Source organism: Callionymus lyra, chromosome 15 (genome assembly GCF_982586985.1).
Source record: "Callionymus lyra chromosome 15, fCalLyr1.hap1.1, whole genome shotgun sequence".
Lineage (NCBI taxonomy): Eukaryota > Metazoa > Chordata > Actinopteri > Syngnathiformes > Callionymidae > Callionymus > Callionymus lyra.
The window spans coordinates 12,054,868-12,126,956 of NC_141832.1; the positions used below are offsets into that span (position 1 = coordinate 12,054,868).

The following is a 72,089-nucleotide window of genomic DNA, read 5'->3' on the forward strand; positions in this document are numbered from 1 at the left end:
GGTGGTGAAACTTCCCATAATCCGCGATGAAGCGAAGCATTCGCAAAAAATCGAAGACACACCCATAAAAATAATAAAATGAAAAAAAAAAAAAACATGATGTGGCAAAGCTGCACAATATCAACTGCGACAATAGTAGGGATCACTCGGTAAAAAGAAAATTGGTAATCGTGAAAGAATGTTTGAGATTGCGGTAACACTACTCTGGCACTAGGGGGAGCCAGAAACACTCACTTAAATCCAACCGATTGGGTATTTAATAAAGAACTGAACAAGACGTTGGACTTTTAAATACCTAAGAAAATGGGAAACTTAACGAGTAGCAGTATGACTTAAAAATCAAATTTAAAAAAGAGGCAAAGACTTCAATATACTGTTTATTCAAGGCCACAGACATCTTTCTAAAGTTGAATCCAATAAACAGCAACACTTCATAGACAAATAATTCACTTTTACAATAACACATTCGAGGTGCTCGGCGTCATAAGATCCACCTCACAAGCTCCTTCTTCGATTCTTGGATCTCCAAACAAATCATCAGATATTTCCTGAAATGTGTCCCTTAAAAATCGAACGTATCCGAGAGCAACTAGTTTGTCACAGTCTGGTTCAAACCTGAAAAGACGAGCCGTCTCTGATTAAATCGGTTGGTTTCGTACATAGTTAAGTAACACATTTTGATCTAAATAATTTCGTGTTTCTTCCCGTCACGTCTATGCCATATACAATAATGCGATCGGAACAAACATTGAAAAGGTTTCTCGACGTCTCCAGGCATAGATATGTTTGGTGTCCTCACAGCTCCACGGGTGATAGAAAACACGGACACAAGCATCTACGGTGAACTTACATCACGCTCAAAAAAAACGCTGTCGGTGACACAATACTTTTGGTGCTAAAAGTTTTTTTTCTTTGCTACAGTTTGTCTTCTCGGAACATCTCTCGTCAGTATAGTTATCAAAAATAAAAAGGACCACGTTCACATATAAAAGTACAACTTTCTAAACCCTCATCTTTTTGATATTAACAACCTTTTTTCAGCGCTTTTATCTCGTAATAACTACAATCTTTTTCCTCGTTTAATACTTTTAAATATATATTTCGTTACGGAGTTAATTGGCATCTTGTGATTTTATATGAAATGTTTCCCTAAAAAATACCTATGGAACCCGATTTATTCTGAAACATTCATATTTCCAAATGTATTGATTATCAATGTGTGTGTATTTAAAATGACGCAATATCGCATTATAATAATTAACTTATCTTTTCCTTACTATAATATATTTTAAGATTGTTATATATTCATCCTCTGAACCGGTTCGTCAACACGATGCCCGTTTTTTTCTTTCAGATAAATTCTACCAAATCAATATAAATTAAGAATTATCATTTAATAAATATAAAGCTCGACAATATTCAATGTTTAAAAAGGTGGGTAGAAATTTCCTGGAGGGATCACGGCTGCCAGATGGAGTCACTTTAGTTCCTAAAGGACACTGTCGCTGATGACGATAATAGAACTCGCAAACAAACAGACAAACAAACAGGAGCATCTGCTGGCTTAGTGACATCGCCATGGCAACCAGGACACATTGATTTCTCTCCAACTATTAGGTGGACAGGGTCATGGGCAGCTTGTTGCTGCACCTGACAGGTGAAGGCTTGACTCACACAAGAGAGACCCCCCCTGGTGTTTAAGTGGTATCTGGGTTTCCCCCCGAAAAATACTATTTTAGTTTTGTCATTTTTTTAACTTGTCGTTTAGAAGCTGAGTTTAAATTTTAATAGATGAAAAAATCCACAATTTTGGAAAACTCATCATCCTCAGCAATTAGCAACACAACGAAAATACAAAATAAAAAATACATGACTGTTCTTGTTGGCAGTTTCTTTCATCTAACCTTTTCACTTCAACGCTGTTCGGAGGGGAAAAAAAAGCATTTAATAATTTAAAGGAAAACAAACATTTCTGTTTAAATAATTCCCTTTGATGATCCAACCTTTACATTTATAGAAAGTTCTAATTGATATTTTTCCATTTACCTGGTGTGACTTATATTCAGGTGTACTCTGTAATAAATGAGGGTGATTTAAAAATACATGTTTGGGTTACTTTGATTGCAAACAGTTTTTAACGGGCAATCTTATCCCATTCTTCTTGATATACTATATAGTTCTGTTTTTCTGAACACCTAAAGGGATAGTTCACCTAAAAATTCCAACTTCACTTATTTTCTACTCACCCTCATGTCGACTAAGGGTTGGGATTCTTTTCAGACTCATCTCTTCTTTCTTAGAGTTATAGACAAAAATGTTTGTTCATTTTAATGTAGCGACTGGAGCTCAGTTGTCTTTGTCTTCGTCCATACCGCTCGTCTGTAACGTCCCTCTTGTATTTAAGCCTCGACGAGAGGAATTGTTAAAAAAAACAAACTTTAAAAAGTCTGTATTTTAAATAATTAAAAATATAGGTTTCTCAGCTACATGTTAATCTTCATTTGAACACATTACAAATACCAGTGAGACTGGGCAAGATTTATGCTTGTGGAAGATTCTGCTAAGAACAAGACTAATATAAAGACAATTTCCAATGTTGAGTTTTCAATACAAACGGGACATTGATTATCAATTTAGAATTTTGAGAAGTGTTTTTGGATGAAACTGGAAAAGACAAATGCAAAACTCTTTATAGATTAGCAATTAGCATCACAATTAGCAACGCAACAAAACCATCTCAAATAGAGTTTGAAAGTATGTATTTTTGTGTATTTATAGTTCAATGTGTCTGGGCTTGATCCGATTAAAGTCTGACTTTAGAGATGCTTGGATTGAGGCAGGGGTTGGGCAATACTACCAGGGGCCACATAATAAACCTTCAAAGGGCCTTCAAGCCAAAAAAGAGTAGTAAGTCAGCAAGTAAAATAAACCTAAATACGCCAATAGAAAGGTTTAAGTAGGAACCTTTTGTTAAAAAAAAGGATATTAAATAAAAGCATTTCTTAATCAACTTAATCTCAACATTAGTTACTTGCTTAAAATAAGTATTTACAAAAAGGACACAAAAAGGAAATAAAGACATATAAAAATAAATAAATAAAAAAAAAATTTAGCGGGAATATCTTCTACATCATCTACTCTGATCTCATGAGGGCCATACATATACAAATCAAACGGTTGCATGTGGCCCCCGTGCCTCACTTTTACAAGGTCTGGTCAAGTCAACTGCAGCATTAGTAGATACAAGTGGTTCCTTCACAACGTCAGACTGAGCTGAAGAGTCATTGATCTGCGTCAGTATCTTATCGGACACATTAACTCCTGCACAGAAGATCAAAAGCGCAGGTTCAGTGTCTGCAAACATCATTTTAAAAAACGCAGTCAAAACAGACCTTTTTTTTTTTTTTTTTTTTTCCCAGAGTGTGATCCTGGAGGTGAGATCTAAATGTCCGCTCCGGTGTCTGTTAGATATGCGAGCTAAAATAAGCCCAAAGAGAGAAAACATGTCCTGTTGCCTGGCAACCATGAGCTTTGGGACACGCTTGTATAAAAGTTGCGTTTCCTCGCACATCCGTCTTTTATTGCCTCATACGTTCTATTTGCAGAGTGAGGACGAAAACCTCCCTCTGTTGGGTCTGATGTGGGAAACAGTTCTACTGCCGATATTCTGATTCATGTTCGGAACATTAGTCGTTCAATGAATTGACTGAATTAAATAGAAATAATTATTGAATAAACATTTGTACAGTCTATATGTAGACAAGAGTAATATAATAATCACGTGACTAAATAATAAGAAAACAAATTAAAAGTTACAAATGAATAGGTTTAAATGAATTAAAATCATTATTAAGTATATAATGCTGTATACATAGATATTTTTACTAAGCCTTATAATAATATATGATGATTCTAACTTTAGACATTAAAACTTAATTAAAAAAAGAGGATCGCTGATGGTTAAAAAACGAGTTTGAAAATGATTACGTTTTACTAGTAACCGACAGATTTTCAAAATAAAAACATGAAGCATTATTTTTTTCCTTCATTTTACAGCCATAAACTACATTTATATATATAGGAAGTACAAGAGTTTTTGGAACAAACTCTTCCTTAGATCGAATGTCATCGTTTGAAGTTAGAATACGTTGAATTTTGGAAACACATTTGAAACAAATCATCACATTTTTGTGCATTAATGATACATAGCGTTAAATAAATAATCTTTTTTAAATGTTTAAAGGTGAAACAATGATGGAAACATAAAATGTCAACAGCTGGCAGCCATGATTTTAAACTAAATCACACCAAAATAAATGATCTAACTTGTCTAATATGAGAATAATCATGATTTAATTTCATCTTAAAACCACTTCCATAACACTGCACCATACTTTACGTACATCTTTTGAAATAAAGAATGTCTACATGACCTTGGATAACATTCTTCGTTCCTTTGAGCAAAGACTTCTCTAAATACTGCTACTTAGTCACGTCTCCTAGGTGATCGTCTCTAGCTAGAAATGATGTGATTAACTCTAGACTTCGATGTTTATTGTCATATGAATCATAGCTGCTGTGACTTTTATGAATTCACTGCCGTCTCGCTGCATAATCCTGGTTTAGGTTTGCCCTTCTCGCCATACAAAAGTGGTTCAAAGTGTGTATTTTAAGAAACATTTCTTCAACCAAGCTTGGGTCGATGGTCGGAAAGCCACAGTGTGATGCGTTTCTCGTCTCAAAAGCAGTTTCATCTGAGGTATAAACTCCAACTCTACCACGGAATCATATCAAGTACAATAACTTCAATAAAAAAATACTACTGACATTTAGGATTAACTACCCATTAAATCCTAAAATATGTTGAGGTGAGACAGGCTGCACAGTGACGGGATGTTGTTTTTTTTTCCTCTTGTATTTTGGTTTAAAAACTACTACTGAGTATGAGGGACATTGAGGATTAAAAATAAAATACAAGATTGCTGTATTTTGAATGAATAAAAATGAATAAATTGGCACATTAACTCCTGTGTTGTTCTCAGTTTTATCTTGATCTTTAAAGTATATACTTTTTTGAGTATTGTTTTGATTGTTAAAGCGCTTTGTGACCCTGGTCTGGAAAAACGCTATATAAATAAATATTACTTACTTACATTGAATCTAAATATGGCACCTAAGTCAAAATAATGAGGAATATGTGAATAGATAAAATATTCTATGCGTCTTATATAATGTCTTATTATGCAGTTCTACCTTTGATGTCTCTTCATGAGAGCAGGTCGGGATTCTTGAGATATTATCATTAAAGAATATACATCATTACATCCAACGTTATCAAGCACATTGGCTTGATTATAAAGTTACGATGGAAAGAAAAAAAAAAAGATCCTTAAAACAAGATGATGCCAAAACTTCAAAAATGTTGTTATTTAGTTCACTCTGATAAAAACTTAAGATCATAACATGGACTTGATATATAAATATTCAATATATATTCATATTAACTAAAGTTAGTTGGTTCTTTATTTACTAATTTTCAATTTGCTATTAAAAATAACAGGAAGTGAATAACGTTCCTTTTTGCAGCATTTATTTGTATTTTTACAAATAGAAGTTTCCAAAATGATTTAAAGTAAATATTTTTTGATGTTCTGTTTATTCTTACGACCAAATTGTACAACTGTAATCTTGTAAAAACATCAACAAAGTCTGTTTAAAGGGAAAAAATTCCCCAAATGTATCAGTAGATAAGCATGTCTACCCTTTTTAAAAACAGACATTATATTTGACTACAACTGTGATAGATCTCGGATAAAACTTGAAATGTTTAGTCAAATAATTGGTGTAAATGTGAGAAACAAGTTAAATATTGGATTTGAAAATTCTCCTTTTCTATTATCAGTTTTCTTAAAATCATTGAATGAGAATTTGAAATTTTTCTTTTTTTTAAATCGTCGATGTCCCTCATACGTCACCGAAAACCGATCCAACAATACAGTAAATATCATGAACGCTCCTCATCTTTTTGAGTGTGTAAACATTGTACCGGTACAAAAAAAAAGCACACGACAGGTGGGCGAGGAAAACGGCAAACGCTGGCGGCCGAAACCCCCCACTCTCACGCCGAACCCCCACACTCTCACTCTCACTCCTCCTCCATCGACTTCTCGATCTCCTTCAGCCTCCGGACGAACTCCTGAGCCTCTCGGTCTCCGACCCGGGCGTCCAGCATCCTCATGATTGGCTTCTCTGGTGGCGAGAGCAAACAGATGAGAGCGAGACCAACACCTGACATGACGACTGAAGATTGAAAAGGCTTTTTTCACGCTGAATTGGAGAAGTAATTGGAAAAGCCAGACCCCCCCCCGCCCCCTCAGGAGATGTCAGTATTACACTCGAGCGAGAGGAAGAAGTACCGCTGGGTTTGCTGCGAGAAAGATGGAGGATGAACGGCTGGACGCTCTTCCCCGCCGCCGTGGCGTTCGGTCGACCCGGCCAGCAGAAGTCGCTGAGCGGAGCCACGGCTTCCCCGGCGAAGTCGTTCGTGGACAACCAGTCGTAGTCCATGACGATGAAGTTCAGACAAGCGAATCTGTGCCGGTACTGTTCGGGACTCACGTGGCTGCAGACGGGATGTGTGTTACTAGCGTTGGGGAAAACACGATAAGAGCGATCGACGTTTACTTACAAGTAAAAAAGCTCGTCGAACACCGGGTGCAACGTTTTCAGCTTGACTTGTGTGCGTTGGCTCTTGGCAAGAGGGAAGAGGTGGTGAGGACAGAGCTCCACGATGATGAACGGGTCACTTAAACCTGCAGGTTTGGAAGGAAATATTAACACAACTTTTCCAAAGATACCTTCTCTGTATACTTTCCGTTACGTTTTCTGCTTATAAACGACACAAAAACAGCGAAAAAAGGAGATATTTGACATAATATTAATACATTTCAGACCATCATTAGTAAATTTTTATTTATTTACTGTAAGAAACAGCTCGGAATGGAATTATTATTATTTTTTCCAGATGTTTACCTCATGAATTTGGTATTGAAAGTTTAGTTCAGAAACTGGTATCGAAAAGTTTTCAATGGCTATGCATCTCTTGTGCTGTGTCTCAAATCGCATACTTCTCTTAGTATACTAGAAGTTAGTATGCATCAGGATAGTGTACATACTAACTAGTACGCAAATTCTCCACAGATAGTATGTCTCAAATCAAACACTGCTGCTACACACTAAAAGGAAATGACTCGACAGCTTCTTCTTCTACTACTATTTAACGATGTTTCAAGCAGCTGTTTGAACGCTATCGCCACCTGCTGGCAGCACGTTTTGCAACTTTGGAAAAAGAAATAAAGAAAAAATATGAGAATCAAAATATTCGCGAGATATTTAAGCTGGTATCAGCAGCGAAGACGTGTTTATCCTCCTACTGCTGCGGAAAATACACCTGTAAGTATATGAATATATATGCATTTATATATGACGTAACTTCCGTTTTAAACGTCGTTAAGATGGCGGCTGTTTAGGGTGGTTAGTGTCCATCGAACCATGCTCAGTTTTGTGAGTGTTAGTACGCCAATTTAGTGTGCATGGCGCAATAAATTTCGCATACTAAGAATTGAGACGCACTAACGCACTAAAAATACTAACTTTTAGTACGCTAGTATGTGATTTGAGACACAGCACAGGACTAAACACATATTGCAACAAAAAAAATCCATGGAGTTTTACTTGTTACAGCCTCCAGGAGGCGCTGTAGCAGGAACCAAACATGCGAGGAAAAAGGGTATAAAAGATAAAGTGCAGAGTAAGATGATAGTTTCCCAAACAAGAGATGGTGGCAATGCAGCAACAAACAAGAACAAAAGGGAAAAGATAGTTTCAAAACAAAAACACACACCGTCATGATGAAAATTGAATGTATACGATGTAGGTTTTAATGAAGGTGATCGATCCGTTTGGTGAAGAAGGAGGTGAGCTTAAGCTTGGAATCAATGATGACATGTTGGAGACGGCAGCGTAAAGCTCAACACAAAAAAGTTGATAAAAGCTTTCATAGATAAGGAAAGCAGATTAACTGCAGTTTTTTTCCATTTCATTTCATTTTTAATAATAAAACATATTTCTGTGTAAATATCGTATCTTACCGCTGATAAAAGTGGCCACTTTATTACCTTCTGTTGTTTGTGAAGTGCTTAACTCATTTCAAACATTTTTTTATATAATATCAGCCATAAAAACTATTTGAATTCTGTGGTTGAAAACAGCTGAAAATGCATTCATCAGCAGTTACAGTCGTTAGCTTGTTTCATCCAGCTCAAGAACCCAAACAACCAGGCTCCCGCTGAGTTTTTAATAGGACATAACAACCTTAAAAAACGGTGTTGCTCTCTGCAAGGTCACTCTGTATCTCGGTCTGTGTTTACGAGTGTTTTGCTTTTGGTCTTTGCAACTAAAGCTAAACTTAATTCATATCATGGAAAAAAATATATTTTGAATTCAAATACAAAGAACCTCAACACATGTCATGATAGAAAAAATACTGCAAAATATTTTTTTAAAAGGTTTTTATGTTGTGTAGAAATGATGATTAAACTGTATTCACTACTACTACAATTTACTCCTTTTTCACCTTTAAATGGTTTCATGTTAAGTCGCCCGTTTTACTTGTACAAGTGAGTAAGAAGAACATAGTTCACTTGTCTGTCTGAATCCTTTCTGAAGCACAGAGCTGTTAGTTCGCCACTATATTGTTCTTTTTATTTGCGTTTCGTTCTGGGTTTTATCACACTTGCTGCACCTTCTATCGTCTCCTCTGTACTGGAAATCTAATTTCCCGAAGGACATCTTCAGAGAGATTAATAAAGTCTATCTAATGACTTGATCCCAGGTTCACAAGCCATACATTTTCTTACTCCTAAAGTTGAATCAGTTGTTGTGCAAGGTCGGGGTTAGTGTTTGCTTCTTCAAAGATCATATAAAGCCACCTTTTGTCAGTGATAAAGTTATAATGATAAAAGTTATCGGCAAATACGATTCTTTAAATCTTCACTTTCAACGTTTACCGTTGGCGTCCAGAGCGATGATGTCGGCGGCGTGCAGGATCTCCACCGTCAGCCTCTGCTCCGGGGCGTCGTAGTAGCACTTGACGCTAACCCGACCGAAGCGGGTGTGTTTGAGTGTTTTCTGCGCAAAAGAAAGACACGTCTGTCTAGATGCCTCTTAATCTCGCGCACGTATAGCATCTCGCTGTAATTGTCAGCCATCGCTCCCGGCGACGACGGATGCCCGATCGGAGGTGAAGCTACCGGATCGATTCTACTCAACCCAATTAAAGGTAATCGGCTGTCAGGACTCGTGAACGGACCTGATGGGAAATCTTCTCCAGGTAGTACTGTTCGATCAGCTCGAAAGATGAGCACTTGTTCAGTCGGAGCTCCTCGTCCAGTCCCTGGGGGGAAATCCAAAGATACTTTAATAACTTCCCGTCAAAAATTGAAGTTTTTTTTTTATTTAATACCTTGAAGTCACCACTTTTCATATCCTCCACTAACAGTCCGTTTCCTTTGGCGTGGAAGAACTGCAACAGAGTCTGAAAAGACAAACGCGTGGATCTCATCCAAACCAGTTTCCAACTGGGTTCCAAAAGAAGATGCTAAGTGACAGCTAGGATAGCTCCTCACCTCCACCGTGTACTGGAAGCGGTTGTAAAACTCCACCTGAACACCGCGGTTATCCGTCACCGCGTCCATAATCATGCGTAGCAGCAGCTCCCACATGCTCTGCAGAACTCTGTTCGGTGACATATTCTGTTATGAACGCCGTCAGCGGACTCACAGTGTTGTATAGAGTTTCCTTTGCTTGAAGTACACTAACGTAAAACATGTGTGAGTTGTAATACTTTCTATAAAAAAAAAGACATCAGACATTACACACCCCTGCCAAGCAGCTCATTTCACATTACAAAACAGAATACAACCCCAAGTGTCTACTCTCACCATGATCACTTTACTAAAATATTATGACCATAGGTGGGATTTGGAACAAGGACTAAGATAGTCATGGTCTTTATCTTTTGCTTCAGCTCTTTTGGCAGACGACCATATATACGTTATTAACAATGTCACAACCTGAAGCTGCCATTACTCAGAGCAGTTTTATAAAGTGGGGGGTTTAACGCAGCGACATGTGACATGACTGATCAATACTCTGGCTCAAATCTGTCCAGGTCGTTCACAGGATTATCGCTATGGCAACGAAACAGGTCTTGACAAGGAAGGGGACACTTCCAGTTATTGACATCGGGGGGGGGGAGGAAATCAGCACCTCCAAATCTGAGTCCATTGTTCTCAGCCCTCTGCTTAGTAATGAGACCCTACCCAAAATCGAGTTATTGTCTCAGGGTGTTTTTTTGAAAACTAAATGGATCGTTAAATTGAGGCGGCGACTGCAGTAAAGTGGCCTTTTCATTGATCTGTGGTGGCGAAAAGAGAGTTAAAATGATATTTCACCCAAAGAAATCTGTTACTTTTTAGAGACAAGAATGTATGTCCATTTTATTGTAGTGACTGGAGCTCAGTTGTCTTTGTCTTTATCTTCCTCCAAAAAGAGACATAGTAGTACAGAGAGTAAACTGTATGCGCTCTGGAAGTGATTCTGATATCAACCCGGAGTACTTTTGGTGTATATCGCTTGTTATTCTTTAAACTTCTGCCACAAAAAAAGCTTAAAATATAGACCTAAGCCCGATTGGATAAGTATTACCTGTGGACCGAAGGTGATTTGTCAAATTGCGGAGATTGTCAGAGATTTAATTGCGTGCGAAAGCGCCATGTCTGTGATTTGTAATGTAGTAATTGAACCGCAAATTACCTACTGTAATTCGCCTAACAAGGGCGTCGGGTGATAATACTAGTCCGAATCTACCTCCGGGGCGTTTATTATAGTAATTGTGCACTTTTCCATCTTGTCACGTATATATGCTACTTTTCTCTTTCAGTAATTGCATGTCTTTTTAGATCTGTATCTCTACGTAACGTCAGTAAAACAGACTATTCTAGAGACGTCGCTTATCCCGTGTCGATGGACTTAAAATAACACAGAAGTGGAGGGTAATTTACAAATAACCAAAGGTCTACAGGTAGAACTAATCCTGTGCGAATAGGGCTTTATTTATTTTTTTACGGAACAATTCTTAATGTAGAGGCTTCAATACAAGATGGACGTTACAGACGATCAATATGGAGGTATGTGAATGTTTTTAAGTGTCTTTTTGGACGAAGATAAAGACGAAGACAACTCCACTCACTATATTAAAATGAACATACATTTTTTGCCTATAACTCTCAAAATAAACACATTACTCTCAACCCTTAGTCGACATGAGGATCAGTAGAAAATGAGTTTTGGGTGAACTATCACTTCAAGCCAAATGGCAAAGCTCTTGATATGACTGTTGATCTAGTCCTTACTATCACCGATTGTCATGAGCGGTCGGTAGTGACGGAAATAACAGAAATGTGGGCTTAAATGACCGGTGAGAAGCACAGTCATCTGGGAGAGGCTCGTTGTAGAACAGCTGCTACTTTGCATTAGAAGGATTGGGAATCTGATTGGGATGGTTCTTGGATGTATCGCCGGTGAGGTGGTAACTGGTAAAAGACCAAGGGAAGGACCAAGTCTACCAATTAGCCTGGGAATGGGTTGCCATGGGAATAATTTGAAGATGTCACTGGGAAGAAGAAAGTCTCTGTCCCTGGACAAGATCCTAGATAAGCGGAAGAATACAAAAGACACATTTCTGACCACGTTTTGTTCAGAAAACTACTTCCTGCTCTACACTTTTTCTCCACAAATTGTTTCACATTACGTCAAACCCCATCAGCCTCACAGGCACTGAGGTACCAAAATGAGCAATCTGGCAGAAAACCATCCCAGGAAACCATGCTGTAATTATGCTCTAGTTGAGCCACATTTTCCCCCCACCGCGCTGAAAGGGTAATTACCTTGTGAGATTTTCCTTTACAAGGTTGTCGGTGAGGATGACCATCGTGTCTTGTAAGTATTTCATGAGCGGAGCGGCGGCCTGGAGAAAAGGTTAGACCATTGGAGCAAAGAGAGAGAGCGAGAGAGACATGAAAGTGCCGAGGACATACGTCGTCGTTGTTGATGGAGTCCGGGGAGAGACTGATGTGCTGGATAGAACGCCGGAGTTCAGGCTGCATCTGCAGGGAGGTGAACAAAAGTCGGTCTAACTTGAGTGCTTGCAAGGTTGAAAAACATCTGACTGATTAGAGTTTTTTTTTTTTTCCATCTTTTATAAAAAAAATCTCTGCAGCGTTTCAGGACGACTGAGATTGGACGATCAAAACCAGGACAATTTACTGCGTATTTGGTTGAAGAAATGCTTCTGACAACTCAGTTTAAGCACCATAACCTGATGCAATTTGGTTTTAGAACATGATGAATGATTAACCTATTTTTTAATGTTGATTTAAAAGATTCTTGAGACATTTGTCTTCAGGTATAAGATTATAAACCAATATCACTTGACTAAGATGACAATATGATGATTTAATGATTGATTAAAAGTACAAAGTACAATTAAATTGTCATTATATTTTGTTGGAAATGTGTCCATATTTTCCATAACAGATGTGAGGCGGTTGTTGATCATAACTTGGTATAATTATTGATAAAAAACATTAGTCTGTCATCTTTGATAATGTCACATGTGCAACAAAGCGGAAATATGATGTTTGATTGATCGATTTCAGTAACATTGAAATGTTAATGATAATTTTAACTGGTATAGTAGTCATCCTCTAGACGAGATGATTGTAACTCATGGAAAGTATCTTAAATTGCCGTTTTAAATGATCTGATACCTATTGGGTGAATATCTGAATCTGTTTTAGACCATCAATATATATGGCGCACGATAATGAATAATAAAAAATAAATCAATTATTAACTAAAATGGATTTTAGACATTAGAGAGTAAAATATTAAGGGATCACATGGAAGACATTGCGTTGCGCTGATGCGCTTCTCTTAATTTGAAAGCCGGAAGTTTATTTTCAAACTTCTGAATACCGTTTGTGTTATTTAACATAACAAAACACATTTATTTGACTTTAATTTGACAGAAATAATAAAACTTGAAGAGTAATACTAAGGAGCCTTTTGGAACAGTACTACAAAGCCTCCCGGAGTAGTACTACGAGGCCTCGCAGGGTAGTGGTACGAGGCCTCGCATAGTAGTACTAAGGAGCCTTGCGGCGTAATACTACAAAGCCTTGCAGAGTAATACTACAAAGCCTTGCAGAGTAATACTACAAAGCTTCAATGAGTAATACTACGAAGCCTCGCAGAGTAGTACTAAGAGGCCTCGCAGAGTAATACTAAGAGGCCTCGCAGAGTAGTACTAAGAGGCCTCGCAGAGTAGTACTAAGAAGCCTTGCGGAGTAATACCACAAAGCCTTGCAGATTAGTACTACGTGGCCTTGCAGAGTAATACTACAAAGCCACGCAGAGTAACACTACAAAGCTTCAATGAGTAATACTACGAAGCCTTGCAGAGTAGTACTAAGAGGCCTCGCAGAGTAGTACTACGTGGCCTTTCAGAGTAATACCACAAAGCCTCGCAGAGTAGTACTACGAGGCCTCGCGGAGTAATACTATGAAGCCTTGCGGAGTAATACTACAAAGCCTTGCAGAGTAGTAATACGTGGCCTTGCAGAGTAATACTACAAAGCTTCGCAGAGAAGTACTAGGAGGCCACGCGGAGTAATACTATGAAGCCTCATGGAGTAATACTACAAAGCCTTGCAGAGAAGTACTACGAGGCCTCGTGGAGTAATACTATAAAACCTTATAGGAGTAATACTGCAAAGCCTTGCATAGTAGTGGTACGAGGCCTCGCAGAGTAGTACTACGAAGATTGTGGAGTAATATGATAACAAACTTTTGTATTGGGCCTTGGGTTCTGTATCTTTCAAAACATAAAAGTATGATGTGACCTCGACCACAGTGTGAGTAGATGTTTGGATAAAGAGTCCATTCATTAACGGAAATATATTCTAGTTTGTGCCGCACCTTGTCCGTGAGCACAGTGATCAGACGCTTTGCTTCTCTCTGCAGGTCCCGGTCCATGTTGAAGAGCTGCCCGTTCAGAGCCTTGTAGACCTGATCCTTCCCCTCCGAGCCGCACGACTCCTCCATGGCCCGCTCCACGCCGGACCAGTCCAGGTCGCGGGGCAGCTGACCCAGGAAGACGCGCACATGTTCCGTGTCGTTCAGCGCCACGCAGAGCTAGCGAGAGAGCGAGGAGGAGCAGAAAAAGAGGAGAAAAGAGGGCGAGAGGTTCGAGACAGGAAGAAGAAGGAGAAGAAGCAGGGCTACAGGGAGGTGGAGGAGTGGAGCGGCAAATGACTACGACACGAAGCTGGGCTTCAGAAAAACTGAACTCCTGCTGAGCACCGAGCGATGCCAGAGGAGGCTTTTGTTGACTGAGATTGACCTTCTCTGGTTCCATCCTGCATCGGGCAGTACCTGCACAATGAAGGTCTTCTGATCGCGACCCAGCTGGATCCTCTCGATCTTGCGTGTGAGCATCTCCGAGTAGCAGACGGCTTCGCTGCAGAAATTCTGACGGAAGGGAGAGCGTTTCAAAAAGGTGCACTTCGGGGGAGTGAGCGCGACCGAAGCACTTACGTCGGTCAACCGTGTGACGAAAATGAAAGCCCCCGCAGAGTCGGGCCAGGCCATCTGAAGCCAGATCTCTCGAACCTGGCCGAAGCACGTGGTCACCTCCACCGCTGAGGAGCTGTGTTTGGCGCTCGGGACGGACTCGAGCTGCGAACAAGAAACACGGACCATCAAACCAAAAAAGAAGAGACGGTAAAATAAGCAGTAAATTGACGAGAACATTTCCGACGCTGAGTGAAAACACTCTACGGCTAAATGTGGACCAAACTGAAACTCTGGTGATTGCTCCTGATGATAAGGTTCCAGGGTTGAGTCATTACTTGGGTGACTTAGGTCAGTCTGTCAAACTGAGCCTGAGAAACCTGGGTGTTGTATTTGATAAAGACATGTCTCTTGTTCGACACTGTAGGAAACTGACCAGAAACTGTTTCCTTCAACTGAGAAAAATCTCTAAACTTAGGAACATGTTGTCACAACATGATCTGGAGCTTGGAATCCATACGTTTGTTTCTTCTCGTCTGGACTATTGTAACAGTTTATTTTCACGTCTTAACAAGAAGGATCTGTCTCGAATGCAGTTGATTCAGAACTCTGCAGCGAGAATTCTGACCCGCTCTAGTAGAAGAACTCACATTTCTCCGATCCTTAAAACTCTCTCGCTGTTGCTCCTAAGCTTTGGAACGATCTTCCTCTTTCTTTGCGCTTGATGGATCTACTGACTCCTTCAAGAAACATCTTAAGACGTTTCTATTTGTTCAGGCTTTTCCTTGATTTTCTGGAACTACTGTTGTGTTCTCAGTTTTATCTTGATCTTTAAAGTATATACTTTATTGAATATTGTTTTGATTGTTTAAGCGCTTTGTGACCCTGGTCTGGAAAAGCTCTATACAAATAAAAATGACTTCCTTACTTACTATTTAGAACAACAATTTTCAACATACATCATTATATTTTCCCCATGTTTCTGTGAGAACAGCAGGAACCTACCTCGTCCATCTCCACCGCTTTACACATCCTGTCAGACGACCGGTCGTGAACAATCTGTAGATACTTTTGAATGGAGGATTTGAACCAGTTGTGAAAGCCGGTCAATGCCAACATTTTCGCGTCCCTGGAGGAGACACCAGATCATCTTTTTTTTAATAAACTCAAAGTTCGCTGACATTTAGAAAAAAAACAACAACTCAATTGTGATGTTGTGTTATTAGGGGTTAGGGGATGACGAACTTGAGGGGGAGAAAGTCGCGGAATCCTTTGAGGATTTTCAGCGATATGAAGAGTTCAAAGATGGTTTCTCCCATGGCTTGAGTGAGTCTGGAAGTCTCCTGCTCCAGAGTCCCACACACTCGCTCCATGGCCACGTTGACGTCATCCGCCACCTGATGAAACAGAAAACGGCTTAAAAACCTACCATAACACACGGATTAATAGACGCACCAGCTTCTCCAGCTGCCTGTACAATATGCTGAAATAATCCACCTTCACGGCACTGTGGGAACACAAGAAAAAAGGACATAGTAGTCTCCACAGAAACCATCTTGTCAGACTCCCTCGACCCATTTATTACCTGTAGAAGAGTTTGTTGTAGACGTTCTGGCCTCTCTGCAAATCCCCGCACACGGCATCGACTATAAGAACCAGCTTCTTTAGCTGCTCCTCCAGACTCTACACAAAGAAAAACAGCCTTAATAACGATCCCGACAACAAGAGGAAGGCAAAATTGCAGTTAATACGTACGCCGTCCTCTAGCTTGTGTCGTGCGATTAAGCTCTCGTACCACTCGGCTGTACCTTTCTGTGGAAAACGGCAAATTAGGTTTAACATTAGCAGGATTTCACTGAATGGAAACAAGAGTGTTGAGTATGTTTTAGTTATATATATATATATATATATATATATATATATATATATTACTTTATATATGAAGGATATTTTAAATGAATCTAATATTTTTGCAGCCAGCCTATAGTGGACACTCAATGAACTGCGTTTTTTAACCACTTGGTAATAACTTTGATTTTCTTTTTTTCATCTTGCAATTTACAAGTCATAAATAGTCATAAAATCTACTCTTTAAAGTTATGTGAACCCTTTGTAGTTATACTGTAACATTTGGATAAATAACAATAAATAAAACACACACACACGTTTGTATTTTTTGCGTTACACACTTATACACTGTTAGCTGGCTAAAGATTTGTGATAATGTATTTTTAAAATTAAATAATAACATTCAAAGAAAACGAAACATAAATTATTATCCAAGTTAGGTTACATAAAAAATAGCTAAATTAGAATTTAGATAAACTTTTGTTCAAGGGAACTTCAGTAAAAGTTAGAAATAATAATAAAAGCATGATATTTAAGTAAGTAAGTAAGTAAGTAATATTTATTTATATAGCGCTTTTCTAGACCAGGGTCACAAAGCGCTTAAACAATCAAAACAATACTCAAAAAAGTATATACTTTAAAGATCAAGATAAAACTGATAACACAACAGGAGTTCCAGAAAATCAAGGAAAAGCCTGAACAAATAGAAACGTCTTAAGATGTTTCTTAAAGGAGTCAGTAGATCCATCAAACACAAAGAGAGAGGAAGATCTTTCCAAAAGCTTAGGAGCAACAGCCTGAAAAGATTTCTCTCCTCTGGTCCTGAGTCGTGTGCGTGGAACCATCAGTAGATTCTGATCCACAGACCTCAGAGCCCGAGCTGGGGTGTAAGGCTGGATCAGATCACTGATGTAAGGCACTGTCTCAGAGAAATACTGTATATATTATTTCTTTGTTAATTTGTGTATATTTGCCTCATATCTATGTACTGGACTTAAATGTGTCAAAGTCAAAGTAAAAAAAACAACAAAAAAAAACAATTTTTTTAATTGAGTATAAGTTCCCAATATGAACCATCCATTTTTTTTTTTACCCATGAATCTAAACCTCTGTATTTTGAAAGAAATAAAGCTCAATCTACTACGTTTGGGCGTCAACAGCATAAAGAAAATACAGGTTATTCAGGGATTAATACATTTTATTTGTCCAATTTTACCTTAAGAGCCGTAACAATATCCAGATGCAGTTCATTTCGGAGAGGACACACGGTTTTAAACGCCCGCATGTTCTGCATGTAGCCAATCCCCCTGGTGCACAAGAGACAAGATAATTATGATACACAACTGCACTCAGACCGGTGGCTTCATATTGTGCACTTCTTCCTGAAGAGGCGATGAATAGTAAACAACAAGCAGCATCTCAGCAGTGGGGAGCATCGCTAACAATGTGTAGCATAAACGTGTGTTAATGAGGTCCATGTATGTTTTCGAAAAAAATCAGGCTTCAGGAATTCATTTAGCCCTTCTGCACGCGAGGCAAACCCGTGTCCGGATATCGAGGCAGACACTTCCTTAATGAATCATTTGCATATAGATTTGCCGCTCGCGCCGCGGCTCGTCGGATGTTGGGAAATGTCAAGAGAAAGATTTAAACAGGTTACATTTGACTTTCAGAAGTGAAATAACAAAATGCTAGAATTACCCCCCCCTGGAAAACAAGATTTTAGAATATTAGAAATGTTTCATAAACAGGATAACTTATTCTATCCTTAATCATAGCATCCCTAATCTTCTAATATATGCTCGGACTATTAATAGCACTGCAATTAAAAGATATCCGAGGCCAGGAAACGCACGCTTGATCACTGTCAAGGCAGGTCGTAAATATTCATTAAGCACACACACACACACACACGTAATATTATTTACTCATGCAATTTTTTTTAACTGCGTATTTGAGGTTTTTTTTATGTATACAAGAGTGGAGAGGAGCAGCAGGACATCTTGATAATGGTAAAGCGAGAAGACATTTTCGCCTCACTCGCACTTTCTGGCAAGCTAAGGCCTGTAGCAATGTGCACTCGGTACACGGTGTGAAGTCACCAATCAGGGCCGTCCAGACCATAGTCGATTTTGGCGACACGTTTTTACCCATGAGAAAAAAAACTGTAAATCCGCTAGGTCTAAAGTTAGTGTAAAGTCAGTTTCCAATTCGGAGGCACTATCAGTTATTTGAGTTTCATTCCATTCTGCTGCTGCTTCTTTTTCTTCGATCAGGGGTTTAAAACGAATAAGTGCAGGCAGAAGAAGCGACTATTATTACTATTTTTGCTTCACAGATGGTTACGAAATAAAGAGCATCACACCAAATGTCATCCTTTATGAAGCTTTGATTAAATAGTTGAGATGTCACATATGTCTTATATATAATAACGCATAAAATTTGACAAAAATGGCACAAATTCACAGAAAAACTGTATATATATTAAATTTGTCATTCAGTAAAAGTTGCTAGAAGACCCTCCCTGATCCCAGGAATGGACCTCCAATGCCCCCCCCCCAAGCCAGTCTAGTTTGAGATCCCCTGTTCTTGATGAATCTACGAATACAGAGGTTTATTGAACCTGCGACACAGGCGGACGAAATATGTTGCATCCCCTGTTTCCGTACACTCTATACTGACTCCACAATCACACTAAAAGACGGGTTGAATGCGACACTGAGAGAGATAAACACTAAAAGTATTGACCATAAAAAACATCAACATACAAAACTTTTATTGGCACATTTGTAAGGAAAGTAAATCAGTGATATCAGAATATTGAATGGTTGAATTTAAGTTTTTTTTCAAGTTAAAAAGCGTTTTTTTTTAAATAATTTAACATTGTCTTTATTGAAGGGTTGAATTATGTATTTTTTTTAACATTGTTTATTGAATAAAAAAAGGTATATCTGACCGTCGGACATCATTCCTGCATTCCTCACAAACCACAGGAAAAAAAGTGAGATCGAACGTAAACTTTTTTGAGGCGTCAATACGAACTTCACACACCGTCTGGAAAATACTTGGATGCAATAATGGATGCAGATTACAGTAGCGTTTTGATGACTTTTTTTTCCTCGCAAATGTGAATCAGCACAATTTGTTTTTTCTTTCCCGATTAAAAACAAGCATGTGCTTCTGCGGTTTAATTTGTTGTAGTTCATTTACAACAAAAACAATGTCCAGTCGGGTGTGAATTCTTGTGGATAATGAGTGACCGTTAGTATCGTTTCGATCGGTGAAAAAAAGGTCGTGTCATGCTGGCAGATGACACGGGTGAGTGCTCGATGCGATGTGATGGGGTGTGACTTTTACCTCAGCATGAGCTCGTAGCGTGTAATGGCGGCGGCGCTGGTGCAGGGGAAAACCTGCCGCATGTTCTTCATCAGGCACAGACAGTGCTCAGTGTACAGCCTGAAGCTGTCTGACAGCTGCCTCTCCTGGACACAGGAAGGGCCCCTCAGTTAGAGCTTCCACGGCACTCTCTCGCTGTGAGACATTTTTGGCTGAACCAAAAACCTTCATGAATGTCAGTGAAGAGCTGAGCTAATGAAGGTGATCGCTACCAGGTGAAGACAGGCCTTTTTTTTTTTACCCCCCACCGTCGCCCCCCCCTCATTCTCTTTCTCCACCTACCAGGTCTCCCCTCACAGCAGGGGGGTCCCAATCTGCATCGATGGTCCTCAGGAGGCGCAGCAGCAGGGAGTAGCACACTCTCTGTGTTCGATGATGGTTGCTGTAGCACTGCCAGCGGCTGAAAAAAACACAAAAAAAACAGTGACCTTTTACCTGATGATAATACATTCATATTTGGTCAATTTCCGCATTAACACTCACATAATGGCCTGCTGAAGGGGCGAGAGATCTGTTTGCACAGCGTGGTGGGTCAGGGCGGTCCAGGCCGGGGGGCTGACTTGACCGTTCCAGTTGTAGGGTTCCCTCTGTTGTGAGAATAAAAACTCAGGGACACGTCGAGACCATCATATCTGGAGCCGAGACTTCTTAGCTATAACCCGACCACTCTGTCATCTGAGCTTTGCCGCCCAGATCTTTTTTTTTTTAAGGTGGAACTTTTGCAGGACTTATGGGGTAGTATTCGCTTTTATGTCTTAGGTAAACAATGAACATTTCTTTGGTTATGATTATAGCCGTAAAATGTCAAGTAAATGTCGTATTAAAACTCTTCACTGGCTTCCAGTTTCTTTCAGGATCAACTTTAAAATTCTGGTTCTTACTTTCAGATCTATTCATGGTCAGACTCCTCCTTACATCACTGATCTGATCCCGACTTACACCCCAGCTCGGGCTCTGAGGTCTGTGGATCAGAATCTACTGATGGTTCCTGAACACGGTTCAGGACCAGAGGAGAGAAATCCTTCCAGACTGTTGCTCCTAAGCTTTGGAACGATCTTCCTCTCTCTCTGTGTTTGATGATCTAGTGACTCCTTTAAGAAACATCTTAAGACGTTTTTATTTGTTCAGGCTTTTCCTTGATTTTCTGGAACTCCTGTTGTGTTCTCAGTATTATCTTGATCTTTAAAGTATATACATTATTGAGTATTGTTTTGATTGTTTAAGCGCTTTGTGACCCTGGTCTGGAAAAGTGCTATACAAATAAAAAATACTTACTTACTTACTGACATTGTTTTTATTGTTGCTCTTGTACATCTTATATCATCATAGACACCTCTTAGACCCACAAACACACATGAGGATTCACCACTTTAAAAAAAAACAAAACAGAGCCAACAGGAAACAACCAGGTCACAGCCCTGAATCCAGTCTTTTACCATTTTTGTTTGTTACCATTCCACAAAAAAAAAGAAAAAGAAAAGGTTTTGTTAAGCAAATGTGACTTTAAATGCAAAACATCAAATCGAAAAATAAATCAAATAATCATGAATTAATTATGAATTAAGATTATGAATAATATTTCTGTCAGAAAAATGTGTTATGTTTGGAAAAAAGTAACTGATTTTCTTTGCTTTTCACATAAACACACTTATTTTGTTCAATTTGACTGGAAAATAACACAAAAAAAGGAGAAAAGCTAAAAAATCTATAAGGGACCATCTTGTTGCAGAGAAACCCCCTGATTATGTTGAGATGTAATTATTATGCACTTAACGTCTTTTTTTCCCCCAATCATGCCATTTTATTTCTATTGTTTTTATCTGAAGGTCAAACCATGCGGTTATCCACTGTGCTATCCACAATAAGCAAGTGGATGGCACAAAAAAAAGTTGGGAACCTCCCTCTTTAAACGATAAATGTCTTCAAGTGCAAATTAATTTTGATAGTAGAGCTGTGTAACTGCTAAAAGAAGAGTAAGTGCTTTTTGTCCTCTTTGCCAAAACGGTATTAATGTTCAGTCGTTGACGGTTCAACTCCAAAACTGTGTCAATGAAAAATCCCAGAAAATATTTAAACCACTTACATGCGTTTTTGTGAAAATAAAATCCCTTCTTAACCTTCTTTAATTAATTTTTTTTACCAGCAATTGATTGAAGCGCTTTGCAGTGGCGTTTATAGATAGCGTGGTAGAACCTTATAACGTACCTTTAATAGTAACTTGCATGGAAAAATCAATGCCCGAATTAAACTTCTTATTTAAATTAAACCTAGTTTCTACGATCTTCCTCTCTCTCTTAGCGCTTGATGTATCTACTGACTCCTTTAAGAAACATCTTAAGACGTTTCTATTTGTTCAGGCTTTTCCTTGATTTTTTGGAACTCCTGTTGTGTTATCAGTTTTATCTTGACCTTTAAAGTATATACTTTATTGAATATTGTTTTGATTGTTTAAGCGCTTTGTGACCCTGGTCTGGAAAAGCGCTATATAAATAAAAACGACTTACTTACTTACTATTTTGATAAGCGAAACACCATCTCACTCCCTCTCAGTGAACTCATTGCAGCAGCTTTGTGTGTTTAGACATTATGGAAAATCTCTAATTTCGATTTCAGAAACCGTTTGTAGCGATCTTTCAAGAGTTGATTATAAATAAAGATGAATCAATAATTAGTTAAACGTATAAGGTTATGGAATAGCCATATATAACCAGTAACCAGTCAGATTTTCAACTTGGAAAATCCAGGGATTACCTCACCTTGACATGGGCATGTTCGTACTCCACAATCTGACACAGCAGTTTCCTGTGGATGGAGGTGTTGGACTCTTTCTTCGAGTAAGCTGTATCTCTCTGCAGTTTTCGAAGAAAGCGTCACGGTCACACATCACTCCCGTAATCACATCTCAAATGTAAACCTCCACCTGATTGGTGAACAGCTTCAGGATCAGGTGACACTCCCCCTGGACTTTGGACGCGCTGGATCGGGGCTCCAGTTTGAACCAGGTATCGTAGCCGGCGACGGGGACCTCCTGCCGGAAAGAAAGCCGAAATTCAATCTTCTAAAAAGGCGTTTGGTCCCGTTTGAAGACTCACGCTCAGAGGGATGTTGAGGCAGCCGAGGAAGTCGTCGACGTTCTCTTCCGAGCAGGACGACGAGGAGCCGTTTGCTCGCACCGACTTGGCGATCTGCTTGAAATACCTGAAGGGAGGAACACTCGGGATCGTTAAAACTTGAAAAGATACCGAGTTCACGGTTCATTTATCTCTTCAGAAACATCAAGAGGGTTACTATAGAAACACGTGTTCTCTGATGTTGGAAAATGGTTGGATGGCCTTCGCATCACCGAAATCACGCTTTTGAAAAAAAAAAGTGGATTTCGTCCCCGAGTAGAAGGACCTTTTTGCTGGTCGACTTGTTATGTTTTGTTAAAATGAAATACTACTGTAGTCAAGAGACATCCTGCAGTACTGCGAGTTTTGCTTTACCTTGAAAAATTTCAGTTAAATAAAATTATTAAGACATGATAATGTTTTTTGGATAATAGTGGGATTTTTAGGACCTTAATTAATGTGTTGATTTAAATTTTTCTTAAATCTTAAGTTAGATCTTGGACCTCTATTGTACTCATCAGTATATCCAATACTAATAACTCTCTAATATTTACAATGTGCACAATTTCTCGAGAGGGTTTGTCACCGCGCATCATATATGGGTATCATAAGGGACTCGTTGTATAAACAAATCGGGGCGTGACTGCAGCTGGCTGGAGGAGTTAAGACCATTATTACGTCATAATGGACTCCGCTCTCGTAACCTCTCATTTGCCGAGATTTTCAGACGGGGGGAAGAACCTCACCAGGATGAGGACGACTTAAAAATTTGAAAAATATAAGTAAGTCAGGAGACTTGGGTTTTTCACATGAGTTGCCCTTTAAAGTGCACGTAGAAAATTAAATAAACAAATAAAATAAAAAAGGGAAACTAGTTAAAAGTTAACACAGTACAGTTATTATCTACTTATTTTATTTATTAAAATGAATAAATACTGAAACAGAAAATTGTGTCAAATGGCATGTCATTGACTCTGATTCTTTTTTAAGTAGTGATGAACAAACAAAGCTAAATGAATTGTCATTATTTTCGGAGCCCACAAGATGGCACTTTCTATTCTATAATTTATTATTTTGAAAAGAAACTCAGATTGTGTTTAAACAGAGGGCGCCACCTACTGGTCCCTTATAAATACGACACTGCTTCATGAAGCTTTACTCCACTCTCTACCATCTCTACTCATCATGGAGGCTGGAAACAATCCTAAAACTAATAGTTAAAAGAAAAATGGCTCCCATGAGGTGATTAAACTAATTAGTTCTCCATTTTATTCAAACAAATGTCTATTTTATGAAGTAAAATAATCTTGTGTGCTCGGTCCACAGGGTCAACGTTAAACTTGCAGTATCTCTGCTTGACTTTCAAACCCCAAAGGTTTTTCAGTTCTTAATTAAATGTTTGTTTTAGAGAAATTGAAAGAGACTCATTTAACTTTCGTTCAAGACACACACGGTGGTTATACTCCTGCTGTGGAGGCAGATCAGAATGTAGTGATGATATGGTAGTTAGGCAAGTATAGAAGTAGGTTGGTGAACAGCTGGAAGTAGATGCGGATCCATCTGTTGTCGTGTACGAAGGTATGGATCGAGGCTGCTAGATGACTAAGTAAGTGGGTAGGAAAATGAGAAGAAGGCCATTTGGACCATTAAGTGATTCATCTTGAGTATATACACATCTGAATGATTCTGAGCTGCATTTTATAAAGATGAATGTCTTGAGTTTTTTTTTTATATTTTAAAAAAAAGATATATAGTTTAATCAATATACAAGTAGATAAGAATATTAAAAGCATCTTAACTTAACCACCACAAATGCATGTCAATATTCTGGTTCACTTGTTTTCCTGCATATCACAAACTCAAATCAATATTTATTGGAAACTACGAGTCGTGGTGTAAGATTTTTAAACTTAAATGCTTAAAGCCCTATAGTGTAAGAATTAAAAAAGTCTTTCTGGCTCCCCCAAGTGTCGAAAGACTGTAACTGCAAGGTTGGTTTGACTTACTACCACAACTGACTCCTTCAAGAAGCATCTTAAGACATTTATTTGTTCAGGCCTTTTTATAATAATCTTATGGCTGCTATTTGTGTCAATGTGTTTTCTTACCTTTTGTTTAATTTGAATGTATTTTTAACTACGTATTCTTCTGTTGTTTAAGTACCTTGTGACCCTGGAAAAGTGTGAAAGGTGGTTAAAAATACAACTTACTTATATTACATAAATTCTCTTTGTGTGAATTATTTTACGAAATGAGATAAAGTTTGTAGTTGTGTCTGTTTCCCTGTCAGTGATAACCATGAATATGATAAAAACAGGGTTTTTTTTTTTAAACAACTCAGGATGTCGGCAGTTTCACTCTTACCTTCCCATTCCTCGGAGTCCACTGACTTCATTGAGTTTTTTACAGGCTTCTGCTACGGAAACATCGTCGTCATGATCCCTGAGGATACCAGAAGAACATTTGCCAGTTAAGGTGTGTATTCAGGAACTTGACTAAAGGCGTTTGTGCTCATAATGATGCGACATTTAACATGGTTTTAATTTGAAAACAAAAAGCACCGTTAATCTCACCATATGTCCAGATGCAAAAGGTCGTTGTGGACGTCATCGATTTCACTGTTACACAAGGACGAATCGTGAATTCATTTATTCCAGGTAACATTTAATACAGAAGAGAAACTTTGTTGTTCGTTAACTTACAAGACAAAGTGTTCGTCCCAGATGGGGTTGAGTGTCTCCGGTTTCACCTCCGTCACCTGAATGCACCGCGCTGGTAAAACCTCTTTAGTGCTGGAGCGTTTCTCCAGCTTCTCCTTCCTCTTCCTGAAGCTGAACCTCCTCTCTTTCTTTTCCTCTGTATCCCGAGAACCTTGGCCCACCAGGATTCCCAGCATGCAATAGGGGTCACTGTACCCTATTTGGTAACATGAGGGACAGTACTTCACTTGGAATACTTGAGAGTATTTCAGGCAAAACAAAAAAAGGAAATTCTAATATCTGATTATTAGTCTCAACTGACCCAAAACCAGAGCCTGATTTCTGGAAACTTTACAAATACTAGGTAATAAATTTAAGAACAATTAAATATACAGTGGGTAAAGATAAATCCTAAAGTATATATTGTATTATAAATGGCTATAAAAGCGCTTTGTTACCCTGGTCTAGAAAGGCGCTATATAAATAGAGATTATTATTATTATTATTATTATTATAACAAAAACGGAACAATAAAAATCTAGAATCCAAAATGATTGGAATGTATATTTTAAGATATGATAAAAAAAAAAGGTTAAACAATGACAATTACAAAATATTTCTTCAAATATATAATGATATCATAGACAAGAAAAAAATGTATATTCAACTTATATATAATATTAAAAAAATTAAAAAAACAAGACGAAGCAACAAAGAGTTGTATAAATAAGGGAAAATAGATTTTTAAAAAAAGGTTCCGTTAAAATAACTAGACTGTGTAACAAAACTGAGAATTCAAAACTATAATACATAATTTAATTCTATCAAATATATGCAGGCCTTGAATGTACTTTAAAAATAAAGTGTTTTTGCAATGAAAAAATGTATCTCAAAGCTTCATAATAATCAGCTTAAACGCTGCTTTTTTGACAATGCATTAAACACAAATAAATAAAAGCAAAACACATAAAAAACTAAATAAAACAAAAAAACAACAAAGCACAGCATTCAGTTATAAATATAAAGACACCAACACCAGTAAAAAATACTGAGGGGAAGAAAAAAACAACTTTCCATCTTAAATATGCCAATTGTAATGTTTTGCCTAATGTCACATTTCAAAATCAACACTCAAATTAAAATAATAAATGTAAAGAATTTTATTGTAACAATAAAAATGAAAAAATATAATAATGTTTCTTGCAAGGTTTTAAAGAGAACACACTTAAATGATATTACTATCTTTTTATACACATGATATCTTGGAGTTTAAATGTCTTACCGTTCGCATCCTTGGCCATCAGGCTCTTTGCCTTTAACACAGAAACTCTCAAAGAAAAACTGGCTCGCTGTAAATAAAAAAAAAAAAAAATATATCTAAGTTACAAGGTGAGCTTTGAAGTTTGAACTTTGACTCACCTTCGATTCCTGAACTTTCTGGAGGATGATCTCATGCTCCTCCTCGCCAATATCAAACACCTTACACATAAAAAAAAAGAACATTGAGGCCCTTTTTAAAACCCTAAAATGTCACAGGTAATAGAATAAAAGGCACATTGACAAGGCTCTGTATCATCTTTGTGTGGAGCCTTCTATCAGTTTGTTTTCATGTCTTAACAAGAAGGATCTGTCTCGCCTGCAGTTGATTCAAAACTCTGCAGCGAGAATTCTGACCCGCTCTAGTAGAAGAACTCACATTTCTCCGATCCTTAAAACTCTTCACTGGCTTCCAGTTTCTTTCAGGATCAACTTTAAAATTCTGGTTCTTACTTTCAGATCTATTCATGGTCAGACTCCTCCTTACATCACTGATCTGATCCAGCCTTACACCCCAGCTCGGGCTCTGAGGTCTGTGGATCAGAATCTACTTATGGTTCCTCGCACACACCTCAGGACCAGAGGAGAGAAATCTTTTCAGGCTGTTGCTCCTAAGCTTTGGAACAATCTTCCTCTATCTTTGCGCTTGATGGATCTACTGACTCCTTTAAGAAACATCTTAAGACGTTTCTATTTGTTCAGGCTTTTCCTTGATTTTCTGGAACTCTTGTGTTGTTCTCAGTATTATCTTGATCTTTAAAGTATATACTTTATTGAATATCGTTTTGATTGTTAAAGCGCTTTGTGACCCTGGTCTGGAAAAGCGCTATATAAATAAATATTACTTACTTACTTACTATTAAAGTTGAGGCTGAGACAATCCTTAACATCACCTGTGAATGGACGCAATATCACAGCTGAACATCAGCATAAACTGTGACGGGCTTTGATGTTTGATCAAGTCTGAGTCGAGAGCATCTGCTCCAAAGAGTCTCTGAAAACATGTCTCTATGCGTACAAGAATATGAAAACGTAAACTGGCGCGACCGGGCGATAAATACCTTCAACAGGTACGTGAAAAGTTCTTCATCGCTGTTCACATGTTCTGGTGAAGGGACGCCCACTCGGTTGACAACCGTGTACACAGCTTCCTCATAAAGGAGGTCCAGCTGCGTGAAAGCAAAGCACTTAATAAAAACTAAAAAAAAAAACCTCTCCTTCTTTAGAAGAGCCTGTGATATTAAAGGGAGCTCAAAAGTGGAAAAGTAATATCAAACGCACACCTCCGTTCTGCTGCTTCTGTCGGTGATGAAGGCTTGATCCACATGCTCCTGAGGCGGCGGGACCGTGCACGCTCCTCGTTGACACTGTGTGGAGAAAACTCAAATCCATTTGGATCCTCTTTGTAGCTCCAGATGAAGTTCTACGATTAGAGGGCTTTTCAAAACTTTCGAAAAAATCTCCAAAAAGGAAGTAAAAAAGAAGAAATATAAAGAAATAACGGTCCTTGTACCTTTTGTTCTTCCTTTTTTTTTTCAATTTAGGAACACAAAATTGTGGCATTATTCTTATTTTCAACATCTTTAGCAAGGTTTTTAACATAAACAGTCATCAAATTGGATTTTGTCTTGGTTTTCCCATTATGGATCTTCATGCTCCCAGAAAAAAACAAAGAATCCAATGTATATTCATATAAAATGCAATAATCTTTTTAACATCTGCAGCATTACAAGGTTAACCCGAAGAAGGAAGTCAACACACTTTTGAGATTTTTGATGATTTCGCTAGTTTTCGCAACCATCATCTCATCCAGGCTTTGGCCAACCAAACCTGCTAATAAGGCTAAACTTCTGCTTTTTGTGCACCTTATATTCATTCATATGTTCAAAAAAATATCCTAACATTCTCATATATCAGATTCTTATATGTTTTTTCTTGGAGAATAAAAAAAATCAGTAGTAGGAAAACACCAAAATGCAATTTTAGGGCTGCAAAAACCCTGCTACACATAATGAAAAAGAAAAACAATTGTTTGTTTTTTTACCAATATGTTTTTCAAAAATAAATATAGAATGAACGGAACATACCCGGACCAATTAAGTCCACATTGTTAATCCAATTTAAATTTAAAAAGCCCTTTAATGAAATTATTATTTAATTGAAAATCAGATTAAGAGATTAAAGATAACAGTTATTACAACTTTAAATTATGAAAAGCAATTAATCACATTGGTTTAATCACGCAGTTCAAATCTTTTTCCCCAAAAAATTACTGATGCATTTAAAAAGCATTGCAATCGTAGCCAAGGATCAAGTGATTTTTTACAGCTAAGAAAATAGTAAAAATGGGTATAAATTATCAGACAAACATAAGTATAGAGTTCTTTACCTGAAATGTTTGGAATGACAAGAAAAACAGGGTTAAGATATGAATGCTAAGTTTAGGAGGTTCTTCTTCGTGAGTTCAAGGACAGAGTGAAACAGTATTTTTAGTTTACTCTATTAAAGAAATAGTAAGAAGGGTTTTCAGGTATGTGCAACTGGAAGGTGGCTCTGGTGCAGACCGTGGGTTCTTTGTAGACACATCCCTCAAATATTTCCTCATTTCATGAAGTTTCATCCAGTGGATTAAAAAAGTGAGAAAATGGTTAAAAATCATTGAAACCAAAATTAGAGGCTATGAATGGGAAAGACTATATAATTCTGTCCAGCCAACTTCTGCAGTGTATCTAAGGCTATATCGCAGTGGTATCTGAGGCAAGACTTCCCTCTCACCTGAAATCCCTTTTCAGATTTTCAGGGGGGAATACAGAGACATTCCCTGGCCAGACAAGTGCAAAAGTCCAACATTTTCAAGTCCTAGTTCAGTTTGAAATGCCGTGGGCAAACCCCTGAGGGTCTTAGAGAAATATTTTCTTTGGAATCTTTGCTTTATGTGAAGGAGAAGCAGTTGTACCAAGTTCTCCTGAATAGCTAAGCTCTGGACCTCTTGTGAGTAAAACATATTTAGATCACCTGTATCTCCGTAGTTCAGCCACTAACCAAATAATGTGAACACAGATCAACCAATTCTTTTTTTTTTTTTTTTTTTACTAGGGGTGTGTATTAATACAATATGTATCAAAATACGAAGGCAACTATACAACATATTGCGATATCTAGCTGTAAGAACAAGGATATATTTGTAGTATTATATATTTATAGTAAAGTACTTAGTACTAAGTACAAATACTAGCTTTAAAAGTCGACCGTATCCTCTCGTCCTCAGTCATCGGCAGGATCTCGCAGGGTTTCGTCCATTAGCTGCAGAGGATGTAATGACTGACTGCTGCCATCTAGCGGCTGGGCGTGTAATGGCAACACAAAAATGAACAAACGTGTGAATACTTGCCTGGTAAGTGTAAATTATTAATTGAAATAAAAACCATAAAAGATGTATAATGAAAATAAAAATGATTGAAAGTTGCCCTCCCTCAAGAAAATGAAAAAGAAACATTGCGATAAATTGATGTTTTGATATTTTTTCACACCCAGAATAATTACTGGCCGTTATTTGTTGCAAATATTTTCCCATCAGAAACATCTGTGACAGTACAGGGATAAGTCCTGGTGATCCGTGAGATGAGGGATTGAGGAGTTAATAGAGAAACGATCCATCTTTGATTTTTTAGCCAAGGATTGTGGCGTCAGGATGTGTCGAGTTGAGGAGGCGAGGATGAGACGATACGATGAAGGCTTCGATGATGATGATGATGATAAAAAAAAAACAATTACTCAAGAGGTGACGCAGAAAAAAAACACCGAAAAGATGCAGAGGATGAACAGAACCGCCGACAGCTGAGCGCCGTCACTCACACCGTCCCCCCCGGCTGTCCGAAAGAGACGTCATACTGAGGAGATGAGTGACAGCGCGGGCGACTACTCGTTAGGGAACAGACGGCCAAGGTGAGAGTTCGGGGGTCGAGGGTTACCTCGGCCTGGGCGGCCCGCAGCATGTTCTCCTGCTTCTGCAGAATGGTGTTCATACGATCGAAGAACTCCATGCTCTCCTCGGAGATCCTGCCAAGAGAGACAAAAAAAAAAAAACAGAGTTTGGCCAAAATTGACTAGAAACTTTGAGATGACAGTTCAAATATATATCCGGCGTAAACACATGAATCGCCTCCCGTTTCCACACACTCGTCTGCCCGCAGCGATAATGAAATGTTTCCTTGTGAATGTTTTATTGGGGATTAATCAGACTCGAGGATTCATTATGGCGTTAATCTAGACGCTGCTGTGTGCACAAATGAGAAGCCGGGGTTTTTTTTTCCCTCCAGGTGCGAGTGTAACTCTGAACTTCCACTCTTCGCCCCAGTTGTCATGGTGATAGATTCACCATCGGCGGAGGGGGGGGGGATGCGAGTTTAACACCTTGGGAATCCCTCCATCCCTCGCTCTTCGCCCCCAAACCTTCGATGCAGGCGTCTGGATGGAGATCACAGGGGCAGGCAGAGCTGTCGGGATCAGCCTCCTAACCCCCCCCTCCTCACACACACCACCTCTCCAGCCTATATTCTCGACTTCCTGTCATATTATGCAGAAGCGTCGTCCACGGAGACCGAGTCACGCTCCTTTATTAGCGTCGTGGCATCCCAGCAGGCTCGTGGCAGCCCATCCGAGCACCCACTGACTTTCCTCGTGGTAGGGGGGAGCAGATGGCAAACCCCCGAGGTATTGACGAAGACTAATGGCAGCCATGCTGAGAGAGCCGACCCAGTGTCATCTCTCCACCACAAACTTGCAAAAGAGCAGCTTTAAAAAATAAAAAAACGTGCACAAATAAATGTATTCAAAGTTTGATTGTACTCGTGTGTTTCATTTGCGTTCTTTATTTATATGCAATTTTATGGTAATTTCTTCCTTTTTAATATACTTTATTCAACTATTTTCATTTCACTTTTTTTCAACATTGCAACAAAGTTTAGTCTCCAGCAGCGGAATTCTGACAACATCAATTCAGATTAATATTTGTGGCTCTGTTTCTGTTGGTCACGCTCATACAGGGAACAAAAAAAAACTGCAGTTCCAAACTAGATACTACTTCTTTAGAATTTTAGATAGCAAACTTCTACCTAACCTAGATATTAACCCTTTCTTGGAGCTGACAAACTCCAAATAAAGATTTTTTTTTAATTATACTTCAATCAACTTTTTGTCGTTTTAAGTGGGAAGATGAGTGTGCGGATGCTTAAAACGATATTTTCAATAAATGTCCAGATCAGAATCAGAATCCTTTATTTGTCCCGCGAGGGGAAATTCGGTTCAACAACAGCCAGAGTAATATACCAAGAAAAATAAAACACCCAGAAATAAAAAATAATAAAAAGAAAAAGAAAGAAAATCTAAATAGAATAGAAAATAAATAAATCTGCACTATATTATATATTCACAATCATGTTTACAAAAATAACAAGAAAGGTGCAGTTAAATATTTATCTTGGTGTGTTCTTGTTGTGGAGTCTGATGGCAGCAGGGAGGAAGGACCTGCGGTACCTCTCCCTCACACACCGGGGATGGAGCATCATTCACGCCAATTGAGAATTGTTAATATAGGTTTACATTTTATGTTTACATTTTGAGAAGCACTTTACAACAAGAACTTTCACATTTGATTAGAGAAAGTATTTGCTCAATTCAGTTGTAAAAGCCAGAAAAAGTGTTGTTTCTTCAAAAGAAACAATATATCATTGTTCCTACAGTATTGCAATATATCGTATCATCACACATGTATCGTGATGCGCATCATATCGTCAGATTCTTGCTTATAGCCATAAACGAACGTCACGATATATTTAGCTCACTTGCAAAATTCTTTGGCATCATATTAGAGGACACTGAATTTTAGTTGCATTTTAAGAGATTTCCAATCTCTTGTGGTGGAATTATTAGAACTGAAAGACAAAATATATCCAAATATCGGCTTTAAACTGTATCCTCTTGTCCTCAGTCATCGCCGGGATCTCGCAGGATTTCATTCTTCCTTCAGCTGCTGAGGACGTGATGAATGGTGCATTCTAACAGCAGGAATTTTAATTGCAACACAAAAATGAACAATTTTTGTAATGTATGTTTTGCATGTCATTTGTAAAAAAAATTAAATTTCCAAAGTGGAAAAAATGATTTGATCTAATGATGATCTAAACCATTGAAATGTAACCACAAAAGAACCATATGATTTGAAAGTATATTTTAGAAAGTATATACAAATATACAGTATAAATATAATTTAAATCCTACAGTGCTGTTTATTATGGATACAGTAATGTGCAAAATAAATAAACATCCAAAAAAAATATACCTATAGAGTGTATTTGGAAAGTATTTACAAATGATGATGTTACAGCCTCATTCAAAAATGGATTCAATCTATTTTCCTCCAAATTCTACACAAAACACCCCATTATGACAATGGGATTTTTCAAAGAAAATTCTGAAAATATAATATAAAAAGTTAACTATCCCATTTGGCTGTAACATTGACATACAAATACATTTAAACCGCTGTGATTAGTTTCCAAATTCAATGTACATATACCTTAAATACCGTAAAAGTCACACGGAACTATTGCTTCAAGGGAAGATTTTTACTTGGAGTAAAGAACTACCAAATAATATGAATGTTTTTATCCATAAATATTTATATACACGCCAAAACACTGGCAGTATTACCACATAAATGCATTTTAAAAGCTAGAGGGAATGAAGTATAAAAACAAATGCATTTCAATCAGTCAAGTATGTTTATAGAAGGTCCAAAGAGCATCCAAACTTAAAAAAACAAAACACTTAAAAATCACTCAAATCTCTCGTTTTCTGATTTCAGACGCAATCATTGAGAATCAAGAAAGGCTTCCATAATAAAACACTTTGAGCCACGACACATAAATAAGAAACGGAAAAACGTAGTCCAGTCCAGGACCAGGTCGATTGACTTGAAAAACCTGTAGTAGCGATGGAATGACAAAGCTTCATGTAGCATTATCCTTACTTTTAGAGTCCCCTAGATGTCACCGTTTGTCCTCAAATGTACCGTTTTTAATACACTATTGATACATCATTTCAGATGAGAGCGCCACCTTCTGAGATCTAAAATATATGACAATGCTTCATCAACCCATCACTCTTCTAGGATACATTATAATACTTCAAACAAGGAAAACATCCTTAATTCATCCTTGTTTTCCGCCACTTACTCACGCTTTAGGGGCTGAGAAATGTGTCATTCGAGTCATTAGTGTCTAAAAATAAAGAACGATTTGATGTTCAGTGAAAACTTTCTGGAGCTTCGGTGGAAGAGAATAACAAAACTCAAACGATGCAAATCCTGCCAATCATGAGATCGCACTTGTGCGAGCATCCTTTAACCTGCTCTTAAAACACACACACACACACACCTATGTACACATCAAAAACAACAGGCTGCTTTGATGTTGCTAGGAAACAGCCCGGGTTTTTTTTTAAATATCACTTTATTCTAATTTATGTTTTTGATTCATTCAAACGTTTGTTCCGTTTTTGTGGGCGACAGTAAAACTAAGTAAACATAAAAATGCTACCTCAGAGATAATCGTAAACAAGGCTGACCAGACGCAGGTGAGTATCATGGTCCCCCCCCCCCCAAAAAAAAACGTGAACCACAAGACGTCGTTCTAATCCGATTGCTCGCGGTTGTCAGTCAGTCACACCAGCACGTTGATCGATACACAACAGTGTGTTGCGCTGAGATTACACAATCCAATTGGCAGGAAAAAACATTGTGAGAAAAAAAAGTGTCGTTGATTGGATGAATTTCAAAAACCCCCTTTTCATTTGATCCTCTTGCATAGGTCAGTAGATTTGCATGTATACATGAGCAGGAGACTCCAATCAGTGAAAATATGATTGTGTGAATACATTAGAATGATTGTTGAATACATTAAATAAAGACATTGATATTGGTTTTAGTTTTTAGAGCTTAGTAGATGAGGGAGTTTACAAGAGAGTTCCATCTAGTGGGCTCTGTAAAAATGATTCTGCTTCATGAAGCTTTGTGAAGATTTATCGGTCGATCCCGATATATCGCCATTTGCTTTATCATCTTTTTTTCTTTTTTTTTTCAAAAAAACATCATTTTTTAACTGATGGCGCCACCTACTGAGCTTTCAAAATAGTACACTGCATCATGAAGCTTCACCAATACAGGCCAGAGCATGCATGGATTCCATTATAAGAAAGAAAAAAAAGAAATGAACAAATTGAAGCTGAACGATTCATCGCATTTGCGATTTAATCGCAATTTTATAAAATATGTTATAATCACATAATCTAACTGATAAATTACACTGAATTATTTTGAATGACAGGAGATGAACTTCACGATGACCGAGATACAACAGTAAAAAAAATGTGCTAAGAAAAAGGCAGAAAGAATGACCAACTTTCTTTACTCTGCATGGAAGTTTTTGTGATTAACTATTGACTTATTAATACGTTTTTAAAGTATTTGCAGTTAATATGTACAAGGCTTTAAGTTATATGTTGTGTTTACATCTGTAACTGCTGAACCTTCTCTGTTTATTTCAACGTATGCTTAATTTGCCTTTATCTTAAAAAATGCTTTATAACTTCATCTTAACAATCACAAAGAAATAAATGTTTTTGTAAAGTGAATAATTTACTGTATTAGAGAAAAAATACAGAAAAACAGAAAAAAAATTCTCATCATTTTCATCACAAACACAGTGCTAAATCCCAACAAACATAGTTACAGTTACTAGTTACTCCTTTCAAAAGTAACTCTACTTTAATGTATTTGTTACTTGCATAAAGTAACTTTCCCCAGTAACTAGTAACTTTGAAAGAAAAAGGCCAAGTGCATACTATTAAACAAAGGGTAACTAATGTGTTTATTTGAGGGTCTTAAGCTTTTTACCATAACCACAACCACTTTGCTGTGATTGGTCAAGCATCAAGGTTTTTACAGCAAAAGAAAATCCAAAAAGTTACTGCAATGCTTTTCTCCAAACACTGCTGATTGGAAACTAGAATGAATAAAAAACAATAAAAAGTAAATACTGTATAAGGACTTATAAGACTGTTATGTAACTGTAAAGAACTTTTCATGAAAATATGGGGTTATTTAAGACACTTTTCATATAAGACTTTTATGTAACTGTAAAGATCTTTTGATGAAAATATGGGGTTATTTAAGACACTTTTCATATAAGACTTTTATGTAACTGTAAAGAACTTTTGATGAAAATATGGGGTTATTTAAGACACTTTTCATATAAGACTTTTATGTAACTGTAAAGATCTTTTAATGAAAATATGGGGTTATTTAAGACACTTTTCATATAAGACTTTTATGTAACTGTAAAGAACTTTTGATGAAAATATGGGGTTATTTAAGACACTTTTCATATAAGACTTTTATGTAACTGTAAAGAACTTTTGATGAAAATATGGGGTTATTTAAGACACTTTTCATATAAGACTTTTATGTAACTGTAAAGATCTTTTGATGAAAATATGGGGTTATTTAAGACACTTTTCATATAAGACTTTTATGTAACTGTAAAGAACTTTTGATGAAAATATGGGGTTATTTAAGACACTTTTTATATAAGACTTTTATGTAACTGTAAAGATCTTTTGATGAAAATATGGGGTTATTTAAGACACTTTTCATATAAGACTTTTATGTAACTGTAAAGATCTTTTGATGAAAATATGGGGTTATTTAAGACACTTTTCATACAAGACTTTTATGTAACTGTAAAGATCTTTTGATGAATATATGGGGTTATTTAAGACACTTTTCATATAAGACTTTTATGTAACTGTAAAGAACTTTTGATGAAAATATGGGGTTATTTAAGACACTTTTCATGTAAGACTTTTATGTAACTGTAAAGATCTTTTAATGAAAATATGGGGTTATTTAAGACACTTTTCATATAAGACTTTTATGTAACTGTAAAGATCTTTTGATGAAAATATGGGGTTATTTAAGACACTTTTCAAACAAGACTTTTATGTAACTGTAAAGATCTTTTGATGAAAATATGGGGTTATTTAAGACACTTTTCATACAAGACTTTTATGTAACTGTAAAGATCTTTTGATGAAAATATGGGGTTATTTAAGACACTTTTCAAACAAGACTTTTATGTAACTGTAAAGATCTTTTGATGAAAATATGGGGTTATTTAAGACACTTTTCATATAAGACTTTTATGTAACTGTAAAGATCTTTTGATGAAAATATGGGGTTATTTAAGACACTTTTCATATAAGACTTTTATGTAACTGTAAAGATCTTTTGATGAAAATATTGGGTTATTTAAGACACTTTTCAAACAAGACCTTTATGTAACTGTAAAGATCTTTTGATGAAAATATGGGGTTATTTAAGACACTTTTCATATAAGACTTTTATGTAACTGTAAAGATCTTTTAATGAAAATATGGGGTTATTTAAGACACTTTTCATATAAGACTTTTATGTAACTGTAAAGAACATTTGATGAAAATATGGGGTTATTTAAGACACTTTTCATATAAGACTTTTATGTAACTGTAAAGATCTTTTAATGAAAATATGGGGTTATTTAAGACACTTTTCATATAAGACTTTTATGTAACTGTAAAGAACATTTGATGAAAATATGGGGTTATTTAAGACACTTTTCATACAAGACTTTTATGTAACTGTAAAGATCTTTTGATGAAAATATGGGGTTATTTAAGACACTTTTCATACATGAGATGTTAATCCATCAACGTCATGTTCAAGAAATTTTCAGGAGACTGGAATAAAAGAGTTAAATAAAGCACACGCCAAGTTCTTGTTCTTGAGTTGACGCGACATTTACATTACCTCACATTCTCTAAAGCGCAATTATAATTCCCTTTTAACAGAGATGAAGCCGTCATGTTCTTTAACCTGAACCTCTTCAAATCGGAAAGAAAAAGTGAGAGAAATATGGTGTTATTCAACTGTAGTCACATGACAAGAACGGATTTAAGGTCCTTGAGGCTGTCGAAAAGGAGAAATTAATGAGACAGAGGTTGGGAACATTAATAAGATCATCAAAAACACCATCAAAAACAAATTGAAAACCAAATACAAGCAACCTAATGTGACTATAGTGACATTGAGATACAACAAACTTTAAGGGATGTTAATGGAGAGACATATTAATGATCATCTGTTGTGATTAATACATGTTTTTTATTAAAGAGAAAGACAAAATGAAGGATAAACTTGAATATGGGTTGAAATTACCATTGATATTGCGCCACATTGCTATTTTTGTCTTCTAGGCTGTCTCTTTTTTTTTTTCCAGATCTCAACGGGTATTTATTTCAATTTTAATTGATTGGAAAAAAAAAAAGACCGAGGGAAATATGTTAATAACATCACGCTTCACAGTCAAGTCCCAGAGAAGCAAATCGTGAGAGCTAAAAATGAAGGTGAAACCTCCAAACAATTAAAGGCCATATGAAACATTCAAACCCGTTTCGAAAACTTGCTGTAATGATGTCCGGGGCCGGATTTAAATAGATGGGAAAAACTTCCGGGAATTAATTCAGGAGTTCGCCTCCGAGGGACAACCGTGATCTTATTGAGAAAGTGGTGGCGCCGAAACTTTCTTCTCTTTTAAATGAAAAGAGAAAGGAAAGGTAGGTCAGTGTATAAATAATGAAGATGGTTTAAATGATGAGCTCTCGGTTTTGAAGCGTCTGAGGAATGGGAAGAAGGTGAGATGCAAGATATTGGATTTGAAAAAGGGGCTCCTTTAAAGGACAACAACAAGGATCGGGATCCACAACTACAACGTCATACAGTTAAATACAAGTTATCGCAATTTTATCTTTTATTTACTTACAAAATAAACAGTTGGAAGCGAGATCAAGACTTTATTCTCCAACTTCCAGGAAGACCAAATATGAAATTTGTACAGTTCAGACATCAGTAAGCATATATAGTACGCCTTTAAATAATTAATCAAGTTGGATGCCTTTTAAAAAGAAAAGTACTGAGAAAGCTGATGGTGTAAGTAGGATGAAATTATACGAATTCAGTTAACTGTCATAAGTTGCTTTTTTCACACACTTTCTATACATGCACGCACTTGGACAAAAACATTATTATGGGCTATTGAAGCTTTATGAACCTTGACTTTTTTTCTCAAGCTCTCAGTAGGGGCCACACACGGTCTAAAAAATCATGTTTTTATCTAAACCAAAAAAAGTATTACATTTGAGCTACATTTAAAAAGCACTTTGATATGCAAAATTAAAAAACTAAATTCATAGTAAGTAAATAATTAATTTATAGAGCGCTTTTACAGACCAGGGTCATAAAGCGCTTTAAAAAAACAAAAAAACCATACTCAATAAAATATATACTAAAAAGGTCAAGATAACACTAGAGTCAGTAGTAGATTCTGATCCACAGACCTCAGAGCCCGAGCTGGGGTGTAAGGCTGGATCAGATCAGTGATGTAAGGAGGAGTCTGACCATGAATAGATCTGAAAGTAAGAACCAGAATTTTAAAGTTGATCCTGAAAGAAACTGGAAGTCGGTGAAAAGTTTGAAGGATCGGAGAAATGTGAGTTCTTCTACTAGAGCGGGTTAGAATTCTCACTGCAGAGTTTTGTATGAACTGCAGGCGAGACAGATCCTTCTTGTTAAGACATGAAAATAAACTGTTGCAATAGTCCAGAAATGTGAACAAGGTTTGTACGTTACACGCAAAGTGACCATGACACGCGAGACAAATTCCTAAATTCCAAAGTAAACATTTGCAGACAGCCTCCCTTGGCTCACTCATCCCTTACGTCAAAAAAATGAACTTATTTTTCTCCATAAAGCATCAGAAGTGACGTGAGGCACCAAGTTAAAAATAGACATCATTGAACGTGAATATTCGCGTGGTAGCAATGGCACGTGTTCAGGTTGCTATAGTAACCTCAGGTTCATGTTAGTATTGTGGCTGCAGTTTTAAGATAATGATGGGGAAAAAAAACAACAACATGTAACAATGTTTTATATCCATCTGTTGCTGGGTTAATGCAATCACGACAAAACAGTTAATCGCTTTAGCCAAGATGGTAAAAAAAAAAAAAACCTGAACCACACAGTTCAAAACAAGCGCGACTTGATTCTCGAAGTTCGCCGTCTCTCCGAGAACCACTCCGTTCTAGAGCCGATTATCGGAACAAGAGATGGGTCAGGCCTTCACTCGACCTTTCACAGATGATAGATGATGACTGGATACTTGCCGAGAGCTCCCATGGAGGTGCTCATGGGAGCGTTTTACTTCACTGAACAAGTACAAAAGGTAGAGACCTTTTACATGTTCAGTGAATTCGCGAAGAAAAAAAAAAAAAAAGAGGTTGTGCTAATTAATGTTATTTCCAGATCAAATAATGCATTGATAACAACAAGAATCACGATAAACAGCTTTTTTCCGACAGTGTTATCAACACGGCAGTAATAAGACTTGTAGATGAGGTAGAGACTGTAGATGATGCACTTGGAAACAAAAACTATTGTTTTCCTTGCTTCTATCTCTTATTGCTTCCTAGAAGAGCGCCACCTGGAGTTTGCCAACCCGGAAAAATCTCTATTTACAGCAGGGGTGTCAAACTGGTCCGGAAAAGGGCCGAGACAGTGCAGGTTTTTGTTCCAACCAGTCAAGCACACATGAGTTAACGAATCAGGTGTCGGCTTAAACAAGCAACAATCAATTGAATACTGTATCCAGACGCCTGATTGGTTCAACTATATGGCTGGATCTAAAACCTGCACCGTCTCGGCCCTTTTCTGGACCAGTTTGACACCTGTGATTTACAGTATATTAGCTACATCATTTTTACAAGCAACAGGTTTCAACCCTGTGGAATAAAAAAGTCGCTGGAAATGACGGTAGTAAAGACTCAGGAAAAAGAACGAGTTCAGTCAGTCCAAGCACCTCTGGAGTGGAGTTGACCTCTGCTTTATTGAACGATGAATCACACTTACAGCTAACTGAAGGTGTTGACAATTCCCGCCTTCCTGAAACACTCGATTGTACATCAAGTTAAAACTAGCCCTCGTCTTGGTCTCGGCAACAAACCCACCTGGCTTTTCTAAGAAAAAGGAAGTTGTTTTGTACGCCACATGCGGCCTTTGTGACACGTTATTGACTTGTGAAGCACAAGAAGCCACTGTGGAATGATGTGTTGGTAGGAGTGTCTCACCTGCGAGGCAGGGGTTCAGGACCATGTGTGAGGGGACTGCCGGCGCCGGATGTGGATGTGGACTCCCTCTTGCTTCTGAGCGACTGACTCCTCTGAACCTGTCGCAGCACACTACTCTTCAGGTCCAGTAGTGCTGTCATGATTCCTGCCGGAAACAAACAAATGCAAGATTGAATCGTGACGATAATCCTCGTGAAATTTTTACCTCCATTCTTTTTTCGACAGATGCATGTGTTTCACTTTACAAAATGTGACCAGTTTTAAGATATAGTTACATGCCACTAGTATTGAAAGGGCACCTAATGTGAAGACCCGACTCTCCTGACTTATTCACATGTTGTAAATGTTGAAGTCGTCTTCTTCAAAATGCAGTAGGTCGTTCATCATGACGTTGCTGCGTTTTGAAGTTATTACTTCTACCGTCTGAAATCTCGCCAAACGAGATAACGGTTTACATTAAACATTCTGACATCACTCTGGTGAAAATCTCCTCCCCTAAAAGTCCTAAATCGATTAAGTACCTACATGTTAATCGTGAAACAAAATAAATATTTATGTAAACATAGTGAGAGTTACTTCTGCCCTTAGTTGTTTTTGTAATGTCTACATTAAGCAGGAAACTTATTTTTATTATTCGTTTATAATGTACAAAAATGAAGTTTCAGGGGCTGAGTTGAAATTTACGTGAGTCCTTGAATGCAACTCGTGTTTTTGTGACCAATCAGAGCAGAGAGAGAGACGAGATATATAATGCTGTGTCTCAAATCGCATACTTGCGTACTCAAAGTTAGTATTTTTAGAGCGTAAGTGCGTCTCAATTCTTAGTATGCGAAATATAGTGCGCCATACACATTAAATTGGCGTACTAAAACGCCCACACAACGGAGTATGGTTCGATGGACACCATCTACCCTAAACGGCTGCCATCTTAATGACGTTTTAAATGAAAGTTACGTCATATCTATATATATATATATACACACATACATACAGGTGCATTTTCAGCAGCAGTAGGAGGATGACACGTCTTTGCTGCTGATACCAGCTTAAATATCTCGCGAACATTTCGATTCTCATATTTTTTCTTTATTTCTTTTTCCAAACTTGCAAAACGTGCTGCCAGCAGGTGGCGATAGCGTTTCAACAGCTGGTTGAAACCATCGTTTATAGAAGTATAAGAAGAAGCTGTGGTGTCATTTACGTTTAGTGCGTAGCGGCAGCGTTTGATTTGAGACATACTATCTGTTGAGAATTTACGTACTGGTTAGTACGTACACTATCCTGATGCATACTAACTTCTAGTATACTAAGAGAAGTATGCGATTTGAGACACAGCATAAGTCTTCATAAGCTGAAACGGAGCATTTTAAGTGGGGGGGGCTTAAAGGTATTTTCTAATGTAAATATCTTTATTAAATGAGAGTTTTGTGCAAAACGAAACATACTGATTAGGAGATTCGAGGTCCTAGAACAATTTAAGAGACACTTAAATCAACACATTAGGTGCCCTTTAAACTAGATCATAACTAAGAGACTTAATGTTAATAATTACATAAAGTATACCCCTCTGCACTTTAATGTGCATTTGTTCATAGTATTAGTTTTTAACAGCGTACTTTTTTTCAACCATTTGTTGTTAAAAGTGTGAAACATGTTTATCTTCTTTTCAGCCATTTCAGCAACAACTTAATTAATCACAATTTATTATTTTTGATGTCTGAAAATGAAAGGAAAACAAGAAGACAAAAAAAAAAAAATTGGTGCCATGTTGGTCAAAATAAACAGGCAGCATTTTTAGGCTGTAAAAAATTACAGTCAAGAGAGGGGGGTGGGGGGGGGGGGGGGGTCCGTGTTGTCATGGACACGGGCGACCTCGCGAGACAGCTGTCTCAACTGTTGCACACCTCATCAACAAATTTCATTACTGGACTCACTGCCTGTCAGTCGGCCTGTCGTCAACCCGTTTCCACTCTCTTCGCCGATGTGCACGGAACAACTTGTTACTTGAGACGAATATTCAGGCCAGAATTCATGGATTGATACAGGAAAAAAAAAGTTGAATATACCAATATTGTTAAGGAAATACCTTTAAAAAAAACTGGTGAAGCTAACTAGTATTAATTTAATCTTGAATTAAATGATTAAAAATGCATCACAGATCAAACATAATTATGTATATTGGCCGTATTAACCAATTTCTATTTCAATATTCTTTCTTTCTCTATATTTAATGTACAAAATAACCCCCTTATATGCCAACATATATGCTAATTATGTATATTGGCAGTATTAACCAATTTCTATTTCAATATTCTTTTTTTCTCTATATTTAATGTACAAAATAACCCCCTTATATGCCAACATATATGCTAATTATGTATATTGGCAGTATTAACCAATTTCTATTTCAATATTCTTTTTTTCTCTATATTTAATGTACAAAATAACCCCCTTATATGCCAACATATATGCTAATTATGTATATTGGCAGTATTAACCAATTTCTATTTCAATATTCTTTTTTTCTCTATATTTAATGTACAAAATAACCCCCTTATATGCCAACATAGATGCTAATTATGTATATTGGCAGTATTAACCAATTTCTATTTCAATATTATTTCTTTCTCTGTATTTAATGTACAAAATAACCCCCTTATATGCCAACATATATGCTAATTATGTATATTGGCAGTATTAACCAATTTCTATTTAAATATTCTTTCTTTCTCTGTATTTAATGTACAAAATAACCCCCTTATATGCCAACATATATGCTAATTATGTATATTGGCAGTATTAACCAATTTCTATTTCAATATTCTTTCTTTCTCTGTATTTAATGTACAAAATAACCCCCTTATCTGCCAACATAGATGCTAATTATGTATATTGGCAGTATTAACCAATTTCTATTTCAATATTATTTTTTTCTCTATATTTAATGTACAAAATACCCCCCTTATATGCCAACATATATGCTAATTATGTATATTGGCAGTATTAACCAATTTCTATTTCAATATTATTTTTTTCTCTATATTTAATGTACAAAATAACCCCCTTATATGCCAACATATATGCTAATTATGTATATTGGCAGTATTAACCAATTTCTATTTCAATATTATTTTTTTCTCTATATTTAATGTACAAAATACCCCCCTTATATGCCAACATATATGCTAATTATGTATATTGGCAGTATTAACCAATTTCTATTTCAATATTCTTTTTTTCTCTATATTTAATGTAACAAATACCCCCCTTATATGCCAACATATATGCTAATTATGTATATTGGCAGTATTAACCAATTTCTATTTCAATATTCTTTTTTTCTCTATATTTAATGTACAAAATAACCCCCTTATATGCCAACATATATGCTAATTATGAATATTGGCAGTATTAACCAATTTCTATTTCAATATTCTATCTTTCTCTGTATTTAATGTACAAAATAACCCCCTTATATGCCAATATAGATGCTAATTATGTATATTGGCAGTATTAACCAATTTCTATTTCAATATTCTTTCTTTCTCTGTATTTAATGTACAAAATAACCCCCTTATATGCCAACATAGATGCTAATTATGTATATTGGCCGTATTAACCAATTTCTATTTCAATATTCTTTCTTTCTCTGTATTTAATGTACAAAATAACCCCCTTATATGCCAACATATATGCCAATTATGTATATTGGCAGTATTAACCAATTTCTATTTCAATATTCTTTTTTTCTCTATATTTAATGTACAAAATAACCCCCTTATATGCCAACATAGATGATAATTATGTATATTGGCAGTATTAACCAATTTCTATTTCAATATTCTTTCTTTCTCTGTATTTAATGTACAAAATAACCCCCTTATATGCCAACATAGATGCTAATTATGTATATTGGCAGTATTAACCAATTTCTATTTCAATATTCTTTCTTTCTCTGTATTTAATGTACAAAATAACCCCCTTCTATGCTAACATAGATGCTACTTGCCTGACAATAACAGTAGACCAAGGGGGTAAATAAAGGCTAGGTTTTAAATCCTTTGAAAGGTAAAACAAACAGGAAATAACAAGCAATTTTCAAAGGGCATTATAACCTTCAATAGTATTGTAAGGACTGCCAAAGAAAACCGCGTAATAATACTGATTATGGTCTAAAAGCTGAATTCAAGGTATGATACACACAGGACCTGCCATCAGAATTGTTAAGATCAATAACAATACTGGAGCAAATTGAGGTTCTTGACATTTTCAACCACACAATTCCTTTGACTACACAGGGAGCAGTTACTAGATTGCGTAGTAAAATAATACCTTTCTTTTGATATCAAACAGCCTCTTCCAGAATTGGTTAGACAACGGTTACTGACCGATACAGTTATTTATCATCTACAAACAGTTTTCTTATTCCCTCAAGTTCAACTGTTGCTTCCATTTCTCTACCTTTCCTCTAAGGACTGTGGGTTGTGAACATCAGGCGAGAGTGTTGCTCCCTCTTCGTCTGACAGGTTGTTGATTCTCTGCTGTCAAGTGTCACAATCATGACGGAATAATAGCTAGGTATACACCGTCAATGTGACACAATGGGATTTTCTCGATGTGACGTCTCCGGCAGCTTCCACAATCGGTCAAGTAGCATGGTTGTTTCAATTAGCGGGGAGGGTTTTGTAAGACTTTCTGTGAAAGTTCCAATAGATGCTTATCAATCAAACGTTTTAAAGCATATCCTAAATAGCGTAATTAAAAAAAATGATGAATGCACAGTTGCGCAGTGGTTAGTAGTAAACGTACTCTGACACATTTGTATTGCGTCTGTATACAGTGTTTGAGTATTGGAGTATTTAAAATATCAATCCTATCAGGTCTATGGAGTACTTTAGATCTGAAAATGTACTGTGGAGAGGATCAGGCTTGAATCTCAAATAACAGGCAAAAGACTTAAGGACACTGTGCCAATCCAAGTCAAGGAAGTTCAGGAATATCCTGGAAGATTAGGAAACAACCAACGTTGGAATCGTCTACTTGTGAAGTGAACGATTGGCGTCAACCATCCATGAGTGTATCTACTTAAAACAGCTACTCACAGGTACTGCAATAGGAATAATGCAAGAACTAAAGTGTATGAAAACAACCAAAGGACAAAAGAACTCGCTAAAAAGGTCTGAAAATGTTTTCTTGTGTTATGACAAAACTACCTGCTAAGCTAAAACGCATGAAAGGAAGTACATTTTATTTGAACAACAAAACAAAACACAGTTTGGTACATAATGTGACAAACAATGCATTTTTAAACGTTTTATTTAAACAAATAATGTTTGAGATCAGATCCAGAGGTTTAAACGCAACTTTAATTCATAGTTCAAGTGTTTAGTATAGTTTATTTATTCAGGCTTTTCCTTGATGTTCTGTAACTCCTGTTGTGTTATCAGTTTTATCTTGATCTTTAAAGTATATACTTTATTGAGTATCGTTTTGATTGTTTAAGTGCTTTGTGACCCTGGTCTAGAAAAGCGCTATACACAGTAAATTACTTACTTGCTTATAGTTATTTCGAATTGGACCAGATTTAACCTGCTGTATGTTCAGATTTGACATACAAGTTAAAGTGACGCATGCACAAAAGATCAGCCGCGTTAAGCTTGCGGCTAAAAATGCATCACCATTTGTTTAGCGATTAGCAGTAGCTAGTCTTTATCTTGCCATCATTACAACTTTAATGTGTATTCTATGATAATAAATTGTTAAAATATATGTATATAATACCTTTTCCCCCCCCCACTTTCTTTAATTTAACTATTCATTTATTATTCTGTTTTTCATGTTCATAAAAATATTTGATACCTTTTCTTTCATCTCCGTTGTATCGAAAAGTCGAGATTTAGTTTGAAATTTTAGTATCGTGACGCCCCACAGCAAGAAGGTTGATTCCAGTCTGAGGCAACCTTTCTGTGTGCGCCAGTGTTTGGGTTAACCTCAGTCACGCTGGTTCCCTCACGCCGTCCGAAATATATACAGAGGTTTATCGAGCACTCTAAATTCTCGGCAGATGTGAGGGTGTGTGTATGAATGCTTCTCGCCCTAAGCAGCCAGGATAGGATAAAAAGTCCCTGCATCCTGGATGAGGGAACTTAATGGCATAAAGGTGAACTCGATGATTAAATTAAGTCAATTTCAATTCCCTATAAGAAGCATCAGCCGGGGAGAAAAAACGCTCAAATGATTCCCTAAATAACGCTTAAGTTGAAAGCTGGAGCTTCGATGAAGAGATGAAATGTCTCTGCGAGTGTGCAAATTAGATTGCGCTGATGGAATAAACTGAACATCAGAGAGAGAAGAGATGTGTGAAGGCAAAACAAACTTGCTTCGCTTTATTTTTTTTGTATTGTTCCGTGACAATAAACAATTGCGTGTGTTTCTGATGTTTCTTTTAATTATTTATTATAGTTTCCTACTTATTACTTCTTGATTCTTGTACTATTTATTTATTCTAAATTGTTGCATACTATGGTTCCATTGTATTATTAATGAATTTAGAGAAATCAAATGCTCAAAAGATGGACATTTTTGGAACTAAGTCATGGCATAAACGCCCTTATTAAAAAATATTAACGCCCTTATGCTTCAACCCCTTCTGTCTTTTTGCCTCATTTCCTCTCGTGCAATTTAATCACCGACCCCTGGTGTCGAGTCTTGAGTTGTGGGAAAATTAAAAGATTTCCCTCGACGAAGACTCTCAGGCTCACCATAAACCATTCATAGGACGGAGATATTGGCGTCGCATTTTATGGAAACCATCCATCCATGAAACGATATTTGGTTGTTTGTTTCGAACGCTAAACCGGTTCCAATCCCGCTTGAAAACACTGCAACCATGCACATGATTGTGTCAGGAACATCAGCATTGAGAGGTGAGAAATTGTTTAACGCACAACGCTCCACTGGGTACATAGTATTCCACATGGTCAGGCTCTCATCCTGGTGTCTAAGAGGCCATGCAGCTGTAAAAAAAAAAAGAAGCCCTTTTTCACCCAGTGTTGTCTCTCTTGTATATAACACCTAGTTCATCGTGCCTCACAGCCGAACAGCTTTTTTTCCCCCACAGGTGGTCTCAATTCAATTACTTGGATCGTGGATCCCTCCCAAGTATCAGCCATCACTGCGACCAAAACCAAATGGGTCATAGTGGCATCGCTGGCATAGCGCCGCTGCCAGGGAAACACTATCAAAGCCAAGTAAATGCCTTTTTCCCCAACCTCGGTGGCGACAGTTGTGCCAGGGAAAAAAAAGAAAATCTTGCTCATCAGTGTCTCTCCCCTGTGAGAGCCAATGAGCCCGGCAGCCAAAGGCCCATGCTGATAGAGAAGGAGTGTCTCTATGGTAACAGCTAGGAAAAAAAAAAAAAAGGAAGCTGATAAATACAGGTAAATGGAATCCTTGAGAAGCTAAGACAAGCCTCTGATGGTTGTAGTGTGTCCACCTCGACGTCTAACTGCCCTCTATAGGGGAAAGTACACCTTCAATGTCCTTCTGGCTTCTGCTAGCACTTAAAGTCTTCTCCGGTTTATTTTTCAAAATCTACACATCTGTCACAGCTATTGCAGCATCTAATACATATTGTGACAAACTGAAAAAAGCAAAAGTAATAACTCCAAAACCCCCAAATTCAAATTTAAATATTAGTAATGTGGGTCTTTTTGGAGTTAAAGGGGGAGTCTATATGTCCACACAACAGTTATTTAAGACACTTAAAAAACATCCAAATACCTCCATACCGCTCGTCTTTAATGTCCCTCTTGTATTGAGGAATTGTTATTTAAAAGATATCTAATTCAAGTTTTTTGTAGCGGAAGCTCCCAGTTTCTCAGGGAAAATCTCATGCACTGACAGAGGAAGAAACACTGGGAGATGCAACTTAAAAAACAAACAGAATACTCTGAAACCAACCATTAGTATCCATTTAAGAACACAAGCAAACGAAGAGCTCATTAAAAGGTTACTAGTTAGCAATAATTCCGTGTCTATATGAAGCAGGAAATCGGCTGAAACAGAATTTTTGCAACTCCTTTATCTCGTCTTCCACACAAACTGCAAGATTAATGTCATTAAAAAGGGAGGCTTTTGAAAAAAAACGACTGACAAAAGCATGGGTAGTGAATAACTCTCATTTTGCCTTTGAGTGTGGACATAGATACACAAATGGTTAGCGTCATATACAATGCACTGGAGTTGTAGTCAGAGACCAAGGCCGTAGAGATAAGGACATTTCCAAGGCTGGACGCTTCTATTGTATCATCAGTATGTGTCTGTTTGTACAAAACTATTTGCCATAACCACACCCACTACGCTGCGATTGGTCAAACATCAAGTTTGTCACCGCGCGTCATCAATCCCGGAAGTCTCCACCACCAAGGGACTCGTTGTATAAACAAAGCAAGGTGTGATTAGGAGCTGGTTTGTCATCCAAAAAAGGTCATTTTTTATAGTGCATTTCATTCCAAAACGTACTTTTTACGATGCAACAAAGGGGCCTTTTCAGTATTACATATAACACAAAAAAAAACGGTGTATTTGAATTTAAAATGATGCAATTTCTCTGGTGAAATGTATGTTCTGAGCATCCATACAGAATACAAGAATCGAGATATTGCTTAACCATTTTTTGTTATTGAACTGAAGATAAGGGAAGATCGTGCCAATTAGTACTTGACCTATACATGGTTAGTCATACTTATAGTATGTTTTGTTTTTTTTAAAGCCAAATCTTTTCCTCGTTTTGACAGAAAAAAAACCTCTCCTCTTCTCTCCGGGAAAACACAAAGGCTTCCCATCGTGTCCTGGAATCGCCCCTAGGGACCTCTTTACGTGTCCAGACCACCTGATACTGAGACGTTCTGATTGGTTGAACGGTCCACATTGACTGGTCCACGTCTAACAATGTGGTTCTAGTTAGAGCCTCTCGCAGACGACTGAGCTCCTCACTTTATCTAGACCCCGGGCAGAGTGCTACATGTGGCCCCTTGAGTGCATTTATGTAGCCCTCATGAGGTCAAAGGAAAACCCATCAGAAAGGTCAGGTCGAAGTGAATGTATTGTTCATTACTCAATGCTAGTCAACCTCGAATTGGGATTTATGTGTTTAAGGACTTTTCTTTCATTTTTGCAAAAATATTCTAGTTAATATCCAAGTTAATACGGTAAAAAGTGATTCTTTATTTGAAATAAAACTGTAACAATTAAAAAATAAAGATATTTAAAAAACAATAAAATAACATTTTTTGCATATCTAGCTTATAGTTTTTTTCTATTATATTCTCACTTTTGGCTCCTTCATTTTTGATTGACAGCCCCTTATAACTGTCACGGTGTCAAATATGACCCCCTGAAAATTATTTTGCCACACACAGCTGGGTCTTTTGTCACTACCCATAGCCTAAAGTTCCCAAGTGATGCTTGTTAAAACACAATAAAAGAAGCATTTTGATTCGCAATTGCTTTGCTCTTGACCAAAAAAAAACACGTTTTTTTTTTTCAAGAGAACTGTGTGCACCTGTACATGACAAATAAATCTTTAGCACGCCAGGCTTCGTTCTGACAATTCTACTCCCAAAAGCTTATCGAGCGTTGTTGTCAAGGCACATGACAAGCAGCTTGACTAAGAAATTGATTTGCCAGAAAAGGGAAAAAAAAGAAAACCCATCAGGAATTGACTGTTGTGAGGTTTTCTTTTTTGTAAAGGGCGTCTATGGCTCAGCCAAGCTTTGGAAAACACTCCAAGCACAACAATAGACATTAACAAAAAAAACACACAAAACATTCAACGTGATCAAAGTCTTTTCAGCGACAAAATAATTGCCACTTGTATCGTTGTTTTTGGGACACAAACAAGTCACAGAAAAACAGGCTCCAAATTGCCTTTTTGTCAACAAAACCAATGAGTTACATAATGCAACAAAAAAAAAAAATACAAATATAACCATTTCATTGAGGCGGTAGAAGAGTTTCTGAAGCTTGAGGAGTCACAGGAGTAATAAACCTGGATCTGCTGTATAATATTAGGCGTTAATGATTTAATCATGACTAATGGACTCTGGGTTTATACGTCAAGTGGAGCTGGGACCTTTCAGGGGAAAGTGAACGAATGAATTCGACTCGGATGATCATCTAACAGATCATCATCTCCTGCTTGAACCGTCAAAAGTTGCACCTTCTAAAACACTTTATTATTTACAATGATTACATTTAGTTTCTGTCTGATGACAATGAAGTACTTGTGTGCGATTGTGTGTATCACTAACTCTTCCTAAAAAAAATATATAGATATTTAGGTTTAATACATGTATTAAAGAATTTTTAATTCAACATTTTTTTGGGGTTTCAATTCGATAAAAACAAAAGTTCAAATGGATGTCATTGGAAGGATTTCATGCAACAGGTGCCACCTAAAACAGTTTTTAAAACGACCACACGAGCAGTAAAATGCATAAGTTGATTTTTTTTTTTTAAATAATATAAATAAAGTTAATAAAAAAAACGTCATAAATCATCAGACTCACCTGCGTCTGCTGCTGACAGTTCCCCAAACGTGCGAGATGTTTTTTTTTTTCTTTTCTGCTGCGTGTGTCAAGAGTTGGAAGCTCAGAGGTGGAAAAACCTGGTCAACTTGGCAGGAGATGTCGCTTCAGGGGTTTTCTACTTTTGACAGAAGAAAAGCTCAAAATCTCATTTTTACTCTGCGAACGAGCTCACGTTTGAACCGATGCAGCCTCCCATATATGGGCACAGGAAGCGAAGGCGCTTACTTCACTGACCGCAACTCGTGTAGGACAAACGAGCGATTTCTCTCTGGCTCTTTTACGCCACAGCAAAAATAATAAAAAAGATAACGTAATAATGCAGTGATTTAGATAAATGTATTAAAACGTTCAAAACTACCTCTTTTTTTATTTAACTCTGTATTGTTATAAACGAGTTTATAGCTATTTTTATTTATTTATTTAGAGCTAATCGCTTTTAGAACTTCTAAATTTGAGTAGAAAAATAAATGGAAATATCTACAAATTTCCTTGTTAAACATTACAATTTTCACTCTTATTTTTCCACTCTTACTCTTATTTCTAAAATATTAAGTTAACCAAGCCCCAAAAGTACGTTTAATACATGTTTTAAAATCGTTTCCATTCGCGATTCAATCCATTCACATGTCAAATAAATGTTTATAAATAGTGTATAATCTGAATTAGGTTTTGTCTTTAAACACCAAACTCGTGTGTGTGTGTGACGAATGAAAAAAAAATATATATATATATATATATATTGGCACGTTTCCTGGATGCACTTGAACGCATCAGTTGACTGTTGCTGAGGGATGTCGTCGAGAGAAATTCCTGCCGGGAAAAAACACAACTAGATTAATTTCCCATCCTCATTAAATTCACTTTTTAATTTTATTCTTACTCTCTTTAGTGCAAATAATTATAATAAATTAGTTGGTTATTACTTTTCAAAAGTTAAGCATGTAGAGTTAAATCATAGGTTTAAAATATCTATTTAAAATTGAAACAAATATTTAAAATACATCAAGTAATAAGTAATGTTTTTTTAACAACGCTATTTTGGCCTCATTGATTTTCTCAGGTGAAATATCGCACCTGATCATATATTATTGGACACATCAGGGACTTTTTTTTTTCTCACATGACACTTCACACGCACGGCAGGAGAACGCGTGCGCACAATGGCTTTAAATAGGAATAGGAGCGTAATTACATGCTTGCAGGGGAAAGAGGTGACTGTCATGAAGCCACACAAGCATTTTCACTCATGGCTTTATACATCACAGGATAATATTATTACACATTTTGTGTTCATGACTGGCATGTTTGGGTTGTTCGGTCACTATAGAAAGTTGATGAAAGTTGTATGTTTAGTGGTAAATAAATATGAAAACAACTACTTGAAATAAATTATAAAATGCGTCTAAACACTTTTGAATGGTTAACTTTAAATACAATATTTCTGGTGACAAACACTTAAGAGATACACTTTTAATTTTTAAATTACAGCCATTTTTTTTCTCTCTCTCTCCCGATGCCAAGAATAAGATGCAAGCGACCTCTCGCCTTGTTTCCATGGACACATTATCAGAGACTCTCCCTGTTTGCCACCTACTGCTTTTGGTGTCTTTGCTGAAGATGAAGTGATTTTATAATACGATATGATTCATGTTTCATCATTTTACTTTTGAATATTACTCAAACTTAGAGAGATAATTCTTTTTTTTAGCTCGACTTAAGTCAAGATTCCTTAATATCAGTTTGTTTTTTAGTTATTGGATTTTATTTGAAGCTTTTTTTTTCTGGTACAACTGAAAAGAATCCGCGTTGCAATGCATGCAGAGCCATCTAGCAGTGGAAAAAGAGAATGCATTCAGTTATACGATTCCTTCTTACATGCAATATATTCCTTCTTATATTCCATGCTGACTTTTTTTTTAAACATTTTTCTCAATATCAACGATAAAAAAATAGTTTCACCATGATTCTTAATGGTCAACATTAGAAGATATGATGACAAAAAATTAACATAAAATGTATTCATCAGAATCCGACACTTGTATTATCAGTGATGTAAACACAAACATATGATTGTATATTGGTGTCAGTGTAGAATAAACTAATTAAATCAGATAACACATATAATAAGCAATGGAAAACCAAACCAAGCACCAAGGCAGTGCAGAATTGTGTATTCTATTAATATTTACGATAAAGGTTGGATTATATTCTTGGTTTTCATTTTACTAGAATTAAATATAGATATTGAGTATCATGTATTAATAAGGTCCTGAGCAGGGCTGTGGACTTACACTTATTCTTATAAAATCTTATTTTATTTTGATAATTTTTTATGAAAAATTGCTGTATTTCTGTGGCTGTTGGAAAAAAACAATTTAAAAAAATCAATAAAGTTTTACCTTACCTTACCTTATTCAGTGGCTGCTTTAAGGGCTGTTGAAACCAAAAGCTAAAAATAAGGCAATATGGGGGGAAAAAGATGAATTAATAATAAACCAAAATATGCCTTTAAAATAGTTCTAAATCCATTCTTTCAAAATGATATAATACAACTTGTGTTTTTCTGAATATGATGTCCATATTCACTCATTAAGACAATCAGAAAGTGGACACTTCTGCTTGGACGTTGTCGCCCCTACTAAGACTGTCCGCTGTTATCCTAATAATAAACCGTGGGTAGCAAAGGAGGTCAAGGATGTCCTTAACAGGAAGAAAGTGGCTTTCAGGAGCAGGGACAGGGACGCCATGAGATCAGCTCAGCAGGAGGTGAAGCGATGCTTGAGGGAGGCAAAGGACACCTACAGGAGGAGGTTGGTGGAGAAGCTGAGCCGAGAAGAAGTGAGAGAGGTCTGGGATGGTGTTAAAACCATCACTGGACACAAGGCCTCTCTGACTGCAGTGGACACGGTGGAGGAGGCAAATGGACTAAACAACTTTTTCAACAGGTTTGAGCAGGTCACCTCACCCTCACTGCTGCCCGCCTCAGGACCTGCAACACCTTCTTGTGCCCCCCCCCAGCTCCACACAACCACTTCCCAGCTTCACCTCACTCCAGGTACTTCGGAGGATTCATCCAGGGAAGGCTGCTGGTCCTGATAAGGTGTCTGCTCGACTGCTAAAGACCTGCGCTGCTGAACTAGCTGAGCCACTCCAGCATGTCTTCAACCTCAGTCTACGGCTGGGGAAAGTACCAACTCTGTGGAAGACTTCCTGTATTGTTCCAGTCCCGAAAAAGATCCGACCGAGCGTGCTGAACGATTACAGACCGGTGGCACTGACTTCGCAGCTGATGAAGACACTGGAGCGGCTGGTCCTCAAACATCTTAGGCCACAAGTCCAGCACGCGCAAGACCCCCTGCAGTTTACCTACCGGCCAGCAGGTGGTGTGGAAGATGCCATCCTTCCTTCACCTCCTGCATCGGACCTACTCCCACCTGGATAAAGGAAGCGGTTCAGTGAGGATCCTGTTCCTGGACTTTTCTAGTGCCTTCAACACTATCCAACCCACTCTGCTGCAGGACAAATTGACACAGATGCATGTGGACCCTGGTCTGGTCTCCTGGATTACGGACTATCTCACTGATCGACCACAGTATGTCAGGCTGAAGGACATCAAGTCTGACACTGGTGGTGTGCAGTACAGGAGCACCTCAGGGGACAGTACTGGCCCCTCTCCTCTTCACCATCTACACTTCAGACTTCTGCTACAACTCAGAGCTGAGTCTCGTCCAGAAGTATGCTGACGACACTGCCATTGTTGGATGCATCAGGGACAACAGCGAAGACGAGTACAGGAGTCTGATACGTGACTTTGTGGACTGGAGTGAGAGGAACCACTTGCAGCTGAACACCTCAAAGACCAAGGAGCTGGTCTTGGACTTCGGGAGGTCCAGGACAAAGCCACGTCCAGTGTCCATCAGAGGCGACGAGGTGGAGATAGTGGACAACTATAAGTACCTCGGCGTGTGGCTGGACAGTAAACTGGACTGGTCCTGCAACACAGACCATGTATATAAGAAAGTCCAGAGTAGACTGTACTTTCTGAGGAGGCTTCCATCATTTAACATCTGCAAGAAGCTCCTCTGCATGTTCTACCAGTCTGTGGTGGCCAGTGTTCTATGCTGTGGTGTGTTGGGGTGGAAATGTGTCCAAGAGGAGTGTCAACAGGTTGGACAGGTTGATCAGAAGGGTTCGGGTTAATGAAGCTGGACTCACTGGTGACAGTTGTTGAGAGGAGATCACTGAACAAACTACTGTCCATCATGGATGATGACAGTCATCCTCTGAACACTGTGAACATCAGTGAACAGAGAAGCAGATGGAGCACAAATGCTCCTACCCAAGTGCAAAACAAATAGACTCAGGGACTCATTCATTCCTCGGGCTATTAAATTGTACAGTTCGGGGGCAGGAGTGGAGTGAGAGTATCTGGATGTTCTGTTCTATGCTAGTCTTTGTATCCTTTGTCTTTGTTGTTTTTCTTTGACTATGTTCTTTGTCTTTATCTTTAGACTTAGATTATGTAATTGTGTTCTTTCTCTTTATTTCTCTTGTTCTTATTTTATTTTGATTTATTTTTTATTTTTTATAAAAAATTGCTGTATGTATTGGCTACTCGAAAAAAACAATTCAATTCAAATTTAATACCTTAAATTATTAGACAAGAAGTCGAGCTTCAGCAAGAAGCTGTTCCGCCGAGGCTCGGTCCGCTCCGTGGGCAGCTTCATGGGCAAGATCCTGAGGACTCTGACGGCTCTCTCCCATTACGGATCCGAGGTACAAGTCGAGGACGACCAGGACGATGGAGGCTTCTCCACGTATAAATCCGGGAGCAAGGACGTGGCAATGGACGATGGGGACCTTGGGAGTCTGCTGTGTGGGGACAGGGTTCCTGGGGTGTCGGGGCTCAAGAACCATGGGAACACCTGCTTCATGAACGCGATCCTTCAGTGCCTCAGCAACACTGAGCTTTTCGCAGAGTATTTGGTGCTGGAGCATTACAAGGAGGAAGAGCAGAATGGGGAAAAGCCAAAGACGAACGGATTGCTCCTGCAGAGGAAAGGTCCCATGGCCAAAGGGGAAGTCACAGAGCAACTTTCGGGGCTTGTGAGGGTCCTGTGGACGTTTGAGTACACCCCCCAACACAGCAGGGACTTTAAGGTAACCATTTGTCGTCTCACTTGAGTTAAAAGTTCATATTTAGTCACTTTTTAAAAATCTATTCAAGAAAAAAGACAAAAATTTTCCTTTGGTTGATTCAGAACTCTGCAGCGAGAATTCTAAGCCGCTCAAGTAGAAGAACATTTCTCCGATCCTTAAAACTCTTCAAGCTTTTTATAAAAAATTGCTGTATGTATTGGCTACTGGAAAAAAACAATTCAATTCAAATTGAATACCTTAAATTATTATGAGGGGCAAGAAACATTCACCAAAAGCACAAAGTAAAAAAGGGGAAAAGTCTTAAAGAACACAAGTTATATTAAGAGTTACTACAATAACCAATAAAAAGTATTAACTTTTGAGAAACATTTTCTACTCGGATAATCATTCGATTTTATTAGACAGACTTTATTAATCCCTCTGGAGATCTACAAGTTTCATTAAAGCAAGAACAAAGTGCAACTTAAAGGAAACGGTTTAAAGAAATAAAGTGCAAACATAAAGAGCATGGATCAAAGACAAAATAACACAAAGATCTTAAAAGTAAGTAAGTAAGTAATAGTCATTTGTAAAGTGCCTTTCTAGACCAGGGTCACAAAATACTTTAACGGTCAAAAACACAGTTAAAATATTTACTTTAAAAGATCAAGACACAAAACAAACACAAGTCCCAGACCATGACCATGAAAAGCTATATAAGTAAGAAAATAGGACTGGTTTTGAGTGACAAAATAAACAATTGCATATTTTCATCATTATCTTTTCAATGATGTCCATGTTTGTATTATTTTTAACACAGGAAGTTCAATGTATAACAATCAGAAACTGTTTTGTAAACTATTTGCACTACTTGTACTTTCGTTGCTCTGTTTTATATTATACGTTTTTTATTCTTTCAAATGTATATATAGTTATGTATATATGTATGTATATACTGTATATATATCTATATATATATAAAGATATATATATGTTTATTTTTACTGTGCACTTTTGTTTGGGGTACAAAGTAAGAATTTCATGGTACTACGTACCTATGACAATAAACACTTTGAACTTGAACCTGAATTTAAACACAACACATCAATTGTGTGGTAGCATTACAGAATAAAATAATAAATAAAAAAAAGCTTAATCGCGCATGACACAATACATGAAATCATTTGACATTTCCAGAAATATCAATAAAAATCGACTCGTCATGTCTGAACAATGCGCTGCGATACCCTATCTGTCCAGTAGGTGTCAGTGATGCCTTTGAAATTGTTCTAATTTCTCTGCCAACGCAAAACAAGAGGAAGAAGAAGTAGTCGGTGCTAATGTGGTAGCTCAGCCTAGATGTGCCTCTTATTACGTTTAAAAAAACCCAACAAACTATCGATTTTTGTCGGTGCTCTCCACGACTAACACGTCTCATCGGATGTCATGGCATGCCCCGTACGTCTAGAGGGGTCGGACATGTCGACGGAACCGGACCGACGCCGTTTTTGTGGTTGTTGTTATTGTAGCTAGCGTTAGCATCCGCTAACGCAGCCGATGTTGATTCATCGCTGCGGGACAGCAACGCACGAAAAAACAAAACAAAAACAAAAGGTATTTAAACTATTGAGCAAAGTTTCAAATAGAACCAAAAGCGTGTTACACACGGTTTTACATTAAAGGGTTTACGCTTTCAGAAGCGACCCAACATGTTGACGTCTTCCCAGAAGTACTACTCTTGTCACGTCAGTGTCGTGTTCGAACGCCACTGGACTGAAGATGTCATGACGGGTTGAGGGTTCCGCCGCCGCACCTCCGGTTGGAAGCCACGGACGAAGGAGGGCTCGATCGCGATGTTCCCGACGACCGTCTGAGGCATGACGACCATGTCGTGCAAAGCCGCGGCGACCAAGGACAAGAAGTCGAGCTTCAGCAAGAAGCTGTTCCGCCGAGGCTCGGTCCGCTCCGTGGGCAGCTTCATGGGCAAGATCCTGAGGACTCTGACGGCTCTCTCCCATTACGGATCCGAGGTACAAGTCGAGGACGATCAGGACGATGGAGGCTTCTCCACGTATAAATCCGGGAGCAAGGACGTGGCTATGGACGATGGGGACCTTGGGAGTCTGCTGTGTGGGGACAGGGTTCCTGGGGTGTCGGGGCTCAAGAACCATGGGAACACCTGCTTCATGAACGCGATCCTTCAGTGCCTCAGCAACACTGAGCTTTTCGCAGAGTATTTGGTGCTGGAGCATTACAAGGAGGAAGAGCAGAATGGGGAAAAGCCAAAGACGAACGGATTGCTCCTGCAGAGGAAAGGTCCCATGGCCAAAGGGGAAGTCACGGAGCAACTTTCGGGGCTCGTGAGGGCCCTGTGGACGTTTGAGTACACCCCCCAACACAGCAGGGACTTTAAGGTAACCATTTGTCGTCTCACTTGGGTTAAAAGTTCAAATTAAGTCACTTTTTAAAAATCTATTCAAGAAAAAAGACACAATTTGGGCTGTTATTTTCCTTTAAATATTAGTTCTTATTATTTATTCTGGAACATACAGTATATCTTAAAAACAAATATCAATCTGTAGTGAATGAAGCTGGACTCGCTGGTGACAGTTGCTGAGAGGAGATCATTGAACAAACTACTGTCCATCATGGATGATGACAGTCATCCTCTGAACACTGTCATCAGTGAGCAGAGAAGCAGAATAAGTGCACGAATGCTCCTCCCCAGATGCAACACTAATAGACTCAGGGACTCATTCATTCCTCGGGCTATTAAATTGTACAATTCTGAGTTCGGGGGCAGGAGTGGAGTGAAAGTATCTGGATGTTCTGTTCTATGTTAGTCTTTGTATCCTTTGTCTTTGTTGTTTTTCTTTGACCTATGTTCTTTATCTTTATCTTTAGACTTAGATTGTGTCATCTTGTTCTTTCTCTTTATGTTCTTCTTCTTATTTTATTTTTATTTATTATTTTGTATTGTTTATGAAAAATTGCTGGCTATTGGAAAAAAACAATTTCCCGAAGGAGACCTCCTGAGGGATCAATAAAGTTTTACCTTACCTTACCTTAAAACTTTTTCCATCCAAAGCTATACCTTTGCCTGTATTTATGCGGCCATCAAGAGGTCAAAGTAAGATCGTCTAATTAGACCAGTGTCTGATAAGTAAGTAAGTAAGTAATATTTATTTATATAGCGCTTTTCGAGACCAGGGTCACAAAGTGCTTAAACAATCAAAACAATACTCAAAAAAAAGTACATACTTTAAAGATCAAGATAATACTGAGAACAACACAGGAGTTCGAGAAATTCAAGGAAAAGCCTGAACAAATAGAAACGTCTTAAGATGTTTCTTAAAGGAGTCAGTAGATCCATCAAGCGCAAAGAGAGAGGAAGATCGTTCCAAAGCTTAGGAGCAACAGCCTGAAAAGATTTCTCTCCTCTGGTCCTGAACCGTGTTCAGGAACCATAAGTAGATTCTGATCCACAGACCTCAGAGCCCGAGCTGGGGTGTAAGGCTGGATCAGATCAGTGATGTAAGGAGGAGCCTGACCATGAATAGCTCTGAAAGTAAGAACCAGAATTTTAAAGTTGATCCTGAAAGAAACCGGAAGCCAGTGAAGAGTTTGAAGGACCGGAGAGATGTGAGATCTTCTACTAGAGCGGGTCAGAATTCTCGCTGCAGAGTTTTGAATCAACTGCAGACGAGACAGATCCTTCTGTCTCTACCTACCTACCTAACTAACTACCAATTTCATTTTTATATTTCACAGTTACATGTTGCTCTTGCTTTTTTATTTTATCATTTTGTGAAGATTATTTTCCTATCCTAAAATAATTAAGTACATTTATGTATTTATTATGTATTTTTTTTAATATAATGTGGCCCCTGAGGAAATCCAATTGCCTAACCCGGATCTAAGTTCTTGCCAATGAAGATTAACATCAAAGAGACTTGTTCTTTATTCTGCTCCCTTTTGATCTCTTTATAAACTATTCTTTAATTTATAAAAAAAAAAAATAGATCCACATTACATGTTGTACCCACAAGTCCCTATAATAAGCTTTTCTATAAAATAATAAACTAATCACCGAGTTTATCTTTGCAGAACAATATACTTCTTACACAGGATATTGTTTTGCTGCAGGCATTGTTTGACTTTACTTGTCAAATGAATGGCAAAGAACTCTAAAGTTGTTTTTTAAAATAATATATCTTTTCCCCTTTAAAAGTCAACACCTACAATAAAACTTACATATTTTGATGTTCATTTCTGGTATTTCTTTCCCTTGAAGAATGCTGTGTCCAAGAGTGCCACTCAATTCAAAGGAAATGCCCAACATGATGCTCAAGAGTTTTTGCTTTGGCTGTTGGACCGTGTGCACGAAGACCTCAACACTGTCAATCCCACCAGCAGACCGGCTATCAAGGTGGGTTCAATAGACTAGATATACTCATTAGTGAAGGTATATGGCTCTGGATCCTGTTTTATTTTGTTGTAACGGACAACAGAAAACGGTTGGTAGAGGATTATCAAGTAGTTCTTCCTTTATTTTTTTTGCTGCAACCTGATGGCTAAGCGGCACTAAAAGGTGTGTAGTTGAGCTCCGGCAGCGACCATGAAGTGTCCTTGAACACGATACTTAACCTGCAGTTGCCTTCTGTGAAGGAGTTGAACCGATGGCTGTCATTGTCTGACTGATTGCGTGTGGGAACGACCCTGTGAGGTAATACGGTTGCTTAAGCACCACTTCGGGAATTGGGATCAGGGGAGAGTACAGTTCCAAGCTATTTTATTTCTATATGTTTCATACATGATAAAGGATATTGTGGACGCGACACTAATGAATCTGTGTTTATAGCCACCCATCGAAGAGGACGATCAAAGCACCGAGGGTCCGTCTCCCCTCTCGGCTGGATCCTTTGTGCAAGAATTGTTTCAAGCGCAATACAGGTACTTCTACAATCATACATTCCTTCATTTTGTAATTCCTTCCTTGCTCTGAATTGTTTATTTTAACCAATAGGTCCTCGCTCACCTGCCCTCATTGCCAAAAGCAGAGCAACACGTTTGATCCATTCCTCTGCATTTCGTTACCCATCCCATTACCACACACACGGTAGGTATTATTATTGAAAATAATCTGGAGATATGATATGTATCATCATCCAGGAGCAACAATGAGATATATTGCGATCCTGTAGGAACAAGTATATTTTTGTAGTATTGTCGAGTACTTGACTCTGGTCTTGCAGAATTTACAGACCACTCGACTCTTGATTAAGTTGTAACCGTTTGTTGTTTTAAACCAAAAACTTTTAACCAAAATATGTCCAAACATCAGCTTTAAAAGCAGATGGAGTTGACCGTATCCTCTCGTCCTCAGTCACCACTTGGATCTTGCAGGATATTATTGTTCCTTTACCTGCTCAGGATGTTATGACTGCTAATGTTTTTTTTACCCAAATTTTGACAAACATCAGTTCTGAAAGATGCTGGAGTCGACTGTATCCTCTCGTTCTCAGTTTTCCCTGAAATCTCCAAGGATTACTTTTGCTGCAGCGGTCTGAAGTTGAATTGCCACATAAATTTAAAAAAAACACTGGGAATATTAGCAGGCTTTTTGTAAATTTAAAAAACCGAGAACCATGGTAGAAAAAAATTAAATGTACTAACATTTTGTTTACATTACAATTACTCTAATAAATAACATCAAATGTCATCTGATTTTGTTTTGCCAGGCCTCTTTATGTGACCGTGGTGTACCAAGGGAAGTACTCGCACTGTATGAGGATTGGAGTCGCTGTGCCGCTCAACAGCACCGTGTACCGCCTCCGAGATGCCGTGTCACGTGAGACCAAGATACCCATGGACCAGGTGCTATTCTCATCTCCTATCACTCAGGGTCAGCCACATCGGGACATTAGCTCTAAAGCAATTATAGTAAAATTAAATCTGTGGGTAGGGACGGCTTACTGTGACTCATCAGCTGCATGAGAGTTGCTTTGTTTTAACACGGTTTACCCGTTTAACTTATTGAGCTCAAACGTCACGGAGCAAAACAAATAAAACGGCTGATCCGGCAGCGTGAACAGTGGAGTTAATAAATGATTTCTGAGCTTTGATTTCTCAAGAGAAAAGTCTTATTTAATATTTTTAATTGAGTAGCTCAAACAAGTTAGATGTTGCTTTTGAACGGTGTTAAGATTCAAATCAACACAACACAATCCTTTTACCTAAATCACTCATTTGTTGCTTAATATTTCCTATTGCTGAAGAAGAATTGTTACATATTTACCCTCAGTGTCTCGACATTTACTGGCGATGAGGGGAAGTAAAGTCGATAAGCTGAACAGTGTTTTCAGTTTCAAGATGGGCCTTGTAAATATTTAAAAAAATCACAACAATATTTAGACCAGTGGTGGTAAACTTAATGATACAACAGGTTAAATATTTCCTTGAGGGTCAAAGGCAAAATTTATATTTAACTAAACCTGTATGAGGAATCTAATTGTGTATTTTTTCTTTTTGTCTATTGTTGAGACCTGTCCATGATTGTCATCCTTTTTAAACCCTTGTTTTATCTTAGGGTCAAGGTGACCCGAAGGCTCGAAAACAAACGTGACTTTACCTTGAAATAACCCAAGGGTTTAACACTTCTATCAAATTGATTAAGATTAAGATTTCCCAAAAGGTGAAATTACATATTTATAGCCGCAATATAAATAAAGCAATAAAACGGTCAAAGACAACACATTTGCAGAAATAATTTAAAAGTGTTAAATTACAAGGCATGCATAATATTAAAACTGGTTGTTAGATCAACCTGCATCTACATGAATTTATGTTGTGTAATTTATCTGCTAATGGCAGCAGGAATGAAGGACCTTCAATACTTCTTCACACACTTATCGGTCATGATGTCAAAATTAACATTTATCTACTTGTTGTTTTTTTAAACCATTAACCAGGCGGGAAACAGAATAACTTGCTTTGAGTTGACACATACCTTAGCAGAATATTTGAATCGATCAGCAGCTCTGTTGGGTCTATTGTTAAACTGCAAACCAAATAACGGCGACTCATCGGTTTCAGTTCGTCTTGACCGAAATGTACTACGATGGCTTCCATCGATCCTTCTGCGACGACGACGACGATCTCGACATCATCCAAGAGAGCGATTCCATATTTGCCTTCGAGACGCCAGAGACCTTCAAACTGGAGAACATACGCACAAAAAGAGGTAAAACATCTTCATTTGTATTTTAATCCAAGGTGTATTTCAGATACTTAATAAATAATATCGTTGTTATTCATTTAACAGGAAGTCTGCTGGCGAACCTGAATCACAACAACTTCAAATATGGAACGGAGATCAACAGGACTCCATCTTTCATGCAGGGCGCCATGACTCCCGTAACGGGTTCCCCTAATAAAAACCAACCCGAGAAGATGATTCTCCTGATTTGTAACAGAGCTTGTTCAGGACATCAGGGTAAAAGGTGCGGTGGACGAGTTGTGCTCTCAGATTAAATACAATCATTTAAAACTTAACGTCTTACAATGAAAACTTCATGGTGGTATTTCAGGTTCGGCCTGCCTTTTGTACTGTACATGGACCGCATTGTGACCTGGGATGCTCTGCAAAAAGAGATTCTGGAGAAAATGCGGCACCTTTTGAGGCCTGGCGTCTACATTCAGGTTAGAGAATAACAATCTTACATAATTTAAAGTGGTTGAAATCATAATTATTTTATGCACAGTCTGCAGTAAATTGTTTGTCAAAGATTTATCTGTTATATGTTTCATGTTTCTGTTGGGATGCTTTTATTTAACTTTTTTCTATACTTGCCTCTTTCTTAACATTTTATCTTTCTTTTGTTTATTGTTAAAGTTGGAAAAAAATCATCTTTATTTTTGGATTATTAACCAATTTACTTGATCATTTTAAGGCTATTTTTTCATTTAAATCTTGTTTTCCCTGCTGCGTTTTCTTCTTTTGAAAATTTCCTGCAACAAAATAAATCTTTTATTATTTTATTTAAATACTCTTTTAGAATGTGTTGATCATCCATAGTGTATATTGTGGACATACTAGAAATGAAATATACCTTCCTTGGTATATGTTGTGTAGTTATTTAATGAAAGAAAATGGGTAATATCAGTAATAAATAAAATCTGTTAAGTGAAACAGAAATTTATGAATGAACATAAAAAAAGTTTTTCAAATTATAGATTTCATTTGTAAACAAATTACAAACGTACCATAAGCCAATCCTGACGAACATATGAGTTTGAAACAAATAAATTAAATGCAAAGAGAAAATAAATGGTCGCAAAATAGCACATAAGACTAATTGATAGAGTACATTCATTCAGTATGGGGACATAAATTGTCCTGAAATATATTCATTGAATTCAGTAGGACAAAAACAATAAAAACAGAAAATCGGGGAGATGAAAATAGCTGAAAAGAATGTGTTAAAATTATAATAAATTACCGGGTAATCACAAAAAAGGGTCCTGGCTGTTTGTTTGTCTTTGTAATAATCAAACTAGTAACTGTATAAAGAGTGTGAATATTTCTAGGTCTGAATCTGTGTAATCTGAGTCTATTGTATTTGCAGGTCGGACCTTTTAGTCTTCGCGTGGTCGGCGTTGTTGGCATCACGTACCTCCTCCCTCAAGATGAACGACCTCTGTGTCACCCAACTGTGGAAAGGTCAGTCCACTCTTGAGTGTGTATTGTTCGTAGTAATAACCGCTTTTTATTTCCTTTCGTGTTGTCGATTCCTTGTCCTAGAATGATATGTTATTGCTGTGAAAGTGAGGGGACACACAGTATCTTCACATGGTTGTCGCTTCTTTTAAAAAAAAAAAAAAAAGTTTCTTTCCAAACCCCCCTATAGTTTTCCTCTCCGTGATTTATTTTTCTCGACATGCTTCAACACGACTGTCAGAATGGAAGCTCAGCATGCTTGACTTCTTACCTACTTGACATCATGACTTAAACTAGTTCAACAAGTCAATGTCGCAACAGTAGCGTGTTTTTTTAAGACGAGTTATTTGTCTTGGAGCTGCGGTTGGCTTTAATCTGTGTTTGTATTGCTTCAAACAGGAGAATCGTTTAGGATCTTAATTTGTTTTTTTGTGTCCGACCTGACATGTCAATCATGAAATATTGCTTTTTAATTAAACGGTTATTTGTCTCCAAGCATTTTTAATTTTTTAATTTTTAAGTGATCTAAATGGTCTCACCCATTGCAGAGCGTACAAGTCTTGTGGACAGGGAGGACCTCCACATGTCAAGATTGTTGTCGAGTGGGACAAGGAGACCAAGGAATAGTAAGTAACCCCCCCTGGCTAGCAAAACAGGAAGTACCTCAAATAATAAAGTGTGTTTCAATCAACAAAAATATTATTGCTAAGGAGTATTTTGTTGGCGACAGCATCAAGAACCACATAAAATAAGTGAAGTCATCATCATGCTTGTTTGATCCTGCGGCTTTTGATTCATTGATATATCTGTGTGTTTATGGTCTAGCCGGCAAACAAAAAGCTTGAATAAGATTAGACATGTTGAAACGGTGACCCAAATGGATCCTTAGTCACGTAATGCTGTCGGCACTGCCACTGCTCCACCTGACAAATCTATATCTATATTTACAACGGCAGCCTCTCCAGTAGCTCCATAGCAATGATCTATAACTTTCTGGTTTGCAACACTAATAGACTCAGGGACTCATTATTCCTCATGTTATAAGACTTTATAATTCTGAATTTGGGGGCAAGAAAGGAGTGAAGGGATGATGTTAGCCTTTGTATCCTTCTTTACTTTTTGATCTATGTTCTTTATACTTTTACTTTGTCATTCTTTTCAATTTGTTCTTTTGTTTAAACGTTGTTCTTATGAAACTCTGTGAACTGGAAACCTAATTTACCAAAAGAGATCTCCAGAGGGATTAATAAAGTCAAATCTAATCAAAGCGGTTGAAAAATACTACATTATTAATTGCGAATAAGCTCATTTTCATCTTATTCCAAGGCAGGTTGAAACAAATTAAGAGCTTAGTAGCTCAAATATTAAACAAGCTACAGCCTTTTAAAGTTGTCCTTTGACACTTCTGGCCTTTTTTAATCCCTAAGAAGCTTCTGTCATTTTTAGGAATCGGTTGCGATAAAAAATTACTCTTGCATTGACTTTGAGGTCAAGACAGTGTAACGGTACAACGCATGTTTAACGGACAATGAAATATTGCAAAATTTAATTCAAAATACATTTTGCAGTCTTGTATTTTATAAATCCCAACTTTGTGTACTTGAGCTACAGTAAGTATATTTGGAGATTGCTTTCAACAGTTTTAACAATAGTGTTGGAATCAATAAATACTTCAAAAGATTGAAGAATAGTTTATATTTTGAAAAGACAAAATAACTGATGCAATACGTGGGGGTGTTCTGGGACCCACCAGGTTGACCCATGTCTAATGGCTGCAAACTGGCTATTTAAAAAGACTCATGTCGAATGTTATAGTTGGAAAATAATTATTTTCATATTTTGCAAATGTATCCTCTAATAACACACTCTGTGACCCATCTGTTCCTGTTCTTGTCAGTCTGTTCGGACACACCGAGGAGGAATACATCCCGGATGCGGAGAGTGTGTATCTGCACAGGGAACAACACCACCATCCACAAGCCTGCACACTCGCTCAGTGCTTCCAGCTCTACACCAAGGAGGAGCAGGTGACGCCGCTAAATACAAATCTCACTCCTACTGCCTGGTCCTTGACATAAACAAAAAAAAAAATAAAGCCGGGATTTGCTTTGGCATAAGTGCACCCTCACATCAGGTCTCCTCCCCAAGGTTTATTATGCTTCTTGTGGAGCTGTGCAGCTTCTACTGGCTGTGGTTTGTGTGAATTCTACTACTAATGCTAAGTTTGGAGTGCGCGGCACAGAGTGAGATACACTCTGCGGTCAGAGTAACTTGCCACTTCTGTGCAGGAGAACAGTGTGTGAGTGAGAGAGAGAGAGAGAGAGAGAGAGTGTGTGAGGAATGTTTTCCTAGGATTGTGGTTGCAGTTCGTCCTTCATCTCTTTTGTGCATTTCAGCTCGCTCCTGACGACGCTTGGCGCTGTCCTCACTGCAAGCAGCTGCAACAAGGACGCATTAAGCTCAGTCTCTGGACTCTGCCCGATGTCCTCATCCTGCACCTGAAGAGGTTCAGACAGGTGAACAAACCTGGTCCTCGTCTCCTGACCGCATTTCTAAAAGCGTTTAAATTCAACACAAGTTCACAATAATACTTTTACGTTTTAAATACATTATAAAAATATATACATCAATCATCTATACGGTTATTCTGCATTTTTTCTTAATGTGTGTTGGAGTACTATATAGTATATACAGTATATATACTATTAAATAGTTTAATTTAATATTTTGTATATTTAAAGGTTGAAAAAGGTTGTTTTTATAATTGAACCAAAAAACATAAAAAAAATAATAATAATAATAATTTCTTTTTTACAGTACAGTATGATATTGTACGTTTTATATATTTTCTTTAAATTGTAATTCGTAGCCTTTTAAACTCTTGTTATAACAATACTGAATTTAAAAGGCTACAAATAAAAAAATATGGAATTTATCCACTTGGGATTTTTTTTTTAATAAGACTAGAACTAAACAAAAATGCAATATTTATTAAAAAAAAAAACAACTTTTGAATTCATTTATTAAAATAAAGAACAATAATTAATCCAGTATATACTTTATTCAATTCACATATTTAATAAGTACAAATTCAACCATTCAATACAGAAATTATTTAGCTTTTTTTTTTAACCACATTTCAATATAGAAACAAATGTTATTGAAATTGAAAACGAGTTTCAACATTTGAAGTCAAATTCAGCCATTAAATATAAATTATAAACAAATACTTCGATAGAAATGTGTTCTTCATGTTACTCTCTTTGACTCTCAGGAAGGCGACCGAAGGGTGAAGATGCAAAACATGGTGCGCTTCCCTTTGATGGGCATGGATATGGCGCCCCATGTGGTCAAGAGGAGCCAGAGCAGCTGGAGTTTGCCCTCGCACTGGTCTCCGTGGAGACGGCCGTACGGATTGGGGAGGAACCCCGACGATTACCTGTACGACCTGTACGCGGTGTGCAACCATCACGGCAGCATGCACGGAGGACACTACACCGGTAAACACGACACATAAGTCATTACACTTGTTCATGTTTATTCATCTGCTTTGATGGATGCTCGCAGCATACTGTAAGAACTCCGTTGATGGTCAGTGGTACTGCTTCGACGACAGTGAGGTGACGACTGTAGCCGACGATGATGTGTGTCAACAAACGGCCTACATCCTGTTCTATCAGCGGAGGACGGCGATACCCTCCTGGTCTGCCAACAGTTCCGTTGCAGGTGAGTCCTTCTCAGAGCGTCTTCTTGACAGAAACACTGGGCCCTCTGTGTCAGTGGTTTATTTATATATTAACTATTTCCCTTTTTTAGCGTTCCAGGGTATTGTTGACCATTCTTTTTGGGTGACTTGTTGGTGTAAAACAGACTTTGCCCAACGTTGTCCTTTGACATTTTTTTTTTACGTTCACCTATACTCTTGAGGTCAGGGTTCAACTTTAAAAATAAGACCAATAACTAATCATTTCTTTTTAAATGAACAATGTTTAGTAGTTCAAGTCAAAATGTAACTTTTCGTATCCTTTTTCTGACCATTTTTAAGTATTTCCTGTCATTCATTCTTGAATAATTTGAGAGAATATTCAAAAACAGCAATAATAACAGTATATTAGGAGTATAAATATTTAAACGATTAAATATACTAGCTTGATATTCACCAGCATTTGTATCGATTTTATTATAATTATTTGATAAACATTCACGTTATTAGTTAATTTTTGTGTTGCAATGAAACTTTCGACCACTAGATGGCAGTAGTCATTAGGTTCTCTACAGGTAATGTAACAAGGAGATCCTGTTGATGACTGAGGACGAGGGGATACAGCTGACTCTAGCAGCTTTTAAAGCTGATGTTTGGACATATTTTGGTTTAAAAACAAATGAAAGCAGTTACAGCTTTTTCAAGAGTCATGTGGTCTGTAAATTCAACAACAACAAGTACTCGACAATACTACAACTGTATCCTACACTATTGCAATATGTCGTATTGTTGCCCCTGTATCGTGATACGTACAGCCAGATTCTTGCCGATACACACCCCTGCAGTATATTAAGTGGCCCCTCTTGAAACCACCGACAAGTACTTAATATTTAATTGAATCGTTGGCCTTCACAGCGAAATACTTGAGTTTAAACTAAATAGATCCCGTCTGTTGTTTTCTTCTGATCTTTTTTCCGACCGTTTCTCAGGATCGACGAGTTCCTCCTTGTGTGACCACTGGATCAACCGGCTGCCAGGGAGTCGCCCTGCCAGCCTCGCCTCCGGGGCCTCATCCAGACGAACCTCTCTGGCTTCACTGGCCGAGTCGGTCGAGTTTCCTGCAGAGAGGAACGAAGACGATGGTGAGATCCTTCATTCCGTCCTGCAAAGTCCAGTTACTTTAATGAGTATATTCCTCATTTAAACAGACACACGCACACATTTTCCCAGATACTTCCGTTTTTGTTTCACGGTGGTTATGAACCATATTTCTTCTCCGTCACTCAACGTGAGATTGAACACGTCCCTGCTGTGGCAGGAAAGATGTGGCTTGGGCTGGAGTTTGTGGTGAATATTAGTGCCAGCTCTAAAGCTGCTCTCACTTAGTGCTGCATCAGCAACACACCACTTAAATATAGTTCCTGTATATGTGTTATTTCCCATTAAACCAGTCTTTCATTTGTGGTACATTTTTACATCAGCCGTGTGAAATAAAAATTGCTTCCCATTCAGCATTAAACTCCATTTAATCACAAACTTTACTGGACTTGTGGATGAATAGAAATGGAAACCAGTCTGAAGTGCCTTTAAACCAAATTTATTGAAGCATTAAAGCGGCAATAGGTCACTTTTTGACATCTATTATTTCTTTATTGATCATTATTGACCAGCAAATTCTTTACAGCAGTGGGTCAAAGACAGTGTTTTCATATGAAGTACTGAGAGACATTTTGAAGTAACCTAAACTTTTGTGTAAACAAATGAACATGCAGTTTGTCACAATGGAGATTCTTGCAGAGCTACACTAGAGGGAGCCAGTGACAATATTTTCATTGTTACGTATTGGACCTTTATGTTTGGCTAATATGATACACTTTATTGTAGCTATTTTAAATGATTCCTTGAAATTGCCTTCACAATTTAAATGAATTTTGGGTTAAAACACCAAAATAAAAGTAATCTGGAAAAAAAACAATTATAAAAAACTACAAATGTTTTTGCTTGTTTAGAAAAGAGATTTACTAGGATTTGGACACTTCCGTTTGTGTGGTATTTATATATATATGCGTTATATTTTTGTGTGTCCTGGGCAGTTTTATTTAAGGTTTAAATTCTCACGGATCAAAAGTTAAATACAGTTTTATTTTATTTGTATGTATCCATCAATTCAACTTAATCTTACAAGTCATTATAGTTTTCATAATGAAAGAAAATAGATTTTTCTTTCCCAAATGTGGCCGTGTTGCGTGGGTTTTACGGGTCACTACGTCGGGAAAATGTCTTTAGGTATGAGTTTGGTGTCCAGGGTGTCCCCTGCCTGTCACCCGATGAAACTGGGATAGGCTCCTGCCCCCCCGCAACCCCACATAAGAGATTAAGCGACAGAAAATGGATGGATTGAAGCTACTTAGAGAGAGTTTTAAGAAAAAGGGTTTTCCTTTTCGAACGGTGGTTTATCCTTACAGTACACATGGAAATATTTGCCGCATTTATACATAATAATGTGACGCGTTAATCTCCGGGGGACAGAAAAAAGCCTTTTGGATTAAGCGTGAAAAGTCTTCCCAAAACTCTTCGGATAACCGAGAACCTACACAG

General features: G+C 37.5%; 2 protein-coding genes across 3 annotated transcripts in view; one reads left to right on the forward strand and one right to left on the reverse strand.

Annotated features, from left to right (window-relative positions):
- Positions 1-5,992: 5,992 nt before the first annotated feature.
- Positions 5,993-52,055, reverse strand: baiap3 (BAI1 associated protein 3). Its single transcript, XM_087809814.1, has 34 exons — positions 51,910-52,055; positions 41,339-41,483; positions 31,036-31,123; positions 28,348-28,431; positions 28,126-28,233; positions 27,167-27,226; positions 27,030-27,096; positions 25,751-25,964; positions 25,622-25,666; positions 25,413-25,490; positions 23,031-23,136; positions 22,859-22,966; positions 22,695-22,787; positions 20,422-20,525; positions 20,221-20,338; positions 19,900-20,024; positions 17,759-17,849; positions 16,450-16,506; positions 16,280-16,377; positions 16,150-16,201; positions 15,940-16,091; positions 15,700-15,823; positions 14,719-14,859; positions 14,557-14,652; positions 14,101-14,316; positions 12,159-12,227; positions 12,009-12,088; positions 9,687-9,795; positions 9,524-9,595; positions 9,371-9,454; positions 9,069-9,189; positions 6,689-6,812; positions 6,417-6,622; positions 5,993-6,249 (listed from the first exon to the last, which is right to left on the reverse strand). Exons 2-34 carry the CDS (start codon positions 41,476-41,478, stop codon positions 6,146-6,148), a joined length of 3,534 nt encoding a protein of 1,177 aa, XP_087665940.1. The 5' UTR covers positions 41,479-41,483; positions 51,910-52,055; the 3' UTR covers positions 5,993-6,145.
- Positions 52,056-56,466: 4,411 nt separating this feature from the next.
- usp31 (ubiquitin specific peptidase 31) overlaps positions 56,467-72,089 on the forward strand; it is a 20,514-nt gene continuing 4,891 nt past the window's right edge. The window contains exons 1-15 of one of the 2 annotated variants that reach the window (XM_087808612.1): positions 56,467-57,090; positions 61,364-61,498; positions 61,931-62,022; positions 62,096-62,188; positions 62,811-62,946; positions 64,165-64,312; positions 64,394-64,571; positions 64,659-64,770; positions 65,697-65,791; positions 66,337-66,414; positions 67,686-67,815; positions 68,185-68,304; positions 69,063-69,288; positions 69,356-69,514; positions 70,481-70,633. In XM_087808612.1, coding sequence (XP_087664738.1) covers positions 56,656-57,090; positions 61,364-61,498; positions 61,931-62,022; positions 62,096-62,188; positions 62,811-62,946; positions 64,165-64,312; positions 64,394-64,571; positions 64,659-64,770; positions 65,697-65,791; positions 66,337-66,414; positions 67,686-67,815; positions 68,185-68,304; positions 69,063-69,288; positions 69,356-69,514; positions 70,481-70,633 — 2,290 coding nt within the window. In that variant the 5' untranslated portion in view covers positions 56,467-56,655. Of the gene's footprint in view, positions 57,091-58,338; positions 59,484-61,363; positions 61,499-61,930; positions 62,023-62,095; positions 62,189-62,810; positions 62,947-64,164; positions 64,313-64,393; positions 64,572-64,658; positions 64,771-65,696; positions 65,792-66,336; positions 66,415-67,685; positions 67,816-68,184; positions 68,305-69,062; positions 69,289-69,355; positions 69,515-70,480; positions 70,634-72,089 lie in introns of those variants that run through there. The other variant, XM_087808611.1, reaches the window with a different exon arrangement.

Excerpts from the sequence above, each read along its gene's own strand:
- baiap3 (XM_087809814.1), bottom strand. The coding sequence starts at position 41,478 with ATGACAGCACTACTGGACCTGAAGAGTAGTGTGCTGCGACAGGTTCAG. Across the intron at positions 16,092-16,149 it reads ACAGGCAGCTGGAGAAGCTG|GTGGCGGATGACGTCAACGT; the intron begins GTGCGTCTATTA and ends CTGTTTCATCAG. Across the intron at positions 14,653-14,718 it reads TCGTCACACGGTTGACCGAC|AATTTCTGCAGCGAAGCCGT; the intron begins GTAAGTGCTTCG and ends CCCTTCCGTCAG.